This window comes from Hoplias malabaricus, chromosome 2, assembly GCF_029633855.1.
Source record: "Hoplias malabaricus isolate fHopMal1 chromosome 2, fHopMal1.hap1, whole genome shotgun sequence".
NCBI lineage: Eukaryota > Metazoa > Chordata > Actinopteri > Characiformes > Erythrinidae > Hoplias > Hoplias malabaricus.
Genome location: NC_089801.1, coordinates 16,926,944 through 16,983,876, shown reverse-complemented (window position 1 = coordinate 16,983,876; position 56,933 = coordinate 16,926,944). Strand labels below are relative to the sequence as shown.

At 43.1% G+C, this 56,933-nt stretch overlaps 2 protein-coding genes and 1 long non-coding RNA gene across 3 annotated transcripts; all 3 read left to right on the top strand.

The window, feature by feature from the left end:
• Positions 1 to 21,885: 21,885 nt before the first annotated feature.
• On the top strand, positions 21,886 to 27,161 carry LOC136676003 (uncharacterized). Its single transcript, XM_066652852.1, has 7 exons — positions 21,886 to 21,929; positions 22,226 to 22,429; positions 24,975 to 25,168; positions 25,689 to 25,737; positions 26,046 to 26,249; positions 26,785 to 26,978; positions 27,111 to 27,161. Exons 1-7 carry the CDS (start codon positions 21,902 to 21,904, stop codon positions 27,159 to 27,161), a joined length of 924 nt encoding a protein of 307 aa, XP_066508949.1. The 5' UTR covers positions 21,886 to 21,901.
• Positions 27,162 to 27,791: 630 nt separating this feature from the next.
• LOC136687600 (uncharacterized) lies at positions 27,792 to 29,944 on the top strand. The gene is made up of 2 exons (XR_010800492.1): positions 27,792 to 27,883; positions 28,300 to 29,944. It is a non-coding gene; the product is annotated as an uncharacterized lncRNA (long non-coding RNA).
• An 8,752-nt stretch (positions 29,945 to 38,696) lies between these two features.
• Positions 38,697 to 55,456, top strand: LOC136675993 (neurofilament medium polypeptide-like). Its single transcript, XM_066652839.1, has 18 exons — positions 38,697 to 38,705; positions 39,025 to 39,073; positions 39,382 to 39,585; positions 40,121 to 40,314; positions 40,447 to 40,474; positions 40,577 to 40,620; positions 43,172 to 43,220; positions 43,529 to 43,732; positions 48,157 to 48,350; positions 48,483 to 48,510; positions 48,613 to 48,653; positions 48,861 to 48,909; positions 49,162 to 49,239; positions 49,657 to 50,139; positions 50,392 to 50,866; positions 51,513 to 51,561; positions 54,241 to 54,289; positions 55,023 to 55,456. Exons 1-18 carry the CDS (start codon positions 38,697 to 38,699, stop codon positions 55,454 to 55,456), a joined length of 2,661 nt encoding a protein of 886 aa, XP_066508936.1.
• Positions 55,457 to 56,933: the final 1,477 nt, after the last annotated feature.

Genomic DNA, 56,933 nt, shown 5'->3' with positions numbered 1-56,933 from the left:
ATTAGGAGATATAGATATCTCCTGGTCATTGTAGATCGATTCTCGGGGTGGGTAGAGGCAGTCCCCACTCTGAGGGAAGATGCAAAATCAGTCTGTAAGTTTCTGATTAATTGTTGGATTCCGAACCATGGGTTTCCTAGTAAAATTTTTTCAGATAACGGGAGTCATTTTACGAGCAAAACACTGCAGTGGGTGGAGCAGTCGTTGGGGCTGCGCCATAGCTATGGTTGTGTGTATCATCCTGCCTCACAAGGTCAGGTGGAGAGGATGAATCAAAATTTGAAATCAAAATTAGCAAAGATCACACTGACCACGGGCATGAATTGGCTTGATGCCCTCCCATTTGCCCTGATCAGTATTCGGAGTTCTATTAATAGAAGCACAGGCTTCTCCCCATTTGAACTGGTCAGAGGCATAGCATTTCCAGGCCCGAAAACAAGACTGAGTCCTGATGAGGGCTCGCCTGGGACAAACACAGATGAGTATCGTCAACTGTTTTTGAAATTAAAATCAGTGTGTGAGGAAATATCTGTGCAGGTACGGAGAAACAGAGGAGGAGACGAGGAGCATGAGATACCTCCTGAGGTGGCTGTCGCTCCATGGGTGTATCTGAGAGCCATCAAGCGAAAGTGGTCAGAACCTCGCTGGACAGGCCCATTCCGGGTGACAGAGAGAACCAGCCACGCGGTACGACACAAGGGTAAAGGCAGCTCATGGTACCACCTGTCTCAGTGCAAGCCAGCATTGCCACCAGAGGAGCACCAGATGGAGAAGCAAGCATCTAATTAGTAACAAGTGCCAGCTGGACACGCTGCGAACAACAGGTGTCAACGGAGAGCTGTCTGAAGCTGTTGAAGATCCAGAACACATTATTATTTTCTTTACAGGTTGTCGTGGACTGTTCTTCTTTTTTACAGGTTGCTTGGACTCCTAATTTTTTTTCCTTTTTTTGCAGGTTGAACTTTCTAAACAAATTGTAAAAAAAAAAAAAACGCACCCTGTAACTTTAACACTTAAACATATAAGGGTTTAGATAATATTTTCTTAATTAGAAGGAAACTTAGTGGGGAAAAACATTGATTGTTTAATGATGGCTTGGTATGGTAAAAGGGGGTGTGACAGGACAAAATACAGACAACATTACCAACCAGTACTTCCTCCTGATATTCCGATATGGCTCCAGGTAACCATAACCATTACTCTATTGAGTATAATGATAATAACACTGGCCATGGTTTTCACACAGGAACAATTAACAATGGTAGAGGGAACAGTTGTCAATATTTCAGCAATCGTGCGCCCGACAAACGCGACAATTAAAGATCTGACATCACAGCTAAATAGAACTAAACGATCAACCATCTCTCAGCCTAAATCTAAATGTATCAGACGCTGGGGAGGTATAGAATTAGACTATCATTGGGGTGAGACAACCGCATGGACAGTGAACTTATGTGAAGTGGTTAAATGTGGTACAAATCAGCTGGGGCATAAGGGAGCCGGTGTATTTGAGTTGGTCTCGTGACGACAATATTAAATGTAATCAAAACACCAACCAAGCAGCTTATAAGGCTAGACTATGTAACAAATGGGAAGATGTGATGAGGTCAACACATGTTAATTGGAATCCGACTGCACGTTGGGCGACTCGTGAATGGGAGAAATGGGAAAAACTTAACATACAGAGGGATAATGGTCCAATAACCAATTTGATAACTATTGCATTGGAGTGGCAAGCCGACCCTAATGGGGAAAAGTCTTCAGCATTTTTCATAGGGGTCGAGGTAGATGTAAGTGGTAATGACCCTGTGGGATGGATTAAGGTCAGAGTTAGAAATAAACCAGCCGACACCGTTGAGTACACAAAAAACATGACAGACAGCAGTGGGGGGAATCAGTTTATATTGGGAACAGATTATTCTACATGGACAACCGAACAAATCGTCAAATTAAGCACAGGGTTTGAAGGGAGTAACTTATGGATTAGATGGATAAATGCGCAAGCCAGAGAAGCTAACATGGACGGGTGCATAGCATGTGCTGCAGCCAGACCAACATTGTTTTTAGGTCCAGCCCCATTATTTCTGAGGGAAGACCCAATAGGGTTTAAGTGTATGATTAACTTAACACATATGGCTAATCCAGCTAATTGTACTGCCTTGGTAAACATTTTTCCAGTCATAGCTAACAACACCTGTTCAGGGCCGTTCAAAATTCCTGAATCAGGTAACTTCACTTGTTTTAATCATACAGCAGGTGACGTGACACGGAGTGCAAAACACTTAGGTAACATAAATCCTAAATGGTGCCACACTATATTCAATCATGACTCCGGTAACTCTATAGGGCCATGGGCTAGAGCAGGACTGTATTATTATTGCGGAGGGTTAAATCTATTGCTAAGACTACCTTCGGATAGTCACGGCCTTTGTGCTATGGTTGGATTAATTTCCCCAATCACTATGTATGGCGCGCACAAACCCACTCCTAATCACAATAGGCTTAGACGATCAGGTGACTATGACTTCGACTTAACTAAAAACACACACACTTATATAGACACGATAGGAATTCCTCACGGAGTGCCAGACAAACATAAATTGGTAGATCAGATAGCGGCAGGATGGGAAAGTATTTTCATTTGGATCACACCAAACAAGAACGTTGATAGAATTAATTACGTAAATTACCAAGTAATGAGACTGGCTAACATCACTGGAGCAGCAATAACTAGTTTATCAGAGCAACTATCTGCAACTTCATTAATGACCATACAAAATCGTATAGCTTTAGATATGGTACTTGCTAATCAGGGTGGCGTTTGTCATATGTTCGGAGATGTATGCTGTACTGTAATTCCAAATAATACGGCCCCAGATGGAAAGGTGACTAAAGCCTTAATAGCCCTAAAATCTCTGTCTAGAGAGATGGCAAAACACACGGGAGTAGACAATCCAATCACTAAGTGGTTAGAGAGAACTTTTGGACAATGGAAAGGCGTGTTCATATCTATGGCTTCAGCCGTAGCGCTATTTGCCGCTATTTTAGTCACGTGCGGATGCTGCTGTGTACCTTGTATTAGGTCCCTAATAGAGAGAACAATAACACGCATGATGGAGGGCAAAGATCCTCCACCACCATATATGTTAACAATGTTGGAATGTGTGGAAGAGCGGGAGGAATTACTGTTGTAGAACAAGTAGTTTGGGAAATAACAAACAGGGAAATAATGTTACTTCCTCCTGTTGACATGGTTAAAATTTTGGCCGGCTGGGGGCAGAAGGGGCAAGTGGGAGAATTTTTCCTGTCAAAAAAAATTGGTTGGTTGGCTGCCCGACAGGTTTTCACTCTCACAGGTTAACTACATGTCAAAAACATGTTTGGAGGATTTAGTTTTAGAGTGTGATGACGTGTCTTGGGACACGTCATAAGGGGGAATTGTTGTAGGAAACTATTTTTTTACTTTGTATTAGTGGACAAATATCCTTAAATGATGATTAGTTAAAATTAGAAAGTATAATTATAGATTCATTGTATTAAATCTTGTATTTTATATGTACTCATATGAATGATTAACCAGTATTTGCCCATGTAGTAAACAGTTTAGATCCTGCACACTAACTGGCATGTTGACTCAGTATTTACACCTTTCTAAATTCTTAAACATTTAACATTGAACAGAGGTGCACTTAGGCTTTTAGCATGCTGATATAAATCACAAGTGTTAAACTTAGGAGGATCTTGGAGTCCATTAGGGACTCCCCTAAATCTTGGTGACATGGAAGGAGGCATGAGAAAGGAAAGGTACTTGTCACCCTCGCTAATAATGAATGTTTTTGGGGTCAGGGTGCATGTGAAACTCGCACGCGAAAAACCTGAGTACTAACATGTCTTATTATGCAAATCAGCCAGAAACGCCCCACCAGAAGGCTATACGTCATATGAGGTATAACTGTGGAGTCAGATGGGGGGAGAGCTTAGAAATTTGCTTGGGAGGGGTATTTACACTGTTCTCAATGTATTAAGTTCTCTTGGATCCAATATTGTTAAATAAATACTTTGATTTGCTTTAAACTTCACTGGACTGGTTTTTGCAATGCTTCCGGAACGAGCACGTCTCCCCGAAGAGGGAGGGTGTATTTTGGACCTTTTGGATATTTTTAAATTTTAATTACTTTGAGAACGGTCCAAAAGAACATTTTAATCTTCAGTCTGTTCCTTGTTTTGTCTAGTCCGTGCCTCGCTTCGTTTCCTGTCATTGTTTTGTTTCCCCGTCGTCATTTAGTCTCGAGTCTGTCTGTTTCTGCTTTCCCTGGTTTTGGTTTGTGCCCCAGTCCTAGGCTCTGTTTCGTGATTCTGTTCTATAATAAAGTACTGTGTTTTAGCGAGTGCGTCCGCCTCAGTCAGTCCGCACCCCTCGAGCCTGACACTTGTGTTTTAACTCTGTGTTTCTCCCTCAGACTCGGGCCACTCGCCTGTGGTCACTCTCGGTCCACTGACGATTTCACAGTAAACTTTATCCCCACAATAAAGAGTAAAACTGACCCCTCGGGAGGAGTGTTTGTGTGTTCTTATTGTTTTGGATGGGTGTGTGTTCTCAGATGGTGTGTGTGAGCTCTGTGCTGACCCTGTTGCTGTGCTGCTTTAGGAGTGGATTTATGGCTCTCTCTCCCTCACTGCACCTTGTTTACAGTGTTGTTTAAAAAAGTGAAGTGTAAACACAGGAGTAAATGAGCTGCAGTCTGTACCTGTGGAGCCTGGAGGTGAAGGTGAGTCTGACACAGCAGCTCTTACACATTCACCTCCCTCGTGAGTAACAGCCTGAACAGTGCTCTGTTCTGTTCCCCGCAGTGAGCTGAAGGGGGCGGTGTAGAGCGCGGTGAGAGCAGAGTGAAAGTGAAAGAGTTGGAGTATGACAAAGACCTGAGGTGAGTAGGAGAGTCTCGATCTGTCAGAGGTTTAAATTTAGTAAAACGCTGAAAACAGAACAGGTTCTAATTCTGAATCTGACTCAGAGTCGCAGTCCGTCAGTTTCAGACTCTGTGTGAGGGACACCGTTAATGTATGCGTTTGTTTTCAAAACATAACGTGCGTCTTTCTCGTCCGTAAAGATTAGACTCTCTGTGAATAGGCCTTTACGGATACGTTAAAGTCAGAGCGCTGTTGTCATGGTTACGGAGCAGCTCCGTCCTGTTCTTAGTGGAACCCCAGTAAACATTTAGCCGTTGATTCAACGTTGAAATAACGTAATGACTGCCGTCTAATCAACGTCCTCTTAAGGTTGAAAATCAAAGTTGAAAAGACGTCCAAACACAGACATTGAAAAGACGACTTTTAGACGTATTTTGGACGTCCATTGACGTTATTAATTGGTCCCGAAATAAATTACTTGTATAAAACGCGTTTTGGACGTCCACTGACGTTATCGATTGGTCACCACTTAACTAACTTATTAAGATGGATTTTGGACGTCCATTGACGTTTAAAATATGTCCTTGACTGACAGACTGCTTTTAGACCTATTTTGAACGTCCAGGGACGTTCCTTGTTTACTGAGACAGAAGCTTTAAAATCATCAACACCCTGAAAAATAAACTGGGGCGATTAAAGAAAATAAAACTCTCCCTGGTTTATTCTCATCAGAGAGGAAAGTAGCTATTGGCGGCCACTTTGTGATCGACGCTGTAGAAGAGGGGTATAACGCCGTGGAGGGACAAAAAGTGATTAAACATCACCCTAAATATGTTTGGAACTACAAATGAGCAGTTATTTCAGAGCGATATGTGATTTCACATATGAGTACATCACCAGTAACACCAGAAGAAGAGGCAAAAAAAAAAAACCCCAAAAAAAAACAATCAGATTCAGTGTGAACAGTCCTTTAGTCTGTCATTATGCTACAGTTTAGTGAAGTACTGATGTAACAGTCATGGAGGTAAGAACCACAATACAACAATAAATAGTAATTATATTAATAAGAGATGGATACTTTATTAATCCCTAAGGATATTTAGTAGCGGCGGCACGGTGGCGCAGCAGGTAGTGTCGCAGTCACACAGCTCCAGGGACCTGGAGGTTGTGGGTTCGATTCCCGCTCCGGGTGACTGTCTGTGAGGAGTTGGTGTGTTCTCCCCGTGTCTGCGTGGGTTTCCTCCGGGTGCTCCGGTTTCCTCCCACAGTCCAAAAACACACGTTGCAGGTGGATTGGCGACTCAAAAGTGTCCGTAGGTGTGAGTGTGTGAGTGAGTGAATGTGTGTGTGTCTGTGTTGCCCTGTGAAGGACTGGCGTCCCCTCCAGGGTGTATTCCCGCCTTGCGCCCGATGATTCCAGGTAGGCTCTGGACCCCCCGCGACCTAAAATTGGATAAGCGGTTACAGATAATGGATGAATGGATGGATGGATATTTAGTAGCCAGTAGCAACCAATGAACACAACAGACTTCTCAATAGAGAGGATAGTACCATTTACAGAACATGAAAACGCAGATTAAGCTATTGGAGCATATGATATAAAAAATAATAAAAATAATTTAAAGGAACGGAGGAGCAATGGTAAAGAATAAAATATAAATTTGAGAAACATAGAGTAGAAGTGGACCATATGGTAGTTGTATCAGTCTGAGGAAGTAATAATTATAATAGATTTGGAAGCTAATCCTGGTCATTACTACAGTGGAACTGATGCACCGCGACACTGAAATGGATAAAGTGGAAAAATAAAAAAAAGATGATGATGATGATATAACTGAGGATTGTGGGTAAGGTCGAGGGGTCAGAGGCTGGCAGCAGTAGAGCAGCTGGTGTGAACCACAGGAGAATCCAGCAGACAATCTTCCTTCAGTGAGCAGGGCAGGGGGGTAAAAAGACCATCTGCAGCACCACTGATTAGACTCTCTGTATCTAACTGGAAATAAAAAGTCAAATGATCACATCTCAGTGAAATGTGGGTCTCCGTGTTGATGGTCATTCTTCACTCCGTCTGCTGATACGTTCAGATGAAGTGACTGTTGAGATGTTTCTGTTTCCTCCTCAGTTTCCTGAAGAAACCCCAGTGTGTGTTGTGTGTAAAACACTGTTTCAACGTCAGCAACTTCCGGGAGTTCCTCAGAAACACCACAGACCTGGTCTGGACTGTACAATGGAGAAACCCTGGTGGCAGAGATTTATCAACACAGTTTCTCCCAGAGGTGAGCTGTGACTGTGACCTGTCTGACACTGATCTGGAGCTGAGAACAGAACAGTGTCCAACACCGAGCTCTGATCAACTCACTGTTTACAGCTCAGCTGTGTGTAAAAGACCCTTTGTTCACACACAGAGAACACACCTCTCTACATCACAACACACACTCACTCTTTATTTATTGAGATCATTTTAGATTTTATATTTTCCGACACGTTAACTGTACACAGCACAGTGGAGTAAGTTCTGCTGTATTTTATAATGAAGACAGTTCTGTTTTATTCTAATATCAGTGAAACTGTTACAGTTCATCATTCTCTCTTTTCTTTTCTTTCCTCTACACCATCGCTCCTCCTCCTCCTCCTCCTCCTGCAGATGACCCGGTGAGTGATTTATCTGCTGCTCTCGTACCCTACACTACATCACTGAACACTTACAGGACTGACCACTGTTAAACCCCACTGACCCCAGAACAGGCTTTAGACCCTGACCACAGAAAACACTGGACTTCAGTTCTCTTTAAACAAACTGAACTGAATTCTACTGAAACAGAATAATCAGGATTCACTGACTGCGTTATTGTTTTTCAGAAAGTGGAATGTAAACGGATAAAGGAAGAAGTGGAGCGTCTGAAAGGAGGTGAGTGTGACGTCTCTGTTAACGTCCTCCTCTGTCTCCCACTGCTCCTTCGATGTGGAGGAGGTGTCTGAGGTGGAGGAGAGTGATTTTATTCTGTTCTTCTGCCCCATTGTGTCTCAAGCTGGAACTGATATTGAAGCAGCGCTGCAGAAGCTTCAGAGATTATCAGGTACTGAGTTCTGTGATCAGTCTGTTCAGCCTCCGAGCCACCAGGGGGCTCCACGAGGACTCAGTCACTAGTAAATGTTAGTGTGCCAACATGTTTCCTCCTGTAAGTCTGAATGGTGCTGATGTCCCCAGAGTGTGGACTTGGAGGAGGACCGCAGGGCACAGGGCTTCGTTTGGGACGGGACTTTATTTGATTAAAGAACTTCTACACTTTAAACTGAGGACACTGCAGGGTCCCGACAAGAAGAGCTCACACTGCCCTCGTTTACCAACAACTGCCTTTTTCACACATGAAATCAGGGGAATCTCTCTAATGGGGTCATTCAGCATATTGGAAATGGGATACGGGTCCAATTACCATATATCCTGATGGTGTCAGATATACTGGAATTGGGATGTTAATCCAAATGGGTGTTTATTGAGTGAGGTGAAATGTGAGAGGTCCATCAGATGACATTGGTCCCACTTGTGTATTTTTTGACATCACTAAATAACACTGGAATTGGGACCCTACTTGTAATATATTTGATATAGCAAGAATATACGGTAATTGCACTCTCCCACTGCTAGTATTTTTGGTAGTTCATAGCTTGGATATATGGTAATTGCATCCTGTTGCAATATATTTGACATAGATAGAGAATGTCGTAATTGGCCACTATAATATATCCAATATGTTTAGTATACGTACAATTTATTTGAAGTGAGACGGTGTCCAATCACCACTTTCAGTCTAATTCAGGATTCATGGTAATTGGACCAATGTCCCACTTTCAAATATATTTGAACAGGTTCTCTTAAATGACTTTATTTGGAGAAGTGTCCAGTTGCAGGATACTAAGTATAATTAATTTATTTCATGTCACATGTTTGTTTAAAAAAACTGCCAATGTTCATATTAAATTACATGATGTGGGAATGTCATGTTATAAACTTAGCACAAAAAGTAAAGAAATGTGTATTTGGTAGATTTCCTTTGTTTCTCAATGCTTCTTGTCAATAAATCTTAGACCATTGGAGCTTGTTAATTTCTCTTTTAAATGGTGCCACATTTGTAAGGAGCATGTATTTGTGGGAGGAGCAGTTGAGCTGAGTGTGTGGGTTGCACCCATAAAAAAAATTTGACAAATCCTCTCTGCCAAAGCCAAACAGCTTATTCTGCCATTAACTTGTTTGGTGGTGGACTGGATGATTGAAGTTTGAAGAAACAAGAACATATCAGCAATTTAACAATGTATTAATTTAACAAACAGGAGCCTCAGAAGCGTGTGGAAGAACCATACACAGCTACAACAGCCTTCACCTTCTCCTCACGGTGGTCACCAGCCTGGTCACACACTGCTGTGGAATGGCATCCCTTCCTTCTAAACGGGCATTTATCTGGAGTCACCCACTGTGGTTGTGTTGGTCACTCTGGCACCAACAGCATGTCCAAGCTGATCCCACAAGTGTTCAATGGGGTTGAGGTCAGGAGCTGGCAGGTCATTCCATCCTCTCCACTCTGGAGGTAGTCTCTGGTAAACCCCGCTCTGTGGAGGCGAGTGTTGTCATCTTGGAGGATAGAGTTCGGTCTCAGACTGTGGAGATATGGCATTGCCACTGTGGAGATATGGGATTGATATTTCATCTGAATATCTCTCTGAAATTTGAAGTCTCCAATGATGACAAACCTCATTTTTCCATTGAGGGAGATGCCACCCCACACCATCACACTACCTCCACCAAAAGATGTTACTCTATCGGTTGCAGCAATCATCATAGTATTCTCCGCATCTTCTCCACACTTTGATCCTATGATCCACCTGCTGGAGGCAGAATCTGGACTCATTGCTGAACATAACGTTCCTACACATGCTCAGATTCCAGTGCACATGTTGCAGACACCAGCGCAAATGGGCCTGACGGTGAAGGGCAGTCTATTCCAGATTGTCTGGCAGAGAGCCATCAGCCATAACGTCCTGCAAGCTTTGACTGCAAATCTGTAGAAGACTACAGTACCTAAGTGCTGACAGGATGACAGCATCCCACAATGCATGTTCTCTACAAATGTGGCACCATTTTAAAAGGAAATAAACATGATTTCCAACAGTACAAGATTTACTGCCAAGAAGCATTGTTACAACAAAGAAATAATCTACAAACACACATTTCCTTACTTTTTTGTGCTACGTTTATATGATTCAGACCATATATGCTCCTTTTGGAAGGTTGGACCTCCCACATGGTGGGGGATGGGCTTTAGAGCGGTCAAAGAAAAACCTATCCCACTTGCAATATATATGACACCATTGAGTATATTGGAATTATGATGGTGAAGCTGCTGGCTGTTAATTCTGCATTTGAGCCGTAGAAACTTAACCCAGATCAGTGGGCTTCGACATGCTGATCATCTGGAAAGAGTGGGTCCGGGTAAAGTCCTGGACGAATGTTGTGTGTTGCGTTCACACACCCAGCTCCTCTGGGAAAACTCTGGAACATTTGTGAATTACTGCACATGTGTGAATATTGCATAGGAGAGATCTTACTCTAAAAAACCCTGTCTTTTTCACTAAATACCTGCTCATGTTCCAGCCCCAGTCCCTGGAAAATCTGGAACATCTGTTTATTTACCCTTTTATGCCACTGTCTTTATGTATTTGTGTGTTAAAGAGGATCTGTTTCTGCTCCAGATGATTTTAGCTGATTCTCTCCTGGTGTAAAGCTGTGTGCTGATGAACATCTGTCTGTGTGTTTTATTCTTCACTGTAGACACCAAGCCTGCGGTTCTCGTGGTGCTCCATCACACATTCAACCCCCGCATCACTCTCAAAGACAGCAGCAGAAGTGTAAACAGAGAGAACACACTCACTGTGGACTGTGTGTTCCATGAGGACAGAGGATTGCTGCAGTGTCCCAGGAATCAGGACGCAGTGAAGACAGTCTCAGAGTGGATAAAACCTCTGGTATTTCACCCTTCAGTCAGATTTAACCTGTGAATTTGATTCAGAAACATATTCTCTCACACACCACAGCTGTTCTAGTCTTGAGTCACGCAGTGTTTCCTCATTAAATCTGTTCCCCTGGTTTCTCTTCAGGCTAAAAAACAGGACACAGCACAGTGGAGTAAGTTCTGCTGTATTTTATAATGAAGGCAGTTCTGTTTTATTCTAATATCAGTGAAACTGTTACAGTTCATCATTCTCTCTTTTCTTTTCTTTCCTCCACACCATCGCTCCTCCTCCTCCTCCTCCTCCTGCACATGACCCGGTGAGTGATTTATCTGCTGCTCTCGTACCCTACACTACAACACTGGACACTTACAGGACTGACCACTGTTAAACCCCACTGACCCCAGAACAGGCTTTAGACCCTGACCACAGAAAACACTGGACTTCAGTTCTCTTTAAACAAACTGAACTGAATTCTACTGAAACAGAATAATCAGGATTTACTGACTGCGTTATTGTTTTTCAGAAAGTGGAATGTAAACGGATAAAGGAAGAAGTGGAGCGTCTGAAAAGAGGTGAGTGTGACGTCTCTGTTAACGTCCTCCTCTGTCTCCCACTGCTCTCTACACTCATTTATCCCCAACTCTTTTACCCAGTCTGAGTTACTGACCCCTCCACCGTCAGCTACGACTCCCCCGTCACACCCTGCAGCGTTCACCCAGGATCCAGTCGAGCCGCTCAGACGAGTTTATTCCTCCATTTGTGGGAAAGGAAATGTAGTAAGATGAAAGGTGGAGGGAGAATGACTAGTTTCTCGTGAGGAGCGAGGCTCTGTGAATGAATCATGTTCAGTTTCTCTCCTGTTCTGTTTTTTCTGTTGTAGAGAAAGTTAAATTCTTCTGTGCTGTGGAGGGAAAGACACTGAACTCTCATCTGGAATTCATAAAACATCTGAAAGAGGGTCCCTTTGATGTGGAGGAGGTGTCTGAGGTGGAGGAGAGTGATTTTATTCTGTTCTTCTGCCCCATTGTGTCTCAAGCTGGAACTGATATTGAAGCAGCGCTGCAGAAGCTTCAGAGATTATCAGGTACTGAGTTCTGTGATCAGTCTGTTCAGCCTCCGAGCCACCAGGGGGCTCCACGAGGACTCAGTCACTAGTAAATGTTTCTGTGACAACATGTTTCCTCCTGTAAGTCTGAATGGTGCTGATGTCCCCAGAGTGTGGACTTGGAGGAGGACGACAGGGCACAAGGCTTCGTTTGGGACGGGACTTTATTTGATTAAACAACTTCTACACTTTAAACTGAGGACACTGCAGGGTCCCGACAAGAAGAGCTCACACTGCCCTCGTTTACCAACAACTGCCTTTTTCACACATGAAATCAAGGGAATCTCTCTAATGGGGTCATTCTGCATATTGGAAATGGGATACGGGTCCAATTACCATATATCCTGATGGTGTCAGATATACTGGAATTGGGATGTTAATCCAAATGGGTGTTTATTGGTGAGGTGAAATGTGAGAGATCTATCAGATGACATTGGTCCCACTTGTGTATTTTTTGACATCACTAAATAACACTGGAATTGGGACCCTACTTGTAATATATTTGATATAGCAAGAATATACGGTAATTGCACTCTCCCACTGCTAGTATTTTTGGTAGTTCATAGCTTGGATATATGGTAATTGCATCCTGTTGCAATATATTTGACATAGATAGAGAATGTCGTAATTGGCCACTACAATATATCCAATATGTTTAGTATACGTACAATTTATTTGAAGTGAGACGGTGTCCAATCACCACTTTCAGTCTAATTCAGGATTCATGGTAATTGGACCAATGTCCCACTTTCAAATATATTTGAACAGGTTCTCTTAAATGACTTTATTTGGAGAAGTGTCCAGTTGCAGGATACTAAGTATAATTAATTTATTTCATGTCACATGTTTGTTTAAAAAGACTGCCAATGTTCATATTAAATTACATGATGTGGGAATGTCATGTTATAAACTTAGCACAAAAAGTAAAGAAATGTGTATTTGGTAGATTTCCTTTGTTTCTCAATGCTTCTTGTCAATAAATCTTAGACCATTGGAGCTTGTTAATTTCTCTTTTAAATGGTGCCACATTTGTAAGGAGCATGTATTTGTGGGAGGAGCAGTTGAGCTGAGTGTGTGGGTTGCACCCATAAAAAAAATTTGACAAATCCTCTCTGCCAAAGCCAAACAGCTTATTCTGCCATTAACTTGTTTGGTGGTGGACTGGATGATTGAAGTTTGAAGAAACAAGAACATATCAGCAATTTAACAATGTATTAATTTAACAAACAGGAGCCTCAGAAGCGTGTGGAAGAACCATACACAGCTACAACAGCCTTCACCTTCTCCTCACGGTGGTCACCAGCCTGGTCACACACTGCTGTGGGATGGCATCCCTTCCTTCTAAACGGGCATTTATCTGGAGTCACCCACTGTGGTTGTGTTGGTCACTCTGGCACCAACAGCATGTCCAAGCTGATCCCACAAGTGTTCAATGGGATTGAGGTCAGGAGCTGGCAGGTCATTCCATCCTCTCCACTCTGGAGGTAGTCTCTGGTAAACCCCGCTCTGTGGAGGCGAGTGTTGTCATCTTGGAGGATAGAGTTCGGTCTCAGACTGTGGAGATATGGCATTGCCACTGTGGAGATATGGGATTGATATTTCATCTGAATATCTCTCTGAAATTTGAAGTCTCCAATGATGACAAACCTCATTTTTCCAGTGAGGGAGATGCCACCCCACACCATCACACTACCTCCACCAAAAGATGTTACTCTATCGGTTGCAGCAATCATCATAGTATTCTCCGCATCTTCTCCACACTTTGATCCTATGATCCACCTGCTGGAGGCAGAATCTGGACTCATTGCTGAACATAACGTTCCTACACATGCTCAGATTCCAGTGCACATGTTGCAGACACCAGCGCAAATGGGCCTGACGGTGAAGGGCAGTCTATTCCAGATTGTCTGGCAGAGAGCCATCAGCCATAACGTCCTGCAAGCTTTGACTGCAAATCTGTAGAAGACTACAGTACCTAAGTGCTGACAGGATGACAGCATCCCACAATGCATGTTCTCTACAAATGTGGCACCATTTTAAAAGGAAATAAACATGATTTCCAACAGTACAGGATTTACTGCCAAGAAGCATTGTTACAACAAAGAAATAATCTACAAACACACATTTCCTTACTTTTTTGTGCTACGTTTATATGATTCAGACCATATATGCTCCTTTTGGAAGGTTGGACCGCCCACATGGTGGGGGATGGGCTTTAGAGCGGTCAAAGAAAAACCTATCCCACTTGCAATATATATGACACCATTGAGTGTATTGGAATTATGATGGTGAAGCTGCTGGCTGTTAATTCTGCATTTGAGCCGTAGAAACTTAACCCAGATCAGTGGGCTTCGACATGCTGATCATCTGGAAAGAGTGGGTCCGGGTAAAGTCCTGGACGAATGTTGTGTGTTGCGTTCACACACCCAGCTCCTCTGGGAAAACTCTGGAACATTTGTGGATTACTGCACATGTGTGAATATTGCATAGGAGAGATCTTACTCTAAAAAACCCTGTCTTTTTCACTAAATACCTGCTCATGTTCCAGCCCCAGTCCCTGGAAAATCTGGAACATCTGTTTATTTACCCTTTTATGCCACTGTCTTTATGTATTTGTGTGTTAAAGAGGATCTGTTTCTGCTCCAGATGATTTTAGCTGATTCTCTCCTGGTGTAAAGCTGTGCTGCTGATGAACATCTGTCCGTGTGTTTTATTCTTCGCTGTAGACACCAAGCCTGTGGATCTCGTGGTGCTCCATCACACATTCAACCCCAACATCACTCTCAAAGACAGCAGCAGAAGTGTAAACAGAGAGAACACACTCACTGTGGGCTGTGTGTTCTCTGAGGACAGAGGATTACTGCAGTGTCCCAGGAATCAGGACGCAGTGAAGAAAGTCTCAGAGTGGATAAAACCTCTGGTATTTCACCCTTCAGTCAGATTTAACCTGTGAATTTGATTCAGAAACATATTCTCTCACACACCACAGCTGTTCTAGTCTTGAGTCACGCAGTGTTTCCTCATTAAATCTGTTCCTCTGGTTTCTCTTCAGGCTAAAAAACAGGACACAGCACAGTGGAGTAAGTTCTGCTGTATTTTATAATGAAGGCAGTTCTGTTTTATTCTAATATCAGTGAAACTGTTACAGTTCATCATTCTCTCTTTTCTTTTCTTTCCTCCACACCATCGCTCCTCCTCCTCCTCCTCCTCCTGCAGATGACCCGGTGAGTGATTTATCTGCTGCTCTCGTACCCTACACTACAACACTGGACACTTACAGGACTGACCACTGTTAAACCCCACTGACCCCAGAACAGGCTTTAGACCCTGACCACAGAAAACACTGGACTTCAGTTCTCTTTAAACAAACTGAACTGAATTCTACTGAAACAGAATAATCAGGATTTACTGACTGCGTTATTGTTTTTCAGAAAGTGGAACGTAAATGGAGGATGGAAGAAGTGGAGCGTCTGAAAAGAGGTGAGTGTGACGTCTCTGTTAATGTCCTCCTCTGTCTCCCACTGCTCTCTCCACTCATTTATCCCCAACTCTTTTACCCAGTCTGAGTTACTGACCCCTCCACCTTCAGCTACGACTCCCTCGTCACACCCTGCAGCGTTCACCCAGGATCCAGTCGAGCTGCTCAGACGAGTTTATTCCTTCATTTGTGGGAAAGGAAATGTAGTAAGATGAAAGGTGGAGGGAGAATGACTAGTTTCTCGTGAGGAGCGAGGCTCTGTGAATGAATCATGTTCAGTTTCTCTCCTGTTCTGTTTTTTCTGTTGTAGAGAGAGTTAAATTCTTCTGTGCTGTGGGGGGAAAGACACTGAACTCTCATCTGGAATTCATAAAACATCTGAAAGAGGGTCCCTTCGATGTGGAGGAGGTGTCTGAGGTGGAGGAGAGTGATTTCATTCTGTTCTTCTGGCCCATTGTGTCTCGACCTGGAACTGAAATTAAAGCAGCGCTGCTGAAGCTTCAGAGATTATCAGGTACTGAGTTCTGTGATCAGTCTGTTCAGCCTCCGAGCCACCAGGGGGCTCCACGAGGACTCAGTCACTAGTAAATGTTAGTGTGCCAACATGTTTCCTCCTGTAAGTCTGAATGGTGCTGATGTCCCCAGAGTGTGGACTTGGAGGAGGACAGCAGGGCACAGGGCTCCGTTTGGGACGGGACTTTATCTGATTAAACAACTTCTACACTTTAAACTGAGGACACTGCAGGGTCCCGACAAGAAGAGCTCACACTGCCCTCGTTTACCAACAACTGCCCTGCCTCCCTGCTTCTTTAGGAGAGATCTTACTCTAAAAAACCCTGTGTCTGTCACTAAATACCTGCTCATGTTCCAGCCCCAGTCCCTGAAACATCTGGAACATCTGTTTATTTACCCTTTTATGCCACTGTTGTATTTGTGTGTTAAAGAGGATCTGTTTCTGCTCCAGATGATTTTAGCTGATTCTCTCCTGGTGTAAAGCTGTGCTGCTGATGAACATCTGTCTGTGTGTTTTATTCTTCACTGTAGACACCAAGCCTGCAGTTCTCGTGGTGCTCCATCACACATTCGACCCCAACATCACTCTCAAAGACAGCAGCAGAAGTGTAAACAGAGAGAACACACTCACTGTGGACTGTGTGTTCCATGAGGACAGAGGATTACTGCAGTGTCCCAGGAATCAGGACGCAGTGAAGAAAGTCTCAGAGTGGATAAAACCTCTGGTATTTCACCCTTCAGTCAGATTTAACCTGTGAATTTGATTCAGAAACATATTCTCTTACAGATCACAGCTGTTCTAGTCTTGAGTCTCGCAGTGTTTCCGTGATATAAAAATGCAGATTAACACTAATGAGAAATGTTTAATAATAACTAATTACATAATATATTCAGGGAATAATGTTTTGATTAATCCTGATTAATTCTTATTAAATTATGTAGGCCTTAGTGCTTAAAGGAACTTATTACACTGTGTTACTGTGACCTGTGGGAGGAAGGCGCTGAGACCACAATAAGGGAATGTTTGGGATGATTGAACGAGACATGATGATGGTGTACGTGACTGGGGTCCTATATATATGACTTGATTTTGTTCAATAAACTCGAGAGATAAGAGAGAATCTTTAACTGCGTGTCTTATTCCTCTCTTCTCCCCAAAGAATTCTTTGAGCATCGATCTTCCTTTCTGGTGATACTAAGAAGAGTGAGATTAATTTAAAAGTTGCCATAACACACAGCACATCTGAGATTACCATGATTCCCCATGTCCCTGAGTTCCTCAAACAACAACCTTAAACTAAAAGAAGAGGTTAGTTGCCAAAAGCTGAACCGAACAAATGGGTTTTGAGCCTAGAATTAAACAGTGACTGTGTCTGTGTCCCAAACAGTAGCTGAAGGTTTGTTCCAGAGCTGAGGGGCTTTTTAGGAGAAATCTTTCCTCCCACTGAAGTCTTATGAATTCTGGGGACTAGTAAGAGTCCAGCCCCCTGAGATCTGAGTAATCTTGGTGGTTCATAGTGTGTGATGAGGTCTCGCAGGTATTCAGGGGCAAAACCACGCAGCGCTTTAAACATTAATACAAGAATTCTCTATAATCAATACAGAATTCAACTGATAAGACTGGACTGATTTGATCAAATGTTCTGATCTTAGTGAGCACTCTGGCTGCAGCTGTTTGAATTAGCTGGAGTTACTGTTGCTGCTGGACATTAGCCCATTGCAATAATATTATCTCAACTTAATTAAAGCATGTGCTAATTTTTCTGGCACTGATACCACAAACTTAGTGCTTAGACAACCTTATATTCTACAATACATTCACCTCCACACGACTGAAGTTACTCTCCTTTTTGGAACAAGTTCCTCCACCACAGAGACCCACTGTGCTGCTGCTGTGTCTAAATGACTCACATATGAACACACACTGTATTATGAGTAACTGCACAATGTCATTACATTGTAACCACTCTAGGTTTCTCAGTATGATTCTTTGGTTGAATTTCCTCCTGCCATCCTCTGGGTGTCTGCAGTGAGGTTGCCTTGGTGCATATAAAGGGGGAGTCAACCAGGAAGTAGGAGAATGACTAAAAGGGTACAGGCTCTCCATTTTGGTGATCCCTTGTTTGAGAAACTGTGTTTATCTGCTCAATTAAGGGGCCCTTGTCCTGGACGGGCTTTATCATGACTGTTTCCTGAAGCTGTGTGTGGGAGGGAAAATGGTGGGACCTGGGGTCCGAGCCTGTCCAGCGGCCAGAGCTCTTTCATGCATCCATCCATCCATCCATCCATGTATTCATCGTCTGGTATTCTGGACTTCTGTTCTTTATATTCTTCAATATTGCACAGCCTGATATCTCAGTCATAGCTAAGATACACAATATCCTACAGCTGCTGTATATGTGTGAGTGTATATATATATATGTGCCTGTATCTTAAGTGGATGCTTGTATAGTACATTGGTTTCTTTGCACATTTCTGGCTGCAGTGGCTTTGTCTTACAATGTCTCATGCTCCTTGGTTGGCTTCCCTAATCTATATGGAGTTACACAGTGCAGGGATTCCTGAACCTCAGAAATATCTCTGTAGCTACTCTACCAGGTGACACTAGGAGGGGCAGTTACAACATACTGTAAATATGTCAGAACATCTGTTATCACCGTATGGGTATTTTATCATGTTAAAATGTATAAAGACATTATTGTGAAGGATACGATATGACACAGACCTGACAGGAACTCAAAGTGCAGGATGATGCTGTGTTTACTTGAATGTGTTTAACGTTTTTCTGTCTTTGGCCAAGGGCTAAAGGAGCACATGGCTCTGTTTGTTTTGGTTCCTTGTCATGTGATTGTTACCCCTGTCATGTGATAACTCTTCCCTAGTGTCACGTGTCTTGAGTAGTTCCCAGGTGTTTCTTGTCTGTGGTGTACTTTTATAGTCCGTGTTCCCTAGTTGTGGGTCCTTGTCTGCTGTCAGTCTTTGTTCATGTAACTAGTTCTGTCTCAAGGTTTCAGTTTGTTCTGTGCTTTAGAGTTTAGCTTCTGAGTTTAGTGCTTAGCTTCTGTGGTCAGTGTTTAGCTCCTTTGTCTGTCCAGTGTGTGTAGTTTCTCTGTCCCTTGTTTAGCCCCTGGTTCAGTGTTCAGCCTCTGTCTCCAGTGTTCAGCCCCATTGTGACATTAACATATTTTTCTAATTTTTCTGTGGACTGTTCCTTGGTGTTTGATCTTTGTAAATACGTAAACACGCTTGTGTTTTAACTCTGTGTTTCTCCCTCAGACTCGGGCCGCTCGGCTGTGGTCACTCTCGGTCCACTGATGATTCCACAGTAAACATTATCCCCACAATAAAGAGTTAAACTGACCCCTCAGGAGGAGTGTTTGTGTGTTCTTATTGTTTTGGATGGATGTGTGTTCTCAGATGGTGTGTGTGTGTGTGTCTCTGTGCTGCCCCTGATCTTTGTTGCTGTGCTGCTTTAGGAGTGGATTTAGGGCTCTCTCTCCCTCAGTGCACCTTGTTTACAGTGTTGTTTACAGTAATGTTATTGAATGTGGTGTAGAATAAAGCCCACACACAGCGCAGCGTGGTAAAGTGAAGTGTAAACACAGGAGTAAATGAGCTGCAGTCTGTACCTGTGGAGCCTGGAGGTGAAGGTGAGTCTGACACAGCAGCTCTTACACATTCACCTCCCTCGTGAGTAACAGCCTGAACAGTGCTCTGTTCTGTTCCCCGCAGTGAGCTGAAGGGGGCGGTGTAGAGCGCGGTGAGAGCAGAGTGAAAGTGAAAGAGTTGGAGTATGACAAAGACCTGAGGTGAGTAGGAGAGTCTCGATCTGTCAGAGGTTTAATTTTAGTAAAACGCTGAAAACAGAACAGGTTCTAATTCTGAATCTGACTCAAAGTCGCAGTCCGTCAGTTTCAGACTCTGTGTGAGGGACACCGTTAATGTATGCGTTTGTTTTCAAAACAGGACGTGCGTCTTTCTCGTCCGTAAAGATTAGACTCTCTGTGAATAGGCCTTTACGGATACGTTAAAGTCAGAGCGCTGTTGTCATGGTTACAGAGCAGCTCTGTCCTGTTCTTAGTGGAACACAAGCTTAAAAACCATCAACATTCTGAAAAATAAACTGCGGCGATTAAAGAAAATAAAACTCCCCCTGGTTTATTCTCATCAGAGAGGAAAGTAGCTATTGGCTGTCGTAAATCGACGCTGTAGAAGAGGGGAATAACGCCGTGGAGGGACAAAGCGTGATTAAACATCACCCTAAATATGTTTGGAACTACAAATGATCAGTTATTTCAGAGCGGTATGTGATTTCGCATCTGAGTACGTCACCAGTAACACCAGAAGAAGAGGCAAAAAAAAACAATCAGATTCAGTGTGAACAGTCCTTTAGTCTGTCATTAAGCTACAGTTTAGTGAAGTACTGATGTAACAGTCATGGATGTAAGAACCACAATACAACAATAAATAGTAATTATATTAATAAGAGATGGATACTTTATTAATCCCTAAGGATATTTAGTAGCCAGTAGCAACCAACGAACACAACAGACTTCTCAATAGAGAGGATAGTACCATTTACAGAACATGAAAACGCAGATTAAGCTATTGGAGCATATGATATAAAAAATAATAAAAATAATTTAAAGGAACGGAGGAGCAATGGTAAAGAATAAAATATAAAATTGAGAAACATAGAGTAGAAGTGGACCATATGGTAGTTGTATCAGTCTGAGGAAGTAATAATTATAATAGATTTGGAAGCTAATCCTGGTCATTACTACAGTGGAACTGATGCACCGCGACACTGAAATGGATAAAGTGGAAAATAAAAAAAAGATGATGATGATGATATAACTGAGGATTGTGGGTAAGGTCGAGGGGTCAGAGGCTGGCAGCAGTAGAGCAGCTGGTGTGAACCACAGGAGAATCCAGCAGACAATCTTCCTTCAGTGAGCAGGGCAGGGGGGTAAAAAGACCATCTGCAGTGTCACTGATTAGACTCTCTGTATCTAACTGGAAATGTAAAGTCAAATGATCACATCTCAGTGAAATGTGGGTCTCCGTATTGATGGTCATTCTTCAGTCCGACTGCTGATACGTTCAGATGAAGTGACTGTTGAGATGTTTCTGTTTCCTTCTCAGTTTCTTGAAGAAACCCCAGCGTGCGTCGTGTGTAAAACAGTGTTTTAACGTCAGCAACCTCCCAGAGTTCCTCAGAAACACCACAGACCTGGTCTGGACTGTACAATGGACAAATTCAGATCAAACTCCTCCAAAGGTGAGCTGTGACTGTGACCTGTCTGACACTGATCTGGAGCTGAGAACAGAACAGTGTCCAACACCGAGCTCTGATCAACTCACTGTTTACAGCTCAGCTGTGTGTAAAACACCCTCTGGTCACACACAGAGAACACACCTCTCTACATCACAACACACACTCACTCTTTATTTACTGAGATCATTTTAGATTTTATATTGTTGGACACGTTAACTGTACACAGCACAGTGGAGTAAGTTCTGCTGTATTTTATAATGAAGACAGTTCTGTTTTATTCTAATATCAGTGAAACTGTTACAGTTCATCATTCTCTCTTTTCTTTTCTTTCCTCCACACCATCGCTCCTCCTCCTCCTCCTCCTCCTCCTGCAGATGACCCGGTGAGTGATTTATCTGCTGCTCTCGTACCCTACACTACAACACTGGACACTTACAGGACTGACCACTGTTAAACCCCACTGACCCCAGAACAGGCTTTAGACCCTTACCACAGAAAACACTGGACTTCAGTTCTCTTTAAACAAACTGAACTGAATTCTACTGAAACAGAATAATCAGGATTTACTGACTGCGTTATTGTTTTTCAGAAAGTGGAACGTAAACGGAGGATGGAAGAAGAGGAGCCACTGGATCGAGGTGAGTGTGACGTCTCTGTTAACGTCGTCCTCTTCTGTCTCCCACTGCTCTCTCCACTCTTTTACCCAGTCTGAGTTACTGACCCCTCCACCGTCAGCTACGACTCCCCCGTCACACCCTGCAGCGTTCACCCAGGATCCAGTCGAGACGCTCAGACGAGTTTATTCCTTCATTTGTGGGAAAGGAAATGTAGTAAGGTGAAAGGTGGAGGGAGAATGACTAGTTTCTCGTGAGGAGAGAGGCTCTGTGAATGAATCATGTTCAGTTTCTCTCCTGTTCTGTTTTTTCTGTTGTAGAGAAAGTTAAATTCTTCTGTGCTGTGGGGGGAAAGACACTGAACTCTCATCTGGAATTCATAAAACATCTGAAAGAGGGTCCCTTCGATGTGGAGGAGGTGTTTAATGTGGAGGAGAGTGATTTTATTCTGTTCTTCTGCCCCATTGTGTCTCGAGCTGGAACTGATATTGAAGCAGCGCTGCAGAAGCTTCAGGGATTATCAGGTACTGAGTTCTGTGATCAGTCTGTTCTGCCTCTGAGCCACCAGGGGGCTCCACGAGGACTCAGTCACTAGTAAATGTTTCTGTGCCAACATGTTTCCTCCTGTAAGTCTGAATGGTGCTGATGTCCCCAGAGTGTGGACTTGGAGGAGGACGGCAGGGCACAGGGCTATGTTTGGGACGGGACTTTATCTGATTAAACAACTTCTACACTTTAAACTGAGGACACTGCAGGGTCCCGACAAGAAGAGCTCACACTGCCCTCCTTTACCAACAATTGCCCTGCCTCCCTGCTTCTTTAGGAGAGATCTTACTCTAAAAAACCCTGTGTCTGTCACTAAATACCTGCTCATGTTCCAGCCCCAGTCCCTGAAACATCTGGAGCATCTGTTTATTTACCCTTTTATGCCACTGTCTTTATGTATTTGTGTGTTAAAGAGGATCTGTTTCTGCTCCAGATGATTTTAGCTGATTCTCTCCTGGTGTAAAGCTGTGCTGCTGATGAACATCTGTAGTGGAAATAGTATGCACACGTTGCTGTGGCATTAGCACTACATAGCAGAGTCAATGATAATTAATTATTATTTCATTAATAATTAATTATTTATTTCATTTTGCTAAGCTCCATGTTTGGGAGCTTTAACTAATATGGAGTGTCCTTACCTGTCTTAATTTTAGCTTAGACAAGTAGGTTATCTTCACATATTATACAGCAGAATTAACTAGAATTAACTATTATTAATGAATTATGCTCATTGACCCGCCATGGGTTCTTGACTCTAAAATGGAATCTGAACTAGAAATTTTAATTCCATACAAGAAAGGTGCACACACAAACAAATAACCAAGGATTGGTTTTATCACACAACTGGTTTATTAATTGTAATATCAAATAATGAATATTGATTAGACATTCATATAATGAAATGGATTACAGTGATATATGAGGGAACAGGGAGATTAATATATGAGGGAATTTCTCTATGGTAATTATTGGCCTAAGTTCTAAGAAAGGCTATTGTTTATCCCAGCAAACTTTCAGTACCAACCCATGAGCCATGAGAGACATAAAACCATGTGACCTTACATATCCGGAGATGGACAGGCAGCATGTTGCTGATGGTGCCTTCCGGCACGACTTCCAGGAGAATTGCCGACGTGGGCATTCCTTTTCTCCTGAGTCTTTCAGACGCAGTCGTCGGAGCTGGTGGCGTTCTGAAGGTCTCTGTGGGGATTCTTCGTCGTCGCTGATCTTCCGCCTTGTGAGAGAGAGACACGTCCATGCAGGTCTCTCCTGGAGCCTCATCTCAGAAGATCATTCTGAGGGTGCATGCGGCCGTCCTCTTTGTGGCGTTGTCGTTGTTTTGAGGGTCAGAGGTTGCCTTCATGTTTTGGGTGTGGCATTGAAATTTCGCTAGGGTTAAACTATAGCTTTTCTTAATCTATAGTTTCTATCTGGACAACATTAATGTAGAAAAATCGGTTCTCTCTGGACCACGAGGGGCCCAAGACTGTTGAAGAGAGCCATGAGAGAGCTCAGGAGAGCTCTCTGACTACCCTATCTGAGAAGCATTGTCTGCTGGAAGCAGGACAGAGAGACGTTCTTCAGAAAAAGGTCTTCCTCTCCAAAATTCTCTAAGAATGTGTCTCAGAGGAGTGTTAAAAAGAGTGAGCGCAAAACCTTAGGTCATTTTACTCTTTAGCCTTGAAAAAGGCTGAAACGGTAAACGCCCCAAGTGTCTGGAGCCTTGAAGTGAAGAGTCGAACAGTGGAGAAAAAGGGGAAGAAGCCTAAAAAGCTGTGTCATTTGGCACCACAGGTTTTTAACCAGAGTTTAGAAAACCCGCCCCGAATACTTGATTCATCCTCAGTGAGGGAGAATTGGAGCTTTTCTTGCTCCTGATTGGCTGTTTCCTGTACCTTGGGAGTGGCACTTGACAAGATAAAGACTTGACCATCCCTGAGTGAATACTTTGCAATATAAAAGATTAGATGTTAACACAAAGTAATATCATTAAGAAAAAGACAACCATGTTCTTTATAATTATTAACCAACTAAACACATAGTATGTGGCTACCTTGGTTCTACATAAATTCATATAAACAAAAATGACTTTAAACACATGTAAATTAATTCCACCTATGTTGATTGTCAAAACAGGATTAACATCAAACAGTTCTGCACACATGTAACTTCAAATTGTTTTAAACCAATGGGAATTAAGGTTTGTGTTTTGTTTAACAATCTTTCAAAATGTGTGAGAGAACAGTTTTAATCAAGTTTGAGTCTGTGTGTCTCTCTGCACTTTGCAGAGATTCTGCTCTTGACCCTGGGACCTTGGGTCGTAAACGTCCTGGAGTGAGGTTTTATGAGCCTGCTCTGGATGCTAATGTCAAATTCCGATCTTGCTTGGTGTGTTTCTGAAGTGAGCTAAAGTTTGGGTATATCAAATCACATCTTCAGAAAGTCACAATTTCTTATTAGAAATTAATACACATTCATCATATCCAATACACATCTGTCTGTGTGTTTTATTCTTCACTGTAGACACCAAGCCTGCGATTCTCGTGGTGCTCCATCACACATTCGACCCCTACATCACTCTCCCAGAGAGCAGCAGAAGTGTAAACACAAAGAACACATTCACTGTGGACTGTGTGTTCCATGAGGACAGAGGATTACTGCAGTGTCCCAGGAATCAGGACGCAGTGAAGAAAGTCTCAGAGTGGATAAAACCTCTGGTATTTCACCCTTCAGTCAGATTTAACCTGTGAATTTGATTCAGAAACATATTCTCTCACACACCACAGCTGTTCTAGTCTTGAGTCACACAGTGTTTCCTCATTAAATCTGTTCCTCTGGTTTCTCTTCAGGCTAAAGAACAGGACACAGCACAGTGGAGTAAGTTCTGCTGTATTTTATAATGAAGACAGTTCTGTTTTATTCTAATATCAGTGAAACTGTTACAGTTAATCATTCTCTCTTTTCTTTTCTTTCCTCCACACCATCGCTCCTCCTCCTCCTCCTCCTCCTCCTCCTCCTGCAGATGACCCGGTGAGTGATTTATCTGCTGCTCTCGTACCCTACACTACAACACTGGACACTTACAGGACTGACCACTGTTAAACCCCACTGACCCCAGAACAGGCTTTAGACCCTGACCACAGAAAACACTGGAGTTCAGTTCTCTTTAAACAAACTGAACTGAATTCTACTGAAACAGAATAATCAGGATTTACTGACTGCGTTATTGTTTTTCAGAAAGTGGAACGTAAACGGCTGAAGAGAGAAGTGGAGCGTCTGAAAAGAGGTGAGTGTGACGTCTCTGTTAACGTCCTCCTCTGTCTCCCACTGCTCTCTCCACTCATTTATCCCCAACTCTTTTACCCAGTCTGAGTTACTGACCCCTCCACCGTCAGCTACGACTCCCTCGTCACACCCTGCAGCGTTCACCCAGGATCCAGTCGAGCCGCTCAGACGAGTTTATTCCTTCATTTGTGGGAAAGGAAATGTAGTAAGATGAAAGGTGGAGGGAGAATGACTAGTTTCTCGTGAGGAGAGAGGCTCTGTGAATGAATCATGTTCAGTTTCTCTCCTGTTCTGTTTTTTCTGTTGTAGAGAAAGTTAAATTCTTCTGTGCTGTGGGGGGAAAGACACTGAACTCTCATCTGGAATTCATAAAACATCTGAAAGAGGGTCCCTTCGATGTGGAGGAGGTGTTTAATGTGGAGGAGAGTAATTTCATTCTGTTCTTCTGCCCCATTGTGTCTCAAGCTGGAACTGATATTGAAGCAGCGCTGCAAAAGCTTCAGAGATTATCAGGTACTGAGTTCTGTGATCAGTCTGTTCAGCCTCCGAGCCACCAGGGGGCTCCACGAGGACTCAGTCACTAGTAAATGTTTGTGTGCCAACATGTTTCCTCCTGTAAGTCTGAATGGTGCTGATGTCCCCAGAGTGTGGACTTGGAGGAGGACGGCAGGGCACAGGGCTCCGTTTGGGACGGGACTTTATCTGATTAAACAACTTCTACACTTTAAACTGAGGACACTGCAGGGTCCCGACAAGAAGAGCTCACACTGCCCTCGTTTACCAACAACTGCCCTGCCTCCCTGCTTCTTTAGGAGAGATCTTACTCTAAAAAACCCTGTGTCTGTCACTAAATACCTGCTCATGTTCCAGTCCCAGTCCCTGAAACATCTGGAACATCTGTTTATTTACCCTTTTATGCCACTGTCTTTATGTATTTGTGTGTTAAAGAGGATCTGTTTCTGCTCCAGATGATTTTAGCTGATTCTCTCCTGGTGTAAAGCTGTGCTGCTGATGAACATCTGTCCGTGTGTTTTATTCTTCGCTGTAGACACCAAGCCTGCGGTTCTCGTGGTGCTCCATCACACGATCGACCCCAACATCACTCTCAAAGACAGCAGCAGAAATGTAAACAGAGAGAACACACTCACTGTGGACTGTGTGTTCCATGAGGACAGAGGATTACTGCAGTGTCCCAGGAATCAGGACGCAGTGAAGAAAGTCTCAGAGTGGATAAAACCTCTGGTATTTCACCCTTCAGTCAGATTTAACCTGTGAATTTGATTCAGAAACATGTTCTCTCACACACCACAGCTGTTCTAGTCTTGAGTCACGCAGTGTTTCCTCATTAAATCTGTTCCTCTGGTTTCTCTTCAGGCTAAAAAACAGGACACAGCACAGTGGAGTAAGTTCTGCTGTATTTTATAATGAAGACAGTTCTGTTTTATTCTAATATCAGTGAAACTGTTACAGTTCATCATTCTCTCTTTTCTTTTCTTTCCTCCACACCATCGCTCCTCCTCCTCCTCCTCCTCCTCCTGCAGATGACCCGGTGAGTGATTTATCTGCTGCTCTCGTACCCTACACTACAACACTGGACACTTACAGGACTGACCACTGTTAAACCCCACTGACCCCAGAACAGACTTTAGACCCTGACCACAGAAAACACTGGACTTCAGTTCTCTTTAAACACACTGAACTGAATTCTACTGAAACAGAATAATCAGGATTTACTGACTGCGTTATTGTTTTTCAGAGAGAGAAATGTAAACGCCTGGAGGAAGAAGTGGAGCGTCTGAAAAGAGGTGAGTGTGACGTCTCTGTTAACATCCTCCTCTGTCTCCCACTGCTCTCTCCACTCATTTATCCCCAACTCTTTTACCCAGTCTGAGTTACTGACCCCTCCACTGTCAGCTACGTCTCCCCCGTCACACCCTGCAGTGGGGCACTGTACAGTGACGACTGTGAGGGTCCAGAGCAGGGGGTTAGGAGTGGACAGGTGAATCAGATCAGATCCTAAACTGACCTACACACCTGATTCTGTTCTTATTTTACAGAGAATGAAGAGCTGAGAAAGAAACTGAAAGACTCAGAGAGGAAGGAAATTAAAGCAGCTGAGGAAATGTTAGTTTCAGTAAAGAATAAAGGTGAGTAATTCTTTTCCCTGAAGAGATTTAAAGTGTTTATCAGATTAAAACATGAATCGTATCGGTATAAATCTTCAGAATCAAACTCTCAGTTGTTTAAAGACGTGATGAAACCCTGAGGTCCCTCGTCTCCCTGTAATTCCTCAGTTCCTCATCAGTAACCCTTATGTCCAGTGATCAGACCTTCCCCCGGCTGCAGCTGGACCTGTCTCACTGCTGTTTCTGTCTCTCAGCTGTTTCCAGATGTAGCTCCTGGAACAATCCAGCGTTCAGGTTCATCCAGAAAAACAAACCAGTTTATTTAGTGTGTGTTTAACTTTCCACAGTGGATCAGCGTCAGACACCATCACAAACAACCATGTACACAGAGACCCCCAGAAGAACACTGAATAAATCTGTGTGTGTTTCCTCTTTAGAGAGAAGCTTTGTCTTTGAGCTGAGTGAAGACTCTGGGGAAGGGAGTAGAGCAGATGGAGAGAGCGCTCCGAGTGGAGAGGAGGAGACACACACCGGAGAATCTACAGCGTCTCAGCAGGGAACAGGAGGAAGTGCAGGAATTATCCGAGAGAGAACCACTTTCTGAATCTGAAAGAAAAGAACTGGAGGAAGGTCATGAGTCAGGACCAAGAGCAGATCAAATTAAGATCATCCTCAAAGAACAACATCAGGAATTAAGTTTTTCTCAATCTACACTAAAGAAGGACAGATGGTGGAGGAGGGTAAGAGGGAAGGACAGAAGGTGGTGGAATGCTCTGTGGAGCAGGTGTAGGATACAGAGCTGAGTTTAGATGCTGTCACTCTGGAGGAGAGCGTTGGGGTCTTCCTCCAGGTCGGGTGGTGACCCCAGAGGGTTTTATTTCTGTAATGAAGCATTGTCCATGTCTCAGTGAGGGACATGAACATCGCTGCAGGACGAGTGAGAGTCCCGTGTGCTGTGTGTTCTGTGAATCTGGATGTTTATATCATGTGAGGCTTTGATCACACAGACTGCTCAAAACTAGGGAACCATGAGAGTTTGCTACTCTCTTCAGTCTCCTGGGGCACGGATTTAGTGTTTCAGAGGTCAGCATCTTTATTCCAGTGTGAGGCGATGTCTCCCGGACAGTCCCAGACATGTGACTCTGGACAGGAGTAAAATGACCAGAGCTGTGAGTTCAGTGAGAAACAGGAGGTAATTATTTAGTCTGTGATTTTATTTCTGTGGGACGAGGGACACGGCCGAACCAGACAGACATAAAATCAGGGTGAGCCATTTATATGGATACACCTTAATAAAATGGGAATGGTTGGTGATATTAATGTCCTGTTTGTGGCACATTAGTATATGGGAGGGGGGAACTTTTCAAGATGGGTGGTGACCATGGTGGCCATTTTGAAGTCGGCTATTTTGGATCCAACTTTTGTTTTTTCAATAGGAAGAGGGTCAGCATCTTTATTCCAGTGTGAGGCGATGTCTCCCGGACAGTCCCAGACATGTGACTCTGGACAGGAGTAAAATGACCAGAGCTGTGAGTTCAGTGAGAAACAGGAGGTAATTATTTAGTCTGTGATTTTATTTCTGTGGGACGAGGGACACGGCCGAACCAGACAGACATAAAATCAGGGTGAGCCATTTATATGGATACACCTTAATAAAATGGGAATGGTTGGTGATATTAATGTCCTGTTTGTGGCACATTAGTATATGGGAGGGGGGAACTTTTCAAGATGGGTGGTGACCATGGTGGCCATTTTGAAGTCGGCTATTTTGGATCCAACTTTTGTTTTTTCAATAGGAAGAGGGTCATGTGACACATCAAACTTATTGGGAATTTCACAAGAAAAAAAATGGTGTGCTTTTTAACGTAACGTTATTCTTTCATGAGTTATTTACAAGTTTCTGACCACTTATAAAATGTGTTCAAAGTGCTGGCCATTGTGTTGGATTGTCAATGCAAACCTCTTCTCCCACTCTTCACACACTGATAGCAACACTGCAGGATAAATGCTAGCACAGGCTTCCAGTATCCGTAGTTTCAGGTGCTGCACATCTTGATGGTATGGTGGGCTATATGGGCTACACCACCACATTATGGGTGTCAGGTTCGAGCATTCCTAGATGAACAGTTTCCTGGAAAGTGGATTGGTCGTCGTGGGCCAGTTGAATGGCCCCCAAGGTCTCCCGATCTGACCCCCTTAGACTTTTATCTTTGGGGTCATCTGAAGGCAATTGTCTATGCTGTGAAGATACGAGATGTTCAGCACCTGAAACTACTTCAAAATGGCCACCATGGTCACCACCAATCTTGAAAAACTTCCCCCCTCCCATATACTAATCTGCCACAAACAGGAAGTTAATATCACCAACCATTCCCATTTTAAGGTGTATCCATATAAATGGCCCACCCTTTAGTGTCTGTAAATGAAGGACTGACCCCAGGGACCTGACCATTTAACTCTCTCCTCGTAGATCTGTACATTGTGTCTTTATCCTGCTCTGAGGAAAAACAGTGAACAGTCCGCATGGTTACAGTGGTGATAGTCACTTTAATTGATAGTTGTCCATAAAATAAATCTAATAAACTTTATTAATAAATAACATGCTGAATAATGTTTACATATTTTTATTATTTTATTAATTAAACACTTGTTTTCACATCCTCAGAACTCCAGAATGTGTCAAATAAGTTTTGTCAATGAAACATTTCAATATAAATAGTCATTTCAGTTTTTGCTGATAATTTTTTTCTGCACCACTCGCACTAGACTCTGGAGTCCTGCAGGGGGCGGTAAGAGCAGCCGTGGTAGTGGTGAAAGGTGGGAGGGTGGTGGTGAGTGTTTGTGAAAAGCTGACACTTATACAGCTGTTGTTTACATCTGTTTACCACCGTCCTGTTGACTGTAATGACCCTGATTAATTATTGTGGTCAGATTTTAAATTTCAAACGAGGTGAAACATAGGGCAGGAGGGCAGCAGGGGGCAGAGGAACACCCGCACTGCTTTAATCCTTCAACATTCGCCCCTTCTGTTTACTTTCACCTTCTGTCTACTGCGTCTTCCACAAATACAAATGTGCCCTTTTGCTATGTGTTTAATTGTAGTTATTTCCTTGAAAATCCTAAATATATAACCCTCTTACGTCCTCTGAAGGTAATTCCCACTGGCAGAACTCTATCTGACTTCACCTCAGATCCATCCACTCTGAAAGGAGAACACACACTAACTCTGGTCTTTAAAAATTATATTCTACAGACTCAGTGCCATTACAAGTCTCCCCAGAGAGGACTGAAAACAATTCTGGACTGCCCTCTTTAGTTTGAAAGGTAAAATATTTACTACAAAAGATTTTGCTTAGATCGACTGGGGTAAGAATATTGTCTTGAAAACAGAACTATTCACTGCATTGAACTCTTTCTTTATTTGTTTGTTTAACAGTATTCATCTGTAACCTCTAGCCTAGTGTCTGTGATTCAGATACCTAATAATATTTTCTTGTGAGGGAGGGTATCATCTGGGACTGTGTATTGCAGAACATGAACTGTAGTTGTAGAGTATGAAGCCACCAAGAGGTAAGTGACTTATAATAACCTTCTGAGAAGGTTCTCTTTCTGCAGAGAAATCCACAATAATACATGTCTATTACACAGGAAATATACTGAATACCAACAAAAAGTAATTTACATAACCCCAACCACACAATGCAACAGCCAAGGCAAACAATCTTCAAACAATTAAACTGTCAACAAGAGAGCGCCTAAATATATAAGATGGTTGGGGTCCGTAGGCTACATAGCAGTTACTTGCTTATGGTGGAGAGCAGAAGGAAGCAGGTGTTAGCAGCGAAAGGTGTGGAAGCTTGAAGTTAAAGTAGGATACAAGGAGGTCTAAGTCCCAACTCCTCAGTAATATCTCCTTCTGCATAAAAAAGAAAAATGAGCATAAAACCAATGGCAAGTAGTCCTATCAATAGCATAACAAATAATAGCACCTAGTAGCAATAGCACTAAAGCATAATATACACATGGAATTAGCATAGCATCAGCAAACAGCAATACACTCAAGTGGAGACCGAAATATGTCTGTAGGTGTTCAATGTGGGCAATGTTGATGAGACTGATCCTTGTAATAAGTGACCTGGTAATCAACAGATTTGAATTGTTCACAGATGGGTCATTGATGTAGTTACTCCCTGGATTCTCTAATAAATGTGTCTCTGGTATGGTAGATGACTGGGTTTACTCTACAGTGTATTATTGTGCAGTGTACATGTTTACAGTGTGAGGGTACTGATGAGCTGTCTGGAGAATGGAGCAGCTTTTCCAGATGGAATGTAGTAAGTATTATTTGAGAGGTCAATGGTGAGACCATATGTTTGGAGGAGGTCCAGACCAGCAATGATGGTAAAGGCCAGGTCCTCATTGCCCATAATGTAGAAAGGGCATCGGATGTGATGTTCCTGTAGTTGGAAGGTTAGCTCTACCACACCCTTGGCACATCATGCCTGTCCATCATCCAGAAGAAAGCTTTGAATCCCGCATGACATCGAAACCTACTTCTTCCCCTTCAGCTCCTCTCATAAGGATTCCTGTAACATAGAATGTGCTGCTGTTGTCCACCAAGTCTGAGGCCTCTCAACCCCTTATCAGAAAGGAGGAAAATCAGAGTGTTACCCCAAGAAGGGCAGGCTGAAGAGCACTGGCATTAGCAAAATTATGAGCTGGGCCGTTCCTGTTGTCCTTGCGAGCTAAAGGTTTATTCCCACTGGTCTCAGGATGAGCTTGGCTCCAGTAGCTCCTGACAGCTCATAAGTCATGCTCTAACAGGGTTCTCACTCTCACTGGCTCATCCGTGGTCTTGATTGTCCCTCAAAGTATGCTGGCCAATAGGGGGTTGCAGTTCCTCAGAATGGCTTGGAGTAGATCCATCTCTGAAATATTCTCCCTCCAGTGAAGACATAATGCATTGTACTGGAAGGTAAAATCCCTGATACTATGCTGAGGCCCTTGACTTCTGTTTTTTAGGTGTGTTTCTGCTTTGACTTAATAGTCTTCTGACAGGAAGGACAAGTGAAACCATGCCTTGAACCGGACCCAGGTCCTGTCTGTCTACTTCTATGTCTGCCACCAGACCTTGGCTGTGCCTGATAGCACAGAGGTGAGAGCAGCCAGCATCTACAGTTGCTCATGGGTCCTACAACCAGAAATTATTTGCAGAATTTTATATATTCTAAGGGATCTTTGCTCCTTGCTGTAGACTCCATGCCTGAGAAACTCTAGCTTAATAGGGGGCTTTAGTGGAACCATGGACAGGCTGTCACTGGTGGTGATTTTTTGGGGCTGTTGATGGTCTCCTGGGGTTTGCATTACAGGATTAGTTGGAAGGAAAGGAGTAGAGGCTAATGCAGTCAGGGTGCAGAACCACATTTCCCACTGTGTGTCCCCCTTTGTGAAAAAATCCAGAACAGACTTGCCTAACTCATGCATTGCCTTTCATTTCTGGTCAATTACCACCTTCAGCTTTTATTCTGTTTTTGTAGTTTTTAAGTTAGTCACTGCTCTATGGCTTGGATGCCCGGCTCCATCTTGACTTATGGTCCTCATGGCCTCTTGCAGTGCTGAGATATCTGTATAGAAGCTTGGAGTTTCTTGTATCTTGGCCTCCAGGTTTCTGAGTCTTTCCTCCATGGTTTGGAGATGCTCACATAACTGGAATGACTTGCTGTCCTCAGGAGGTTTTGGAGAATGAAGCATTAACTTGGGTAAATCCTCAGGGCCTGCAGAGATGGGCCCCCAGAAAGGAAGCCCTCATTCGGTAGAGCATGACACTTAATCTCAGAGAGATGTGTTCGGGCCCTACATTGGGCACCATTATGAAACTGCTAGCCTAGCGTCCACTCTTAAGACAGCTTCAAAGATTTTCATTGTACAAATCTGATTACACCTGTGTGTGAGTAAGAGAGAGAATCTGTGTGAAAGAGGGGCAGTGTGTGGTGAAATTGGGTGTGGTACCACAAGCAATGGTAGTTGTTAATTTCACAGATATATAAAAGGTTTTGATTTAATAAAGTATTCATAAGCACAGTTTAAGTGTTTGCATTAAAAGTTAATTAAGCTCTAATGTGTAAAGGAGATGTGTCTGTATCCATCAAATCAGACAAGAATGCAACTGTAACTGAGAGGAGAGACAGAGTGGCTGCAGTCACGGATTTCAAAATCTAAAGCTATATTTCAGGAAATCCTAAAATGGTGGAAACCTATAGCACTAATTTACTGACAAAGGATTTGTTCATTTAAAAAAGAAACACAGAAACTGAAATATCAAATATTGAGATGGAAATCTGAAAAATATAACAATGTATTTAAAATTAAAATTAGCACAGGATGATTTTTTTGGGAATAGCATGGTGGCTCTGCAGGTAATGCCACTGTCACAGCTCCTGGGTCCTGGGGTTGTGGGTTCAGGTCTCGCTCCGGGAGACTGACTGTGAGGAGTTTGGTGTGTTCCCCCTGGGTCTGCGTGGGTTTCTTTCAGGTGCTTCGTGTTTCCTTCCATGGTCCACAAACACACATTGGTAGGTGGATTGGTGACTCAAGTGTTTGTAGGTGTGAGTGTGAGAGTTAAAGCGTGAATTTGTGTCGCCCTGCAAAGAAAGGCGCCCACTCCATGGTGTGTTCTCACCTCGCAGCCAGTGATTCCACGTACGCTCTGGACCCCATGCTTATTTTAATTTTTAATCAATCACCAATCAATACAAATTTATTTATATAGTGCTTTTTACAACTGACGTTGTCACAAAGGTAACTTTACAGAATTGCTATCAGAAGAGAGATGTTGATCAGAAAGCCCCAAGTAAGCAGCCAAAGGTAACAGTGGTAAGGAAAAACTCCCTCAAGGTTGAAGGAAGAAACTTTGGAGGAACCAAGACTCTCAGGGGACCGTCCTCCTCTGATCAAACTAGTGATAGAAATGAATAGTATCAGCAGGAAAACAGTAAAGAGAAGGACTGGGTTTGGTTGAGTGCAGTAGAACAGCGTGTGTGAACATTTTCATTAGTGAAGTGACAGATCTGACTGTAACAGACTGGAAGGAGGAAAACCAGAAGGAACACAGACATTAGAGCATCCTCAGACAAAGACATCCATCCACTCCAACATCCTCAAATGAGAAATTTAGAGCACAGCACATCCGAGATTAACATGATTCCCCATGTCCCTGAGTTCTTCAAACAACAACCTTAAACTAGAAGAAGAGGTTAGTTGCCAAAAGCTGAACTGAACAAATTGGTTTTGAGCCTAGAATTAAACAGTGACTGTGTCTGTGTCCCAAACAGTAGCTGGAAGTTTGTTCCAGAGCTGAGAGGATTTTTAGGAGAAATCTTTCCTCCCACTGAAGTCTTATGAATTCTGGGGACTAGAAAGAGTCCGGGCCCCTGAGATCTGAGTAATCTTGGTGGTTCATAGTGTGTGATGAGGTCTCGCAGGTATTCAGGGGCAAAACCATGCAGGGCTTTAAACATTAATACAAGAATTCTCTATAATCAATAGAGAATTCAACTGATAAGACTGGACTGATTTGATCAAATGTTCTGATCTTAGTGAGCACTCTGGCTGCAGCATTTTGAATTAGCTGGAGTTACTGTTGCTGCTGGACATTAGTCCATTGCAATAATATTATCTCAACTTAATTAAAGCATATACTATTTTTCTGGCAGTGATACCACAAACTTAGTGCTTAGACAAGCTTATATTCTACAATACATTCACCTCCACACAGCTGAAGTTACTCTCCTTTTTGGAACAAGTTCCTCCACCACAGAGACCCACTGTGTTGCTGCTCCTGTGTCTTAATGACTCACATATGAACACACACTGTATTATGAGTAACTGTACTCATTACATTGTAACCACTCTAGGTTTCTTAACCTTAATTGGATGCATTTCCTCCTGCCATCCTCTGGGTGTCTGCAGTGAGGTTGCCTTGATGCATATAAAGGGGGAGCCAACCAGGAAGTAGGAGAATGACTAAAAGGGCACAGGCTCTCCATTTTGGTGATCCCTTGTTTGAGAAACTATGTTTATCTGCTCAATTAAGGGGCCCTTGTCCTGGACGGGCTTTATCATGACTGTTTCCTGAAGCTGTGTGTGGGAGGGAAAACTGACCCCTTAGGAGGAGTGTTTGTGTTCTTATTGTTGTGGACGGATGTGTGTTCTCAGATGGTGTATATGTGTGTGTGTGTGTGTGTGTGTGTATGTGTTTGTGTGTGTTAGAGCTCTGTGCTGACCCTGATCTTTGTTGCTGTGCTGCTTTAGGAGTGGATTTAGGGCTCTCTCTCCCTCACCTTGTTTACAGTGTTGTTTACAGTAATGTTATTGAATGTGGTGTAGAATAAAGCCCACACACAGCGCAGCGTGGTAAGGTGAGGGTGAAGGTGTGGTCTGACACAGCAGCTCTTACACATTCACCTCCCACGTGAGTAACAGCCTGAACAGTGCTCTGTTCTTTTCCCCGCAGTGAGCGGAAGTGGGCGGTGTAGGGCGCGGTGAGAGCAGAGTGAAAGTGAAAGTGAAAGAGTTGGAGTATGACAAAGACCTGAGGTGAGTAGGAGAGTCTCGATCTGTCAGAGGTTTAATTTTAGTAAAACGCTGAAAACAGAACAGGTTCTAATTCTGAATCTGACTCAGAGTCGCAGTCCGTCAGTTTCAGACTCTGTGTGAGGGACACCGTTAATGTATGCGTTTGTTTTCAAAACATGACGTGCGTCTTTCTCGTCCGTAAAGATTAGACTCTCTGTGAATAGGCCTTTACGGATATGTTAAAGTCAGAGCGCTGTTGTCATGGTTACAGAGCAGCTCCGTCCTGTTTTCAGTGGAACACAAGCTTAAAAACCATCAACACTCTGAAAAATAAACAGCGGCGGTTAAAGAAATAACTCTCCCAGATTTATTCTGGAGACCAGTGTTTCCATCTCCTCAGAGAGAAAAGTAGCTATTGGCTGTCGTAAGAATGGCAGTGACGTAATCATTTAATTTGCATAACGGTCACTTTTTGATCGACGCTGTAGAAGAGGGGAATAATGCCGTAGAGGGACAAGTGAGTAAACATCACACTAAAAATAGAAAAAAAAATATATATGTATATATGGCGGCAGGGTGGCGCAGCAGGTAGCGTCACACAGCTCCAGGGGCCTGAAGGTTGTGGGTTCAATTCCCGCTCCGGGTGACTGTCTGTGAGGAGTTGGTGTGTTCTCCCCGTGACCGCGTGGGTTTCCTCCGGGTGCTCCGTTTTCCTCACACAGTCCGAAAACACACGATGCAGGTGGATTGGCGACTCAAAAGTGTCGGTAGGTGTGAATGTGTGTGTGTGTCTGTGTTGCCCTGTGAAGGACTGGCGCCCCCTCCAGGGTGTATTCCCGCCTTGTGCCCAATAATTCCAGGTAGGCTCTGGACCCACCGTGACCCTGAATTGGATAAGGGTTACTGATAATGAATGAATGAACTTCACGTGGCAACATTTTTGGCCGTATTGCCCAGCTGTCTCTCACCCAGTTTGTTTTTGATGATCAACCATTTTTAGTCGTCGACAACAAGGAATTTATACGCCGCCTTGATGTGTTACAGCCCAAATACGAAATTTCCAGCCGTTATTGTATAACACAAATTTCCTAATCAAAGACGCACAACACTGTACAAATGCATATCCAGAGCTTATTTCTCATGTTACTAATTTATAGATAGATACTTTATTGATCCAAGAGGGAAATTAAAATTACTGTTGGTGTAATGTGGGAAAATGCTAAATAAAAATGGGCACTTCCAGAAATTACCAATAAAGAATTTAAATTAAACAAATGTTTTAATTAATAACTACAATATTACACAATGTTCCTGATTGCTTAATTCTAAGTAAGTATCGGTATCTGTAAGTACAAAAATACACATACTTGTACTCGTACTCTTGTTGGAACAACTGTTATTTATTCATTCCTACATAGAAGCAATGAGAAATTGTAATAGTGTTGGAAGCTAATGAGATTACATTGCTACTTCAGTGTAACTGATGTACTGTGAACTTGAAATGGTTTAAGGGGGGTGATATAACTGATGGTGGTGGGTAACGGCGGATGGTCCAAGGCTGTCAGCTGATGTGGACCAGTACACAGCAATCTTCCTTCAGTGGGTTGTCTTTTTTAGAAAAGAGTAAAGAAATGGATTTAGGTACGAGTGCACAGCGACCTGAAGAGACCCAGAGGCCCTGTGGCAGGGGGGTAAAAATACCACCTGCAGCGCCACTGATTAGAGTCTCTGTATCTAACAGGAAAAGTCAAATGATCACATCAGTGAAATGTTAATCTCTGTGCTGATAGTTGTCATTCTGCACGCTGTCTGCTGATACGGCCAAACACATTCTCTCACTCAGATGAAGTGATTTTTGTGACGTTTTTGTTTCTTTTTCAGTTTCCTGAAGAAACCCAAGTGTGCGTCCTGTGTAAGACAGTGTTTCAACGTCAGTAACCTCCCGGGGTTCCTCAGAAACACTAGATTCAGTCCAAACTGTACAATGGCGTGGTTTAAGTCATTTTTCAGCCCAACGTCTTCCAAAGGTGAGCTGTGATCTGGAGCTGAGAACAGAACAGTGTCCAACACCGAGCTCTGATCAACTCACTGTTTACAGCTCAGCTGCGTGTAAAAGACCCTCTGGTCACACACAGAGAACACACCTCTCTACATCACAACACACACTCACTCTTTATTTACTGAGATTATTTTAGATTTTATATTTTCCGACACGTTAACTGTACACAGCACAGTGGAGTAAGTTCTGCTGTATTTTATAATGAAGACAGTTCTGTTTTATTCTAATATCAGTGAAACTGTTACAGTTCATCATTCTCTCTTTTCTTTTTTTCCTCCACACCATCGCTCCTCTTCCTCCTCCTCCTCCTGCAGATGACCCGGTGAGTGATTTATTTGCTGCTCTCGTACCCTACACTACAACACTGGACACTTACAGGACTGACCACTGTTAAACCCCACTGACCCCAGAACAGGCTTTAGACCCTGACCACAGAAAACACTGGACTTCAGTTCTCTTTAAACAAACTGAACTGAATTCTACTGAAACAGAATAATCAGGATTTACTGACTGCGTTATTGTTTTTCAGAAAGTGGAACGTAAACGGCTGAAGGAAGAAGTGGAGCATCTGAAAAGAGGTGAGTGTGACGTCTCTGTTAACGTCCTCCTCTGTCTCCCACTGCTCTCTCCACTCATTTATCCCCAACTCTTTTACCTAGTCTGAGTTACTGACCCCTCCACCGTCAGCTACGACTCCCTCGTCACACCCTGCAGCGTTCACCCAGGATCCAGTCGAGCCGCTCAGACGAGTTTATTCCTTCATTTGTGGGAAAGGAAATGTAGTAAGATGAACGGTGGAGGGAGAATGACTAGTTTCTCGTGAGGAGAGAGGCTCTGTGAATGAATCATGTTCAGTTTCTCTCCTGTTCTGTATTTTCTGTTGTAGAGAAAGTTAAATTCTTCTGTGCTGTGGAGGGAAAGACACTGAACTCTCATCTGGAATTCATAACACATCTGAAAGAGGGTCCCTTCGATGTGGAGGAGGTGTTTAATGTGGAGCAGAGTGATTTTATTCTGTTCTTCTGCCCCATTGTGTCTCAAGCTGGAACTGATATTGAAGCAGCGCTGCAGAAGCTTCAGAGATTATCAGGTACTGAGTTCTGTGATCAGTCTGTTCTGCCTCTGAGCCACCAGGGGGCTCCACGAGGACTCAGTCACTAGTAAATGTTTGTGTGTCAACATGTTTCCTCCTGTAAGTCTGAATGGTGCTGATGTCCCCAGAGTGTGGACTTGGAGGAGGACAGCAGGGCACAGGGCTCCGTTTGGGACGGGACTTTATCTGATTAAACAACTTCTACACTTTAAACTGAGGACACTGCAGGGTCCCGACAAGAAGAGCTCACACTGCCCTCGTTTACCAACAACTGCCCTGCCTCCCTGCTTCTTTAGGAGAGATCTTACTCTAAAAAACCCTGTGTCTGTCACTAAATACCTGCTCATGTTCCAGCCCCAGTCCCTGAAACATCTGGAGCATCTGTTTATTTACCCTTTTATGCCACTGTCTTTATGTATTTGTGTGTTAAAGAGGATCTGTTTCTGCTCCAGATGATTTTAGCTGATTCTCTCCTGGTGTAAAGCTGTGCTGCTGATGAACATCTGTCTGTGTGTTTTATTCTTCGCTGTAGACACCAAGCCTGCAGTTTTTGTGGTGCTCCATCACACATTCGACCCCAACATCACTCTCCCAGAGAGCAGCAGAAGTGTAAACAGAGAGAACACACTCACTGTGGACTGTGTGTTCCATGAGGACAGAGGATTACTGCAGTGTCCCAGGAATCAGGACGCAGTGAAGACAGTCTCAGAGTGGATAAAACCTCTGGTATTTCACCCTTCAGTCAGATTTAACCTGTGAATTTGATTCAGAAACATATTCTCTCACACACCACAGCTGTTCTAGTCTTGAGTCACGCAGTGTTTCCTCATTAAATCTGTTCCTCTGGTTTCTCTTCAGGCTAAAAAACAGGACACAGCACAGCGGAGTAAGTTCTGCTGTATTTTATAATGTAGAAAGTTCTATTTTATTCTAATATCAGTGAAACTGTTACAGTTCATCATTCTCTCTTTTCTTTTCTTTCCTCCAGAACCCATTGCTCCTCCTCCTCCTCCTCCTCCTGCAGGTGGCCCAGTGAGTGATTTATCTGCTGCTCTCGTACCCTACACTACAACACTGGACACTTACAGGACTGACCACTGTTAAACCCCACTGACCTAGTGCTGGGTGGTGTGATCAAAAATTTGTATCATGTTAATTTTTCTAAAGATTCTGGTTGTTTCACTGTATATCACAGTATTTATTTAATTGTATTTATTTATTTTTTATTTTAAGAAAAGAAGCCATATCTAGCAGGTCATCAGTGCCAGGATTTGAGTACTTTTCATCCAAGTAGATGAGAATATAGTCTTCATGTTCTTGGTCAGTTGAGTGTCTCCCTCAATAAGAATGGTTCCATTGAAGAGATGGAGTACTGGTTTGAGGTATGTGATGCTAAAATAGCGTTCACTAGACAAAGCATTTGTGAATTCATGAAGTGGGCTCAACACCTTGTGTACTGCTTTCTGCACATCCATGTCTTGCCAACTGGGCACCAAGTGCCTTGTTTTCTTGTCAGCTTTCAACACCTGACTTATGGCTCTCTCTTGCTCAATCAGTCTTTGGATCATCTTTTGTCGCGATCCCCACCTAGTAGGGGTCTCAGGCCCAGTTCAGCCTGAGCCTGACCTCTTCCTTTTCCAGGAGTATGAGAAGGCACCAACTGCACGTTCTATGTGGGCATCTTTTACACTTTTCTCTGTAAAAACAATGTGTAGTACTTTTTTGCCATAACTTAAATATTATAGTCTACAAATTCAACTGTTTAAACAAAACTCCAACCATTTTTGAAAACATCACAGAATGTTAAATATTTATTACTTTTAGGTTATTAATAATATAATTACTTAAAATGAACAAATAGTTTTATTAATACAAATATTCATATTTACCTATGGCAAGGTGAAGCCTGTGTCCAAAATACTGGAGTCTTCTCTAATCATTCAGCTGGACTGCCTTCTGGATGTTTGTCCATCTCCCAGACCTTCAGATTCAAGGGCATCTCTCAAACGTTGTGCAATTAGTTCTCTCGTGTGTTCATCCGGGAAATATGACGCTTGCAAAAAAAAAGTGGTCGACTCTATGTAGTCTATGTAGTTTGCTTCTGTGTTGTTGGTGTAATGTGGAGATAGCAATTTTAATAATTCCTCTGAACCCATCTCTGTCGACTCCAAAATTACTCTAAATTCTAAGAAGACTATAGTTTAACCCACCTTGAAGGCCCCTGATTGGATGTTCTTTTAGACTAGAACCTCCCTTTGTACTGGCATCACATACAATTTCTAACACTTGACAAGACAAAGACTCATGTTGACTGAGTGTCCAAGATTTCTGAATCATGCTTTTGCAATTATTAAAGATTATATGTTACACAAAGTAATATTATTCAGACAAAACCATGTTTTATATAATTCTTAACCAAATAACACACAGAGTATGTGTTGAATTTGGTTCCTACATAAGTTCATAGAGAAAGGTTATTTTACACATGCAAATTAATTCCATCCATTTTAATTGTCTAACTGGAATTAATTTTACACAGTCATATTCATATGCAACTTCAGACTGTTTTAAACCAGTGGGAATTAAGGTTTAAATCCATGGTTTGAAAAGTTCTTGACTGAGCAGTTTTTTTAAGTTGATCCTTGGAGTGTCTCTGCCATCACCAAAATTCCTCTCTTGACCCTATGAGACCTTGGGTCATAAACCGGCCTGGAGTGGCCAAGAGTGTGGATTACAACACTCTCTGGGTGTTATCACAGATTCCAATCTGATTTGGGGAACTGGAGATTTCTCTGAAGCTGACCATCTAGATTCTAAGTTTTAAAGCCCCAAAAAGTCAAGATTCTTTTATTAGAAATTAATACAACATTCATCTGCCACTACATGTCATATGCAGTGCCTCACAAAAATGTGTCATCAAGCAATGTCTGACTCTTTGGCTTAACTCTTTCACTGGCACTATTGGTTGACAGTGGCGAGTACGACCACCGCAACTGCAAACCTTCTTCTTTTGCCAACTCATGTTTTCTGATGAGGTGATGGAGTAAGTTGCTAGCGTTACCACCAGCGGCAAGAACAGCGGATCAACAGACTTTACAATAAAACTTCCAAACTGCAGACACAGCTCCTCTCTTGGGCACAAGATCTTCTCTTTCATCTCTAGTCTCACTTTCTTTATCCTCCATCTCTGTTTTCTGTTCTTTAATCTACCAGAGTGACAGAGCCTCTCCCAGCTGTTAGCTAATAAACTTGTTATGCTACCTGGCTACTTAGCGAGCTGTACCCGCAATGAAGGAATCTGCAACGCTTCTAGCAGCAAACAATATTATATAATTTGCTGCGTGTCGAAGTGTTACAGCTGTTTTTTTCAGCTATGCTATGGTATGGTGGTATATGAAAAATTCCTGAGGGGAAATTAAAACAGGTAAACCAGATGAACCAGTATAACACCCAGCACTACCCAGAACAAGCTTTAGACCCTGACCACAGAAAACACTGGACTTCAGTTCTCTTTAAACAAACTGAACTGAATTCTACTGAAACAGAATAATCAGGATTTACTGACTGCGTTATTGTTTTTCAGAAAGTGGAACGTAAACGGCTGAAGAGAGAAGTGGAGCGTCTGAAAAGAGGTGAGTGTGACGTCTCTGTTAACGTCCTCCTCTGTCTCCCACTGCTCTCTCCACTCATTTATCCCCAACTCTTTTACCCAGTCTGAGTTACTGACCCCTCCACCGTCAGCTACGACTCCCCCGTCACACCCTGCAGCGTTCACCCAGGATCCAGTCGAGCCGCTCAGACGAGTTTATTCCTTCATTTGTGGGAAAGGAAATGTAGTAAAATGAAAGGTGGAGGGAGAATGACTAGTTTCTCGTGAGGAGCGAGGCTCTGTGAATGAATCATGTTCAGTTTCTCTCCTGTTCTGTTTTTTCTGTTGTAGAGAAAGTTAAATTCTTCTGTGCTGTGGAAGGAAAGACGCTGAACTCTGATCTGGAATTCATAAAACATCTGAAAGAGGGTCCCTTCGATGTGGAGCAGGTGTCTAAATTGGAAGAGTGTGATTTCATTGTGTTCTTCTGCCCCATTGTGTCTCGAGCTGGAACTGATGTTAAAGCCGCGCTGCAGAAGCTTCAGAGATTATCAGGTACTGAGTTCTGTGATCAGTCTGTTCAGCCGAGGACTCAGTCACTAGTGAATGTTTTTGTTGCCAACATGTTTCCTCCTGTAAGTGTAAACATCCCCAGCACTACAGCCCTCCTAAAACAGGTCTCATGACGTCCATGCACGATGTTCCAACACTTTGCTCACCCAAACACCTTGTTCACTCACTTTGAAACATGCAGCTCTTGTTCCCTTGTCACTGACGCTAACTGATACATTTGCTATGATTGGCTGGAAAGTCATCTGCCATGTGGGCATACCTAGGCTTGCCGAACCCTGCATAGCACATTTTAGTATAATTTTTATTTGACAAATGTTGGGAGGTGGAATCATGTTTCAGCAAATGTGGGTGTGTTGAAACACCCACGGTTTGCTACACCCCTGATGTTGGTCCAATTACCATATATCCTGATGGTGTCATATTTATTAGAAGTGGGATGTTAGTCCGATTACCATATATCCTAGTCATGTCAGATATATTGGAAGTGGGATGTTGGTCTAGGCGTGGCACGGTGGCACAGCAGATAGTGTTGCAGTCAGACAGCTCCAGGCACCCTGTTACTGTTGACAGTCTGTGAAGAGTGTGGTGTGTTCTCCCTGTGTCTGTCTGTGAGGAGTGTGGTGTGTTCTCCCTGTGTCTGCGTGGGTTTCCTATGGGTGACTGTCTGTGAGGAGTGTGGTGTGTTCTCCCTGTGTCTGTCTGTGAGGAGTGTTGTGTTCTCTCTGTGTCTGCGTGGGTTTCCTCTGGGTGACTGTCTGTGAGGAGTGTGGTGTGTTCTCCCTGTGTCTGCGTGGGTTTCCTACAGGTGACTGTCTGTGAGGAGTGTGGTGTGTTCTCCCTGTGTCTGCGTGGGTTTCCTCTGGGTGCTCAGATTTCCTCCCACGCTCCAAAAACACACGTTGGTAGGTGGATTGGTGACTCCATTGGGGTGTGTGTGTGTGTGTGTGTTTGTGTGTGTGTTTCCCTGTGAAGGACTGGCGCACCCTCCAGTCTGTGTTCCTGCCTTGTTCCCAATGATTCCGGGTAGGCTTCAGACCCACCTCCGCCCTGAACTGAAAAAGCAGTTACAGACAATGAATGAATGAGTGTTGGTCCAGTTACCATACATACTGTGTCAAACATATTAGATAGGTAAGGTAGAATATGTGGTAATTGGAGATCATCCCACTTGCAGTATATTTGACATGGCTGGAGTATGTGGTAATTAGACACTACCATTTTCAATATATTTGTAGTCAAATTTATTTGAATTGGGATGGCGTCTAATCACCACATATTCAGTCTAGTTCAAATATATTACAAGTGGGATGTCCAAAATTAAGTCTAGGTACTTTTTTGGAAAACAATATTTTTATGCTAAAAATCCCATTTAGGTCCATGCCCCCTGATCTCATACCTGTCTTTAGAGTTGTAAAAGTCCACTGTCCAAACCTATGTTTTTGTGACTGGACTATATTGGAAGTGGGTTGGTCACATCTCAGCTTTGGAACATCATAGGAGGATTTTACAAGTGCGAGTCTCCCTTACTCAGGGTGTAAGTTTGGAGAAGATTGGAGAAAGTCACCCAAATTTCACCCAAAAATTCTCAAAGCCATAGTGGAGACTCAGACTTAGACAATGCTGGTCTTACTTTAGAGATATCTCACTCCAAAACAAAGGCCTGATGATCCCACTTCCTATATATTCCTGTAAAAAAATATATGGGTTTTGGACAGTGGAATTTTACAACTCTAATCAGGGGACATGGGATGCATGGATATATATATATATATATATATATATATATATATAATTTTTTTTTTTTTTTTTGCATAAATGTTATCCCAAAGAGTACCCAGATTTTGCCCATCCAACTGGTAACATATTTGAACTAGACTGAATATGTGGTTATTGGATACCATCCCACATAAATGACCTTCTTGGACAAGTGTCCAGTTGCAGTATACTAAGTGCAATTCAAAAATATTGGGAGTGGGATGAAAAGAAACATCAGCAAAATAATTAAGTGTAATGATTTTGATTGATAGTATATGGACATTGGGATATATATATGCTCCAAATGGGATATCATATTTCTAGGTTAAAAAAACGTGTAAACATACATATTAAATGACATAGCACATGGGAACGCCATGATGGATATATGATGATTTTATGCTCCTTTTGGAAGTTTGGACCGCCCACATGGTGGGGGATGGACTTTAGAGCGGTCAAAGGAAAACCATCCCACTTGCAATTTATATATGACACCACTGAGTGTATTGGAAATAGGATGGTGAAGCCGTTGTTTATTAAGACTGCACTCGAGCCCTATAAACTGTACCCAGATCAGTGGGCTTTGACATGCTGATGGTCTGGATAGAGTGAGAGTGTCCCAAAACCTGTATATTAACGAGGAAATAATTAGGAAACGGTAAGTATAGCCTTAAATGGCTATTGGAGTCCCAATTCAGAATACAACCTGAATGCACATCTGTGTTATATGGCAATACATGTTAATGGGTTTAGTCCATGAACCATATACTGGTACTTATCAAATCAAAGTTTATTTGTCACATACATAGTTATACATGATACAACTTGCAGTGAAGTACTTTGATGACTGTCTGCACATGTTAGACAAATACAAGTGTAAAGGAAATTAGAAATAAAATAAAAAAAATATATAAAGACATTTTCAAAATAATAGATATAGTACAAAACTATAGCTAAGAAGAATAAAGTTAAAACTGTATGAAATATAAAGAGTATAAAACGTGAGCAGTGTGTAAACGTACTGATGGGAACTAATGTGTATAATGTGCATCTGAATGGGCAGTGCATTTCAGTGACGAGTGAAAGTCTGTGCAGCAGAAGCAGTCAACAGTCCTGTGTGTGGTGTAAATTGAGAGCAGGATAGAGTCTGGGTTTAGACCTGGTTCAGAGTCTAAATAGCCGTTGGAAAGAATCTCCTCCTCGTCCTCTCGTGTTTGTTGAGTGAAAGCGCTTTCCTGAGGGCAACACAGTGGATAGTTTATTGTTAGGATGACTGAGGTCCTTCACGATCTTCTTGGCTTTGGACCAGCACCACTTCTTACATATGGTCTTGAGGTCAGGAAGCTGTTCTGTTGGGTACTGTTTCTGAGGATGCTCTTGATAGTGTACGAGTAGAAGTTCTGCAGCACCTTGGAGGGCAGTCTGAAGTCCCTCAGGCATTGGAGGCGGAAGAGATGCTGACGACCCTTTTTTGCCAGGTGGTTGATGTGGCATGTCTAGGATTGCAAAGGGGTGGAAATATTCTGATAAATTTCCAGTAAATTGCTGGTAACTTTTTCCATGGGAATTTTTTGGAAATATGAGTATTAATTCTTGGTTAGTATGATATTACTGGTTGGGCAGCACAGTGGTGCAGCAAAGTAGGGTCACAATCACACCAGGGACCTGAAGGTTGTGGGTTTAAGTCCCACTCTGGGTGAATGTCTGTGAGGAGTGTGGTGGTTTCCGCCGAAACACACATTGATAGGTGGATTTGCGACTCAAAAAGTGTCTGTAGGTGTGTCCGTAGGATTACAGACAATGAATGAATGAATTAATAATTCTTGGTTACAGAAACCCATTGAGGAAAAAATATAGGTAGTTAGCCTATGCTAGCCTTGGTAAGCTAACCTGCTAGCCTTTGTAAATTAGTCTCTTAAATTAAATTGCCCATTGAGCGTTTCTGATTCAGCAGAGAGTAAGCAACTGTGAGATTACACCTTGATTTAATAGTTGCTTAAACATTCCAATGCTATTACTGTCAATAGAAATATTAACATCATCAAAACTTACCTGACTTTAGCTAGTGCTCTGCTCCAAAGTAGGTGAGTGTCAGATTTCTAGAAATCATCTGGGCCTATGCTGTACATGTGATGGAGGAATAAACAGTGCAGGGGTGTTGTCTGAGTAGCCCTTTAGTGTGTAATGTGCCTGGAGGAGCAGCTATGTTATTCAGATGTTTTGGTTTCATTTCTAATTTTTTTAGCCAAGAATATGCCTCAGTATATTTTTTACCAACTATATGTTAGTTTCTCACATTTAGCTTTGAATGTTCGCATTGTATTCCCATTATTTCCCAATAATTTCCATGTTAATTTCCCAATTTTGCAACTCTAGGCATAACAATGACAGGTCTCGTGAGATTCCAAGGTACCTGAAACTGTCCACTTTTTCTCTTTTACTGGAGAAACACCAGAGTGTTTGGTCCAGAGACGTCCCGGAGCGGTCGTTCACAAATGCAGCTCACAGTAGGATATTTATGCCACTGTCTTTATGTATTTGTGTGTTAAAGAGGATCTGTTTCTGCTCCAGATGATTTTAACTGATTCTATCCTGGTGTAAAGCTGTGCTGCTGATGAACATCTGTCTGTGTGTTTTATTCTTCGCTGTAGACACCAAGCCTGTGGTTCTCGTGGTGCTCCATTACACAATTGACCCCAACATCACTCTTCCAGACAGCAGCAGAAGTGTAAACAGAGAGAACACACTCACTGTGGACTGTGTGTTCTCTGAGGACAGAGGATTACTGCAGTGTCCCAGGAATCAGGACGCAGTGAAGAAAGTCTTAAAGGAGATAAAACCTCTGGTATTTCACCCTTCAGTCAGATTTAACCTGTGAATTTGATTCAGAAACATATTCTCTCACACACCACAGCTGTTCTAGTCTTGAGTCACGCAGTGTTTCCTCATTAAATCTGTTCCTCTGGTTTCTCTTCAGGCTAAAAAACAGGACACAGCACAGCGGAGTAAGTTGTGCTGTATTTTATAATGAAGACAGTTCTGTTTTATTCTAATATCAGTGAAACTGTTACAGTTCATCATTCTCTCTTTTCTTTTCTTTCCTCCAGAACCCATCGCTCCTCCTCCTCCTCCTCCTGCAGATGACCCGGTGAGTGATTTATCTGCTGCTCTCGTACCCTACACTCCAACACTGGACACTTACAGGACTGACCACTGTTAAACCCCACTGACCCCAGAACAGGCTTTAGACCCTGACCACAGAAAACACTGGACTTCAGTTCTCTTTAAACAAACTGAACTGAATTCTACTGAAACAGAATAATCAGGATTTACTGACTGCGTTATTGTTTTTCAGAAAGTGGAACGTAAACACCTGGAGGAAGAAGTGGAGCGACTGAAAAGAGGTGAGTGTGACGTCTCTGTTAACGTCCTCCTCTGTCTCCCACTGCTCTCTCCACTCATTTATCCCCAACTCTTTTACCCAGTCTGAGTTAGTGACCTCTCCACCGTCAGCTACGACTCCCCCGTCACACCCTGCAGTGGGGCACTGTACAGTGACGACTGTGAGGGTCCAGAGCGGGGGGTTAGGAGTGGACAGGTGAATCAGATCAGATCCTAAACTGACCTCCACACCTGATTCTGTTCTTATTTTACAGAGATCAGACGCCTGACAGAGGAAAAGAGGAAGGAAAGGAAAGCAGCTGAGGAAATGTTAGATGCACTGAAGAAGGGAGGTGAGTAATTCTTTTCCTGAAGAGATTTAAAGTGTTTATCAGATTAAAACATGAATCGTATCGGTATAAATCTTCAGAATCAAACTCTCAGTTGTTTAAAGACGTGATGAAACCCTGAGGTCCATCGTCTCCCTGTAATTCCTCAGTTCCTCATCAGTAACCCTTATGTCCAGTGATCAGACCCTCCCCCGGCTGCAGCTGGACCTGTCTCACTGCTGTTTCTGTCTCTCAGCTGTTTCCAGATGTAGCTCCTGGAACAATCCAGCGTTCAGGTTCATCCAGAAAAACAAACCAGTTTATTTAGTGTGTGTTTAACTTTCCACAGTGGATCAGCGTCAGACACCATCACAAACACAACGACGTACACAGAGACCCCCAGAAGAACACTGAATAAACCTGTGTGTGTTTCCTCTTTAGAGAGAAGCTTTGTCTTTGAGCTGAAACCAGTGCAGAGTGAAGACCCTGAGGAAGGGACTAGAGCAGGTGGAGAGAGCGCTCCGAGCGGAGAGGAGGAGACACACACCGGAGAATCTACATCCTCTCAGCAGGGAACCGGAGAACCGGAGGAAGTGCAGGGATTAACTGAGAGAGAACCACTTTCTGAATCTGAAAGAAAAGAACTGGAGGAAGGTCATGAGTCAGGACCAAGAGCAGATCAGATTAAGATCATCCTCAAAGAAATAAGTCAGGAATTATGTGTTTCTCAATCTACACTACAGACAATGCTGGAAAAAAAGACAGGAATAAAGGGTAAGAGGGAGGGACAGAAGGCAGAGGAGGGTAAGAGGGATGGACAGAAGTTGGAGGAGGGTAAGAGGGATGGACAGAAATTGGAGGAGGGTAAGAGGGAGGAACAGAAGGTGGAGGAGGGTAAGAGGGATGGACAGAAGGTGGAGGAGGGTAAGAGGGAAGGACAGAAGGTGGAGGAGGGTAAGAGGGATGGACAGAAGGTGGAGGAGGGTAAGAGGGAAGGACAGAAGGTGGAGGAGGGTAAGAAGGGGGGACAGAAAGTGGAGGAGGGTAAGAGGGACGGACAGAAGGTGGAGGAGGGTAAGAGGAACGGACAGAAGGTGGAGGAGGGTAAGAGGGATGGACAGAAGGTGGAGGAGGGTAAGAGGGAGGAACAGAAGGTGGAGGAGGGTAAGAGGGAAGGACAGAAGGTGGAGGAGGGTAAGAGGGAAGAACAGAAGGTGGATGAGGGTAAGAAGGGGGGACAGAAAGTGGAGGAGGGTAAGAGGGACGGACAGAAGGTGGAGGAGGGTAAGAGGGACGGACAGAAGGTGGAGGAGTGTAAGAGGGAGGAACAGAAGGTGGAGGAGGGTAAGAGGGATGGACAGAATGTGGAGGAGGGTAAGAAGGAAGAACAGAAGGCAGAGGAGGGTAAGAGGGAGGGACAGAAGGCAGAGGAGGGTAAAAGGGAGGGACAGAAGGTGGAGGAGGGTAAGAAGGGGGGACAGAAAGTGGAGGAGGGTAAGAGGGACGGACAGAAGGTGGAGGAGGGTAAGAGGGACGGACAGAAGGTGGAGGAGGGTAAGAGGGATGGACAGAAGGTGGAGGAGGGTAAGAGGGATGGGCAGAAGGTGGAGGAGGGTAAGAGGGATGGACAGAATGTGGAGGAGGGTAAGAAGTAAGAACAGAAGGCAGAGGAGGGAAAGAGGGAGGGTCAGAAGGCAGAGGAGGGTAAGAGAGAGGGACAGAAGGTGGAGGAGGGTAAGAGGGAAGAACAGAAGGGGGAGGAGGGTAAGAGGGAAATGTTCTGGTTTTAGTGAGGACCCTAGCTACATCATTTTGAATTAGCTGGAGTTACTGTTTCTGCTTGGAGCATCCTGACTGTAGCCCTTTGCAATAATCTAATCTTGATTTAATAAAAGCATGTACTAATTTTTCTGACAGTGATACAGCATTTCTTCAACAGGCTTCTATTCTAGTTCCTCCACCACAGAAACCCACCATGCTGCTGCTGTGTCTAAATGACTCACATATGAACGCTTTATTATGAGTAACTGCACAATGCCATTACATAAACACGTCAGAACGTCTCTGTTATCACTGTATGTGTATTTTATCATGTTAAAACGTATAAAGATATTATTCTGAAGGATACGATATGACACAGCCCTAACAGCAACTCAAACTGTAGGATGATGCTGTGTTTACTGAATGTGTTTATCGTTTAACTTATTTTTCGAATTTTCCTGTGGACTGTTACTTGGTGTTTGATCTTTGTAAATACATAAACACGCCTGTGTTTTATCTCTGTGTTTCTCCCTCAGACTCGGGCCGCTCGGCTGTGGTCACTCTCGGTCCACTGACGAGTCCACAGTAAACTTTATCCCCACAATAAAGAGTTAAACTGACCCCTCTGGAGGAGTGTTTGTGTGTTCTTATTGTTTTGGATGGATATGTGGTTTTAGACGGTGTGTGTGTGTGTGTGTGTGTGTGTGTGTGTGTGTGAGAGAGAGAGAGAGCTCTGTGCTGACCCTGATCTTTGTTGCTGTGCTGCTTTAGGAGTGGATTTGGGGCTCTCTCTCCCTCACTGCACCTTGTTTACAGTGTTGTTTACAGTAATGTTCTTGAATGTGGTGTAGAATAAAGCCCACACACAGCGCAGCGTGGTAAAGTGAAGTGTAAACACAGGAGTAAATGAGCTGCAGCCTGTACCTGTGCAGCCTGGAGGTGAAAGTGAGTCTGACACAGTGAAAGTGAAAGAGTTGGAGGATGAGGAGGAAGTGCTAAGGTGAGTAACGGTGTCTATTGATCTCTGTGAAATGTGAAGACCCAGTAATTTATGTTGATTAGACGCTTCAGAATCAGAAACATTGTGGGGTACGGTTCTGGGAATGTTCTGCAGGTTCATAGATCATTGTGAAGTGTTGATCTCTGTATCAATTGATGGATCAGGTTGTGTTTTGTGGTCATTCTTCACTCTGATACGACCAAAGATTCTCAATCAGATGAAGTGACTGTTGAGATGTATCTGTTTCCTCCTCAGTTTCCTGAAGAAACCCCAACGTGCGTCGCGTGTAAAACAGTGTTTCAACATCAGCAACCTCCCAGAGTTCCTCAAAAACACCACAGACCTGGTCTGGACTGTACAATGGAGAAGAGATCCTTGTGGCAGAGAGTTATCAACACAGTTTCTCTCAGAGGTGAGCTGTGACTGTGACCTGTCTGACACTGATCTGGAGCTGAGAACAGAACAGTGTCCAACACCGAGCTCTGATCAACTCACTGTTTACAGCTCAGCTGTGTGTAAAAGACCCTCTGGTCACACACAGAGAACACACCGCTCTACATCACAACACACACTCACTCTTTATTTACTGAGATTATTTGAGATTTTATATTTTCTGACACATTAACAGGACACAGCACAGTGGAGTAAGTTCTGCTGTATTTTATAATGAAGACAGTTCTGTTTTATTCTAATATCAGTGAAACTGTTACAGTTCATCATTCTCTCTTTTCTTTTCTTTCCTCCACACCATCGCTCCTCCTCCTCCTCCTCCTCCTGCAGATGACCTGGTGAGTGATTTATCTGCTGCTCTCGTACCCTACACTCCAACATTTACATTTACATTTATGCATTTGGCAGACGCTTTTATCCAAAGCGACTTACAAAAGAGGAGCTAACATTCGAACTACAGTACAAATTATGCAAAATACCTTACATTAAGTGCAGTATGCCAGGAAGTAATAAGTGCATTATTAAGAAAGACATTCAGTGCAAAAGATACTCTCGGAAGAGCTGGGTTTTCAATGATTTCTTGAATGCAGAGAGGGTTTCTGTTGCTCTGATAGTGCTTGGAAGCTCGTTCCACCAGCGTGGTACCAGAGATGAGAATAGCCTCAACTGACCTGTACGGGGGGTTGGTCGTGTTAGTAGGCGCTCCTTTGAGGAACGGAGAGGGCGGGCGCTAATGTATGGTTTTAAGAGTCTATTGAGGTAGATGGGAGCAGAACCAGTGAATACTCTGAAGGCCATCATTAGTGATTTGAATTTGATGCGAGCAGCTAAGGGTAGCCAATGCAGCTCAACTAATAGGGGCGTGACATGTGCTCTTTTTGGTTGGTTGAAGACCAGGCGTGCTGCCGCATTCTGGATCATCTGTAGCGGTCTCACAGCACAGGCCGGAAGACCTGTCAGGAGGGCGTTGCAATAGTCTAGACGGGAGATTACTAACGTCTGAACGAGGAGCTGTGTTGTATGTTGAGTTAGGTATGGCCTAATCTTCCTTATGTTGAATAGGGAGAAGCGGCACGATCGAGCTACAGCGGTAACATGATCTGCGAAGGTCAGCTGGTCGTCAACCATGACACCTAGGTTTCTTACAACCTTGGTGGGAGACACTGATAGGGACCCTAGCTTGATGCTGATGTTGTGGAGAATAGCTTGCTTGGCTGGGAGGACCAGTAGTTCAGTTTTGGATAAATTCAATTGGAGGTGATGTTCCTTCATCCATGTAGATATGTCAGAGAGACAGTCAGAGATTCGAGTTGCCACTGAAGTGTCTCCTGGAGGAAAGGATAAATAGAGCTGTGTGTCATCTGCATAGCAGTGATAGGAGAAGCCGTGCGAATGTATGATTGGGCCTAGAGAGGTAGTGTACAAGGCAAAGAGGAGGGGTCCCAGCACCGAGCCTTGGGGCACACCTGTGGTGAGGTGGTGTCGCGCTGATGTTTGTCCAAGCCATGACACACTGAAGGATCGTCCAGTGAGATAAGACTCAAACCAGGAGAGTGCATTGTTCTTGAAGCCCATGTCAGTGAGTTTGTTTAGTAAGATGTGGTGGTTGACCGTATCAAACGCTGCTGATAGGTCGAGCAGAATGAACACTGGACACTTACAGGACTGACCACTGTTAAACCCCACTGACCCCAGAACAGGCTTTAGACCCTGACCACAGAAAACACTGGACTTCAGTTCTCTTTAAACAAACTGAACTGAATTCTACTGAAACAGAATAATCAGGATTTACTGACTGCGTTATTGTTTTTCAGAAAGTGGAACGTAAACAGCTGAAGGAAGAAGTGGAGCGTCTGAAAAGAGGTGAGTGTGACGTCTCTCTTAACGTCCTCCTCTGTCTCCCACTGCTCTCTCCACTCATTTATCCCCAACTCTTTTACCCAGTCTGAGTTACTGACCCCTCCACCGTCAGCTACGACTCCCCCGTCACACCCTGCAGTGGGGCACTGTACAGTGACGACTGTGAGGGTCCAGAGCGGGGGGTTAGGAGTGGACAGGTGAATCAGATCAGATCCTAAACTGACCTCCACACCTGATTCTGTTCTTATTCTGTTCTTAAAGGAAAAGAGGAAGGAAAGTAAAGCAGCTGAGGAAATGTTAGTTGCACTGAAGAAGGGAGGTGAGTAATTCTTTTCCTGAAGAGATTTAAAGTGTTTATCAGATTAAAACATTAATCGTATCGGTATAAATCTTCAGAATCAAACTCTCAGTTGTTTAAAGACGTGATGAAACCCTGAGGTCCATCGTCTCCCTGTAATTCCTCAGTTCCTCATCAGTAACCCTTATGTCCAGTGATCAGACCCTCCCCCGGCTGCAGCTGGACCTGTCTCACTGCTGTTTCTGTCTCTCAGCTGTTTCCAGATGTAGCTCCTGGAACAATCCAGCGTTCAGGTTCATCCAGAAAAACAAACCAGTTTATTTAGTGTGTGTTTAACTTTCCACAGTGGATCAGCGTCAGACACCATCACAAACACAACCATGTACACAGAGACCCACAGAAGAACACTGAATAAACCTGTGTGTGTTTCCTCTTTAGAGAGAAGCGTTGTCTTTGAGCTGAAACCAGTGCAGAGTGAAGACCCTGAGGAAGGGACTAGAGCAGGTGGAGAGAGCGCTCCGGGCGGAGAGGAGGAGACACACACCGGAGAATCTACATCCTCTCAGCAGGGAACCGGAGAACCAGAGGAAGTGCAGGGATTAACCGAGAGAGAACCACTTTCTGAATCTGAAAGAAAAGAACTGGAGGAAGTGCAGGGATTAACTGAGAGAGAACCACTTCCTGAATCTGAAAGAACATTAGGACCAAGAGCAGATCAGATTAAGATCATCCTCAAAGAACTACATCAGGAATTATGTGTTTCTCAGTCTACAGGCAATGCTGGAATAAAGGGTAAGAGGGAGGGACAGAAGGTAGAGGAGGGTAAGAGGGACGGACACAGCCGATCCAGACGGACAGAACATCCAGAGTAATGTCTGTAAATGAAGAACTGACCCCAGGGCCCTGACCAATTAACCCCCTCCTCATAGATCTGTCCGTTATGCCTTTATTCTGCTCTGAGGAGAAACAGTGAACAGTCCGCACCGTTACAGTGGTGATAGTAAATTTAACAGCTGCGTGACTTAGCACTCAGAGACCTTTTAAAAGACCAGCAACCTTTAAACCAACGGCCAGAAATGCCACAAAATTTCAACCGTTATACTCAGCTTTCCCCTATGGAGCTAGAAGAAGCCACTAGGGCTGAATCATGGAATCCAAAACCCGCTCCATCTCGCTAGCTTAGAGAACCCTATGGAGCCTATCTATATAGCTATTTTCCTATTCCGTTTCTTTTTCATTGCCTCTTTCAGTTGCATTTAAACAGTAATTATGTGACATGTTTTATTTTCTGAAGACACTTGGCTACTCAAATATGTAATCATTTGAGGTTTACATGCTGACCGATAATTCATATTTTCTTGAAATTGGTCATGTTTTGACCAAAATTTTACCAAGTGCCTTCTTTTTTTTTTCTTTTGCATATTTCTCAATTTACAGCCTTAAAATTATATTCCCACCTCAAATATCTTTGCACAGATTGTTAGTGTGAGGTGTCTGTTGGTTGAAAACATAAGCATTTTAATGCTAATTTATTAAATGGCGTATTACTGAGACAAGATAAATTTGTAGCATCAGACGGACTTATTTTTCTTGATATTCTAAGCTCTGGGATGTATGACTGATAAAGCTCTGACAGTCACAGCAGGCCCAGACTTTCAGGAATTTAGTTCAGGGCAAATATGTACAATATCCCAACAAATAAAAATTGTTTTGGTACTTTGGCAGTTTTCTCAGCTGCTGATAAAAATAACAATTGTTATTATTATTATTATAATCTTTTAAAAATATGGTGAAATAATACTTTATTATTTAGAATACACGCAATGAAGAATTATTTAAGCTTTTTAGTTTATATTTGGTGATCTAATGCAATATTTGATGTGAAACCTACAAAAACTTGAAGAAATATGTTTTTGCTGATGACTCATGTGAGTCAAAACGAAACTGAAAATAAACACTGTCGTTCTTGTCCTGAGCAAAGTCCTTATGATTATTGTATATTATATGTTAGAATCCTTCATGAGAGTAATATAAAACATAGATTTTAAAGAAACACCTTGTTTTTTTAGGTGGTTTTTCACACTGGATCACTCCCAGAGGCTTCACAGCATCGCGATGAGGGTGCTATTTTTAGAGATCTTCTTTTTCTAACAGTATGTGGAGCACACAGACGCATTCAGGCATTCAAGAATTATAAAGCTGAGAATATAAGTTGTGCTTTTTACCCTGAAAAATGTGAAGTTAAATCAGAAGAATTACAAACCTTTGCAATCCAATAGGAGTTCTCCTCACTCCAGTCATCAATTGTCAGGGGAAACCCAACATCACTCAAACCCCTGGGTTAATCAG

Excerpts from the sequence above, each read along its gene's own strand:
- LOC136676003 (XM_066652852.1), top strand. The coding sequence starts at position 21,902 with ATGGAAGAAGAGGAGCCACTGGATCGAG. Across the intron at positions 25,738-26,045 it reads AGTGGAGCGTCTGAAAAGAG|AGAAAGTTAAATTCTTCTGT; the intron begins GTGAGTGTGACG and ends TTTCTGTTGTAG. Across the intron at positions 26,979-27,110 it reads CAGAGTGGATAAAACCTCTG|GCTAAAAAACAGGACACAGC; the intron begins GTATTTCACCCT and ends GTTTCTCTTCAG.
- LOC136675993 (XM_066652839.1), top strand. Across the intron at positions 39,074-39,381 it reads AGTGGAGCATCTGAAAAGAG|AGAAAGTTAAATTCTTCTGT; the intron begins GTGAGTGTGACG and ends TTTCTGTTGTAG. Across the intron at positions 40,315-40,446 it reads CAGAGTGGATAAAACCTCTG|GCTAAAAAACAGGACACAGC; the intron begins GTATTTCACCCT and ends GTTTCTCTTCAG.